The sequence below is a fragment of the Dryobates pubescens genome, chromosome 24 (assembly GCF_014839835.1).
Source record: "Dryobates pubescens isolate bDryPub1 chromosome 24, bDryPub1.pri, whole genome shotgun sequence".
Taxonomy (NCBI): domain Eukaryota; kingdom Metazoa; phylum Chordata; class Aves; order Piciformes; family Picidae; genus Dryobates; species Dryobates pubescens.
Genome location: NC_071635.1, coordinates 12,324,240 through 12,385,187, shown reverse-complemented (window position 1 = coordinate 12,385,187; position 60,948 = coordinate 12,324,240). Strand labels below are relative to the sequence as shown.

Below are 60,948 nucleotides of genomic sequence, written 5' to 3'. Positions count from 1 at the left end.
AGTTATCTTGGGACAACAGGACATGCACCTGCATCAACAAACCTCGCGTGTTATCAGTAGTTGGACCAATAATCTATAATAGTTTGGATGTGGCACTTGGTGCTGTGGTCTAGTCATGAGGTCTGTGGTGATAGGTTGGACTCTATGATCCTCAAGGTCTCTTCCAACCTTGGTGATACTGTGAAACTGCATTGCTGTTTTTCAGAGAGAGCTGAGTGAAATCCAGCACTACCTTCAGTTATTGGAGCCAAATAAGACATTTACAAGCCCTATGAGGAGAGGCTGAGGGAGCTGGGATTGTGTAGCCTGGAGAAGAGAAGGCTCAGGGGTGACCTCATTGCCCTCTACAACTACCTGAAAGGTGGTTGTAGACAGGAAGGGGTTGGTCTCTTCTCCCAGGCAACTGGCACCAGAACAAGGGGACACAGTCTCAAGCTGTGCCAGGGGAGGTTTAGACTCGAAGTGAGGAAAAAGTTCTTCACTGAGCGAGTCATTCGTCATTGGAATGGGCTGCCCAGGGAGGTGGTGGAGTCGCCGTCCCTGGAGATGTTCAAGGGGAGATTGGACGTGGCATTTGGTGCCATGGTCTAGTCGTGAGGTCTGTCAAGACAGGTTGGACTTGATGATCCTTGGGGTCTCTTCCAACCTTAGTTATACTGTGATACTGTGATTTCAGATGTCTGAATATCTTTTGACTTCAGCTTGGGCTCTGTTGATGTGTGGTCACTCATAGGGAACCAATGAGTCCATGCCAACAAGGCACTCCGGGTCTATACAAGTTGCAGAAGTTCCCTTGCTACGCACTTCTGCCTTTCCTATCCCTTCTTCTTCCATGCTTTACTTTACTGTGCTATACTCACCCCATCGGCCTGCCATACCGGAACAACAAAGGACCGATACTCGATCACATTGGTCAGCTGTATTGATTCCCATCTCCGTTGTCAATGCAGCATTTGACCGTTTGAGGCTGTGCCTTTAAGAAAGGGGCACACTGGCTAAATGTTTATAAAATATTTTGGTATTCTAAACGAATTTCATTGGCCAAGTAAGGTGGGAGGTGAGGTTGGGCCCGGCGCAGCCAGGGCTTTCTCTCAGTCTTCCTTTCTTCGCTGTCCCTTTCGGCTGGATCTGCTTCTGGGCTTCTTGCCAAGAGATAAGAAACTAACTGACTCCCTGTGCTTGGGCCTCTGCTGTATCAACTCCCCTTTTTTCTCTTCTTCTACTTCTTTGGGGGAGAAGGGAGGTAGGGGGGTGAAGGGGGCACAGGGGGAAGCCCCCCTCTGTTGGGGGTCTGGTTTCTGACTGTGTTTATTTGCTGTATATTCCTGTATAGATTGTAAAACCCCTGTATTTGTTGTGTTACATACAGTCTGTTTCCTTGTAAAATACACTCATTTCTCCGCCGCGGTTTCTTTCTCGGTGGGGGAGGGAAAGCAGAGCCTTTCCTCTCAACCCACCACAATACAATGCACTGGCACTTTATGCTCAACGACCACCCATCAGCAGCCAGCGGCACGATCGGCGGAACTGGCCGGCGCAGCCCCGAGCCGCGCTCTGAGGGGGACCCGGCTTTGGCGTTCAGGAGCGCAACAGAGATCGCTTTCAAGATTCACACGGTTGTTTTTCAAAACGTTTTGTTTTTTTTTATTGCATCATATTTGGTACCTTACGTTTTGACAAAGGAAATTACATCTGTAACTGCAGGAATAAGAAGCTGGTCTGTTATTGAAAAAAAAAAAAAAAAAAGAAAAAAAGAAAGAAAAAAAAAAAGGAAAAAAAAGGGAAAAAAAAGTAAAAAAAAAAAAAAAAGGAAAAAGAAAAAGGAAAAAGAAAAAGAAAAACCAAAAAAAACCAAACTCATCATAATAATCTTGGGCCCCTTAAAAGTTACAAAGTCTCGGGCTTGCCTGAAACAACTGAGCAAGAAATATATCCTTAGAAACGTAGGGCTTCAAGTATTACAAACCTGTGACACTGTGGAAAAGTTCCAGAGGTATCTAAACTGCAGCACTTTTTTTTTTTTTTTAGTTTTTATTTTTATGGTTTTTTGTTTTTTTATTTTTATTTAATATCTGCATAACGTGAACAAGGCCTGCTGAGGTTTGAAACTACTTAGTCTCTTGATCAGTCAAAACCAAAACCAAATAATAGGGTAGCCAGGAGTTCTCCTCTTTGCGACTTTCCGAGCCATAGTATGTTCTCAGTTTGTTTGCACTCCACTTGAACAACAACAACAAAAGAAAATAAACAACCACCAAACAAATGCCATGCTGTCTTTCTAATTAGTTGGTGCCACATCACAGTGCATAATTTTATTTGGTTCTTGCATTACAGTTTTAAAAAGGTTTGGCTGACCTCTGCTGATAAGTTCATCTCAAGAACGGCAATGATTCGCCCCGGCCCCGACCTCCCCGCCCCACCCTCCTCCCCCCACCCCCCCCCCACCCCCCCCCCCCCCCCGAGTTTAATCCAAACAGAGAGAGAGAGAGAAAGAGGAAGAGTTTGAACTGGTTCCTTCAGTTAAAAACTGTGGTGCAAGAACACCGAACTGATCGTGTACAGTGAATCTCAGAGACGCAACAAGCTTATTGAACACACTATGTTTTCTTAATTCTGCTTGATATCCTGATGTCCCAGCATCCACAAACACAACACCCACGCTGCAGGGAGGAGGTTGGGGGGGGGAGGTGGGTTGTGTGTGTGTGTGTGTGTCTTGGGTTGGTTTTTTTTTTGCCTCCTCTGTACGATTCCCCATTCACGTTCGCGTACTTCCTATGGACAGAATCATCCCCGCCTCGAAAAGAAACAACGGGAAAAAAAAAAAAACCATAACCACAAACCCCAAACAGCTATCAGTCAGATGCTAAAGCCCCATCAACTCTTTGTGCTCAGTGAAAGAATCCAGTGCTAAAACTGTTTTGTTTTGTTTTTTTTTTCCTCCTTTCTTTTTGTGTCGGTTTTGTTTCTCTCTTTCGCTGCCTGAGAGAACAGTTAATCTCGCGCCGCAAAATTTGAAGTAATATTTCTGCCACACACCTGCTCCAAAGCCTTCGGGTTTTCATATAAATTAGTTTAAAAACCATGGGTAAGAGGAGAAGGGTTGGGGGGGCTAGGGGGGTTTGTTGTCTTTTTCTTTCTTTCTTTCTTTCTTTCCTTCCTTCTTTTTTTTTTTTCCCCTTCAATTTTAGCAGCTTTGAATTTTGTTAAGGAAACCAAACAACCTCTATCCAGTAATATGTTAAGATAGCATTCTTTTGCTTAATATATATTTAACTTTTGTCAGCAGGATATATATATATATAAAAAAAAAAAACCAAAACAAAAAACAACCCAAAACCACAAAAGTAAAACTGTTTGAAGGCAACATTTTGTTTTGTTGGGGTTTTGGTTTTTTTTTTCCCCTGTCCTTCTGTTCTCCGTGTGAGTTAGAACGATTCAGCAGGTGCGTGACAAAAATATTATACACCAGATATGGTCCAATGTCACTGTTGGTTGTTTTCCCCTCCCCACACACCCCACCCCTCCCCCACCCCTCCCCCTTTAAGAAAGTTGTTCATATTTCATTGGCCAGTTCTTCAGGTTCTGCAGAGCTATCTCCATTAACTGTGATCTTCATATCCTCTTCATATCCAGGGGGCATGAAAGCCAAAGCGTAAGGGAAAAGCTTATGACAATTTGCTCTGTACGTTTCAGATGCTTCTTTACAGTCTCCAAGGCTACCATCACATAAAGCTTCTAATACCTCCATACAAGTCTAATTGAAGAGAAAAATAAAGAAGTGTTATGGCTTCTTAAACATTCATCTCAACACTCACAAGCCAGAAACAAAATACTACAAAGAAAAGCTCCAAGCATTGTGTGGTGGGTTGAAATTCCCCCTCCCCCCAGCCCAACATTAACTTTGCCTCAGTTGGAAGCAAATGACATTTTAAAGGGCATAGCCTCAAACTACCACACATTGTTTTCAGGTTTCTATCAGTATCAAATGACATTTCTTAAACTCTCAACATCAAACTAGAGCAGAACAGATTTAGACTGGATGTTAGGAACAAGTTCTTTACCATGAGGGTGGGGGAACACTGCAACAGGTTGCCCAGGGAGGTAGCAGAGAACCCACCCCTGGAGATATTCAAGGTGAGGCTCTGACAGGGCTCTGTGCAACCTGATCTAGTGGAGGATGCCCCTGCTCACTGCAGAGGAGATGAATGACCTTTGGAGGTCCCTTCCAACCTGGACCATTACAGCATCACAGTATATTAGAGGTTTGAGGGAACCTCAAGAGATCCTTGGGTCCAACCCCCCTGCCGAAGCCGTAGTCTGCCTGAACCATCAGTGTAGTCTGATTCAAAATAAGGCAGTTTTAAAAGGGATTTAAAAAGCAGCTAGAAACCTTTGGTGAAAATGAGAACACCCATTCCTCACTTTCCTTAAAAGACTTGATTCTTGCTAGCTGGCAGCCAAGAACCAGGCTTACTTGCAACTAAATGTTCTGTTTTCGCCCCCTCTGTCTATGGGATACCCTAACATTTCAGCAATGAATAGCAGACACTTGTATGGGAGTGTGCTCAAACAAAAACAAGGACTCTAGAATAGACACTGTCATTTCCCAACAATGACACTTGTGGAAGCCCTTTCAGACAGAACTGGAAGATTCGTGGAGTAGAATTAAAACCTAAGACTAGCATCAGCTGAATAACCATTAATTAGATGGGAAACCATTGCTGGTAGGGAACAAAATCCTGAGTAGGAAAAGAGTTTTGCATTTAGGGATATGAGACTTAGTGAAGCATGTCTGTAACGAATGAATCTAACCACACCAGCCCGCTATTATCACACCTTTCAGATAAACCTGCAGTTTCACATCCATTTTGGTTACAAGAGATTTCCTGGGGTGTTTATTTTTTTGAGACTTGCATTCCAAACACGAGAAACCAACTCGCTGAGCCTCACTAAAGCCCAGCAGCATTTAACATCCATCCATGCTAGCATTAGCATAGCAAGCCAGCCTTTTTCCACTCCTCTGACATTTGCTGTAGCTTTTATTTGCTCTGTGTACCGAGATTAACTGCTCTGTCCTCCTGCTATGGGGTTATGAAGTTCTCCCCACCGAGCCCTCTCCCTCACATTTACTCTTTGCGACAGTGGCGTCTGCAGAAGGTCAAATGTATCCAGCTTTATGCCTGCAATATGCCCTGAGACAGCTGGTTTTTAGTAAAATAAAATGGAATCAATTTGATCTCTTTGCACACAAGAATGCCTTCCAATGAAGGCCTTGACTCCTTCAGAGTCTCCTTTTTCTTTTAGGGCACTTTCAGTTTGCCATCCAGCAGCTCAGAAGAACTCTTTACGATGGCGCCAAGAATTCTTCAACCAAACTTTTTCAGCTGCATCTTGCTGGAAGGTGTCCAGAGAAGGGGGCAACAAAGCTGGGGAGGGGTTTGGACCTCAAGCCCTATGAGAAGTGGCTGAGGGAGCTGGGGTTGCTTAGCCTGGAGAAGAGGAGGCTCAGAGGAGACCTTATTGCTCTCTATAACTCCCTGAAGGGAGGTTGTAGCCAGGTGGGGGCTGCTCTCTTCTCCCAGGCAAGCAGCACCAGAACAAGAGGACACAGTCTCAAGCTGTGCCAGGGGAGGTTTAGGCTGGATATCAGGAAGAAGGTCTTCATAGAAAGAGAGATTGGCCACTGGAATGGGCTGCCCGGGGAGGTGGTGGAGTCACCATCACTGGAGGTGTTTAGGAAGAGACTGGATGTGGCGCTTGGTGCCGTGGTTTAGTTGATTAGATGGTGTTGGGTGATAGGTTGGACTTGATGATCTCAAAGGTCTCTTCCAACCTGGTTAATTCTATTCTATTCTATTCTATTCTATTCTATTCTATTCTATTCTATTCTATTCTATTCTATTCTATTCTATTCTATCTTTAAATGCTGCTGAGGCAGTGAATCCTTCCTGTAGTCCTACTAAGGCAACACCTCCAGAACACCCAAGCCATTTTTTGATTACATTTTAATCTTTCTCCAGAACTGAGAGTCTTCCCAGATGAAGGTGGGGCATCAGGGAAAGCCATATGGTGGTAAAGGCACAGAGAGATTATTCCATGACCACCAGAATGGAGCAGAGCTCCAAAATTTGATAAGCATTTTACTTATCTACATACCAAGGCCAAAATGTGCATGTGTATCTTTTATTACAGCTAAGATAATTCACACAGCTTGCAGAGGAATGAGTATAAAAAGCCTTCACAGAGTTTGTTGCCTGTGTAACAGTTCCATCTTGCACAGACTACAATCTCCTCTCACTGGGCAGCTTTAGCACATCAGTTCTTGTGTTCAATAAACTTTCCCATTGCTGCTAGCTAGGTTTCAGCCTCCTCTCACCTCCATAATTAGCATAAAGCTAGCACAGATATACCAGAAGTTGTCAATAATTGATACATCACTGTTACCTGAAGATTTCTGTTAATGAGGGATTCATCCAGGGTCATTGCCAGCTCCACTGCCCTTTTCTGACTGGAAGGATCTAAATAGTACATCATTTTGGCAGCTAAAGGAAGGAAAAATAAGTTTCACCACTCAGTGCATGACCACAAGTGTCTTATATACAAACACAAAGGGGACACTGAACTCTGCAGTAGCACTTCAAAATGGAACCACTTCAAGCATTGAAGCCTGACACCTGAGCAAGCAAGCAGGAGGGCAGCTCTAAGTCTGCTAGGCAATGCTAGGCAAAGCATTAAAACAAATAAACATTTCCTGTACTGCAGGGTAAGAGCATTTGGTAATGTGGAATCCCAGCCAGTGAAGATAAATCAGACCTGCTGCAACACATCGCACCTCCCTCCAGCACCACTGCTGACATCTTCACACAGAAACCAGAGCACAGAGGAGATGTGCACACAGAGCTCTTGTTACAATATGGGGACAAACACAACCAGCACAGAGTCCCAAATCCCAGGGCACAGGTGCAGCTGAAGGGACTGTATGCCAGGAAAGATGCAGGAGCAAACCCACTGCTTTTTGTAGCCAGGTTTGAGCCCAGACTGAGCCACAACAGCCAGCCCCTTGTAAGAGGGGAAACCAGCACCATCTAAGCTCCTCTTGCCAGGCACACCAGTAGCTCTGGGTGCTGCCTGGCTTGTTGCACACTCAGCACATTTCTCTTGGCTGCCAGCCTCTTCAAATACACACATCAAAAAGACTTTGCAACTTGGAAATGCTACTTCCCATACTCATACCAACTATTTCACAGAGGCACTACCTACAGTGACACTCTCATGATCCATTCAGCGTGCATCAGGAATAAAACAGCAGGGCAGAGAGGTCCAAAAAGTGCTATTTTAGCAGCATACAGAAAAAAACTATGAAGAAAACCACAAGACACATTGTCACAGAACCACAAGCCCCCAAAAAAGAAAAGCATTCCTGGCTGAAAGAGTGATTTTTACATCAGTGGTGCCATTGTTAGGTGAGCACAGAGAGTACAGAAGCAGGGCAGAAAAAGGAGCAAGGTAAAATACCTGATAACCTATGTGGTAATGAGTCATAGTTCTTTTTAAGGAAAGCTTCATTGAAGTTCTTTGGATTAGTTGCTCCAAAAAGCCTATTCATTTCTTGGTTTAACACTGTTCTAACTGCATCAGGCAGATCCTTACTTTCAGATACTATTAAATTGGGAAGAAAAAACAACAAAAGAAGCAGTTAATTGAGGTGAGCACAGGCAATCACACTAGCAGCTGCTTTATGCATTTATTCCAATACCTGTCACATTGACATTATTAATTTGATTGGAAAGAAACCCAACAGCACACAAGCCCTCAAAAGAAGATGCATGGAATTCAAAAGGTAACTAACTGGATCTGGTTGGAAAAAAAGCTTAACTGGGACTGGTTTCTGATGCACAGCAAAAGCCAAGGCCTTGTTACTCCAATACACTCTCCTTACTGATTAAAATTTATTAGGCTCAAAGACTGAGGTCATGTAAGTCTGTTCTTAAATTTATCTAATCTGGGGCATCATCTGGGGCAAGGGAAGGCAAAGAACCCTTCCAACCCTCTAACAAAAAGGACAGAATTCTAAGCCTTCTCCTCACACACTGACACAAGTGGTCAGCAAAACAGCCAGACTGCTCACTCTGCAGTTCCCACTGCTTCACTCAATCTTTGTGGGGTGCCTCAAAAGACTACCACTTGTTGGAGTAAGTACCGAATCCAGCTGCAGCCACAACAGGCTAATTTTAGCATGAATCAGTTGCTTTAAAAGCTTTCCAGTGCATGTATTAAATATTTGGCATTAATTGTGCCAAGAGCCTATAAACTAAAAATCAGTGACTGCTCTGTGGGTTAGCTATCATCTGGAAGCACGTATGGATGAAGTCACATCAAACACACATACCACTGCTGAAGAGATGAATCATGCACTCGTGAAGCCAAGGATGACTAGAATCAATGGCAAAGGCTCTCTTCACAGACTGAAGCATCAGAAGGAACTTCTCTGCAAAAGAAAGTGTTGGCAAATGTTCAATACCCTGTGGGCTGGAATTCAAGAGCATCATGTTGCAGGAGTGCATAGTGTTTGAAATTGGAAGGGTCAGGGGAAATTAAAGCTGAGTATACTGTTAACAGTCACTTTTTCTACCATGTTTATTTAATCAGTGAAGTAAGCCTGTCAAACCAGAAAGTCAATTTGAACATACTAACAACTTAATGATTAATTCATTAATTATTTCATCCTTAGTGTACTGAACTGAAACAAGAATTCAGAAGTGTTCCAAAGGACCAGTACTCATTAGCAGCTGTACATCTCTTCCTTACAGCATGTACTTCTGCAGACTATAGATCCAGACACACAATTAGGGCAAATACAAGCTGGGAGGATTAACTCAAGTCTCACTGCAGTTGGTGGAACACTGGAACAGGTTGCCCAGGGAGGTGGTTATGGCCCCATCCCTGGAGATATCCAAGGTCAGACTCAACATGATCTAGTGGAGCATGCCCCTGCTTACTGCAGAGGGGGTTGGATTAGATGACCTTTGGAGGTCCCTTCCAACCCAGACCACTCTATGACTCACTGCTTAGTGATTTGAACACAACAAGTAAAACTGCTCCAAGCTTTGGATTTTCACAGACTGCTCACAGCTGGGGTGCTGGCCCAATGAAAAGCTGTGTCTAAGGAGGGACTGACTCCTCCTACCATGCACCTCTCCGAGTCACAAGTGGCTTGCTTGCACTCATTTTCTCACCTACCTTTTCGGAAGTAAATCTCGAAGGCAAAAAGATGTGTCTCTATTTTGTTCTTCACTAAATTCTTCAGGGGTGTTAAAAATTTAATGGCTTCTTCCAAAGGTGCTTCAACCTACAGGTTCGAGGAAGTGACACACAACTAAGTCATAAAGCTTAAACCTCATACCTCGACAAGAACAGAATTGGCTGTTTCTGAGACATATCAGAGTTACTCTCCTGTAAGGCAATGCATAAGATTCTTAGAACCTCTTCTGTTACAAATGCTGCATCTTTCATTCAATAGACAGTGTTAAACAGGCTGTCACATCCCAAAAAATGCTCTGTGGTAGTTACAAATGACATTTTCCTGCAGAGGTACAAGCCTTTGCACTGGTTAGGCCACACCTCGAGTCCTGTGTCCAGTTCTGGGCTCCTCACTTTAAAAAGGTCATAGAGACACTTGAACATGTCCAGAGGGCAACAAGGCTGGGGAGAGGTGTTCAGCACAGCCCTATGAGGAGAGGCTGAGGGAGCTGGGATTGTTTAGCCTGGAGAAGAGGAGGCTCAGGGGAGACTTTATTGCTCTCTACAACTACCTGAAGGGAGGTTGTAGCCAGGAAGGGGTTGGTCTCTTCTCCCAGGCAACCAGCACCAGAACAAGAGGACACAGTCTCAAGCTGTGCCAGGGGAAGTTTAGGCTGGAGGTGAGGAGAAAGTTCTTCCCAGAAAGAGCAATTGGCCATTGGAATGTGCTGCCCAGGGAGGTGGTGGAGTCACTGTCCTTGGAAATGTTCAGAAAAGGCTTGGATGTGGCACTTGAGGCCATGATTTAGTTGCCATGAGGTGTTAGGTATTAGGTAGTAGGTTGGACTTGATGATCTCTGAGGTCTTTTCCAACCTGGTTAATTCTACAGTTCTATGACTCTATCATACACCTGCAGTGTAATGGCGGAATGACTCCCACATGGACCTGAGATGGTGGCATAAGAGTACTTGATGCTCATGACAGTCTGTTTATGTGAGCTTCAGACAGGTTCCTGAAAGCTGACAGCTCATGGTGACATTCCCTGCTGAGATGCTAACAGCAGCCTGAAGTAACTAGGTATTGATCAAGGCCTCCTGGTCTTAGCCAGTGGAATCCAGTAAATGCACAGCTTTGACACACACTTAATTCTGTGCAAGGACCCTTTATAGATGGATTTCTTGCATGAAGAGGTTAGGGCTAAGTCAAACAAGACCATCTGTTGCCCTTCATTTTTATGTTTTTCTGAACATAAGCTGCTCATCAGGCATCAAACATAAAACGTTAACTGCTATCTGTCAGCACCACTTAAGTGATGTTGAGGTTGCACTTCAGTGCAAATAACTGAGCTGAAGACAATGATGGCCACCTTAAGGACTTCCTGCTAACCATGTGCCACAGCAGTTTTCATTAAAAAAATGATTTGAGAAGTTTGCAAACATCAGTCACAGCTGTGCACTTCAACTGTTCCCAGCCTATAACAGAACAGACTTCACAGGGATGCCTTTAATGGCAAAGCTACCTACCCAGAGAAGTCTAGGGGTAAGTGTTTCAGGAAAACCAGTCAAGTTTAAGCCACTTGCTCCCTGGTTGGAGTGAAGTTCACTGTCTCAGCTTTCAAATATCATCCATGCAGGAGCCAGTAACAGTCACTGTATGTGCAATGTGAAAATACCATGTCCCTGCCCATGGCAGGGGATCCTTGTGGTCCCTTCCAACCCTGACTGATACTATGATACCAGATCTATCAGCACTTGGAAATACTATTACTATAAATGAGGTTTTCCCCTATTTTTTCATTATCTTTCCCCACATTTTCCAAGTGTTTTCCTGCTTACAGTACAACTTCCAGCACAAGCCTTCTGGATCACCTCCCCTTGCTGTATCTTCACAGCTCTTAATCCAGATCCCAAAGATCCACCTCAGTGTAGTCTACTACTATTTCCAAACAGCTTCTTTATCCTCTGTTGTTCCCCCATTCAAAACAAATACAGGAAAACACTATTAAAGCATTCAGTGTTCCACTTTCACAGGCTGTCTATGCTTAATCAATCAATCAATCAATAAGTAAATCTGTGAAGGGACATACAGAGTTAAAGATGATCACCTTACACACAGAACAGAAAGAGTGCCATCTGATCAACTAGAAACAGGGCATAATCAACAAGTTAGTGCAACAGACATATGAGGGTAATTCCACCAGGAGCAAATGCCTGTGATTTCAATCACTGCCTTTCAGAACTAGCCAGAGAAGGTGGAATTTCAGTGCATCAGCCAGTATGTCCAACAAACTACTTCTAGGAAAGCCTTAGTTTTAAATCAAGAAGTCATCTGAACAGCTTTCAAACTGTGTGTGTGCTCTCTGACTTCCCTAGACATGCCTGTGACTCTGTGTTAGTAAGCACCTTTGCCAGTTTCTCAGGGATAAGTTCTTCTTTCGGTCCTCCAATTTCTTCATCATCATCATCTTTCTTCTTTTTCTGGTTCCTCTGCTGCTTCTCTTTCTCAGCATTCTTCTTCTCCTCCTCCAGCTGCGCTTTCTTCTGCGCTCTTCTCTGCTTGTTTCGTAGCTTCTTTAGCTCCTTGTCAGACATATTTGCTGCGCAGACACAAAGGGCAAAACCAGACAACGTTGATGTCTAAGCCTAAACCTCAATCAGCTGCCAAACACTGTCATCTTCTTTAAACCTTATCTACTAACTAGCAATGCTGCCATTATGCTTCTGAAAGCTTATTTACCGACAGCAAGTTGCCTCACAGCGTGTGCTGCTCTTCATAATTCATAAACTCCTTTGTGCAATCAGAGCAAAAGGAATTGGCACAACAGCATGCAACATGCTGAAGGCAGGACAAAGTAATTACTGCACAGCTCCACAGACCCCGTGGCAGGTGGAGAAGTGCACATCAAGACACGTTGATTTATTCCTTAGGCATTACACAAGATGAGTTATGTTAATGTAGCAATTAAATAGTCTAACAAAAATAAGGTGAAACAGTCAGACTTTGGCACAGACACTTCCAGCTTTGCTTTCAGTGCCCTACAGACATCTTACATTTCCTTCATGCTCAGATCCTCTCCTCCTTCCAATTAAAGTATGGAGAATTAAAACACATCAGAAAGTGGTTACAAGAAACTCTGTTACACCTCTACTTGTCTTAATATGAACCTGAAGCCACAAAGGAACTGAGATGAGAAATACTAAAACCTAGCCAATTCTTCTTGAAGTATTCAATAGTCTCTATTCATACCATTTGAGGTACCTCAAGCTTAAACCACTTAAGTTGCTCTCCAATCAGAGAGGAAAAAGAGACTGACTGAGGTAAACATTTTTGTATCAGGGAAGAGATAATAACATTTAAGTTGCTGCCTAGTCACATTTTTGTATACTGATAAAATGCTTAGAGCTACCACCAAACACATCTGCTTCAATCTGTTACTTCATGAACCCACCACCAGGAGAATTCCATCTTTTCTCAGCCACTTCATAACACAAACATGTTTTTACTTCAGGATTACAACAGTAGCTACAAAACCCGTAACTGGTTTATAATCACCATAATCTTAGTTTAACTTTCAACAGAACATCTTAGGCTGGATGTTAGGAAGAAGTTCTTCAGAGAAAGAGTGATTGGCCATTGGAATGGGCTGCCCAGGGAGGTGGTGGAGTCACCATCACTGGAGGTGTTTAGGAAGAGACTGGATGGGGCACTTGGTGCCATGGTTTAGTTGATTATCACAGTATCACAGTATAACTAAGGTTGAAAGAGACCCCAAGGATCATCAAGTCCAACCTGTCTCGGTAGATAGTGTTGGGTGATAGGTTGGAATTGATGATCTCAAGGGTCTTTTCCAACCTGGTTAATTCTATCCCATTCCAATTCCAGTCCAATCCCATTCTATCCCCCCAGTCCAATCCCATTCTATCCCCCCAGTCCAATCCCATTCTACTTCCACATGCAGGCAAAGTCACAATTTGCCGACTCTGGGTTGTGACAGAGCTCTCACAAATTTATAGCTACTACCTTTAACAACTACAAAGAATGCTGGATCTTCAGAAAACACCCTCTAATAAGTGACACTGCACATGCAATGAAATGCTGAGGGTTGGATACCTGTATCAGCCTCGTGCTCTTTATTTTCATCTGTCAAGGGGTTGTCGTGGAGCTTCAAGTAGATCTCTATGGCGATGCGTGCCGCTTTGAAGTAGAACGGATGTTGTCGAAGGACATCTTCTAGTTTTAACAAGTCCACATAAGACCTAAGGGTAATCTTCCTCATACAGTAAGTGTGGAAGTCAAACTGGTCGTCCGTGATCTCTACAAAATGCTAACATGACACGACAGCACGTTAGTCAGCCAGCACCAACCAAGCACAGGTCTCAGCCTTGACTTCCACACACGCGCTCTCCACAGGAACGCTGCAGCAAAAGCCTGCTCTCCGACAAATGCACCCTGACTTTCAGAATTGCAAGTTCTCAAAACCCTCCAAAAACAAAGTCAGTAAGAAGAACAGAAGGGACCTTAGGTCGGAAGCAACACACACTTATTTCTATCTCCTAACAATAACTATCCCCTAACCATTTGCAGCTTAAGGGACACTCATTGTATTTAAACAGCATTTCTGGGGACTCCTCTATTTTTCATTTTTTTTCCCAGTCAAAGCCTTATTTTTCATTTCCATTAAATATTCACACTTCACTTCCATGAAATTCCACACTGAAAAATCCACTTCCTGTTGTTCAAGATCTGCTTTCCTCGCTGTCACCTGCTGTCCCCTTGTTCGTTTGAGAAGCGGCAAAAAGTCTTCCCCTGCTCAGCTTCTCCAGTAGTTATGATCTCATATTATTTTATCCTGAACTCAGCTGTTGCTTGTCAAAGCTGCTGATGAATAGTAGGCAGGACAAGCTAATTGCAGCCTCTTCATGTCAGAGTTACTCCATGGCATGTATTTTACTAGCAGGTTAATGTGTGGTACTCAGCTGTGAACAGTACAAGAGATTTATGGAACAGAAGTACTACATCTCAAGTCACTGAATTCCCAACACTGTCCTTCTGACTGCTGCTCTACAGAAGTTTTTGCAGCACTGTCTACTGTGATTCCAAGATTTCTTTCCTGAGACTAAGGGCAACAAAGCTGGTGAGGGGTTTGGAGCACAAGCCCTATGAGGAGAGGCTGAGGGAGCTGGGGTTGCTTAGCCTGGAGGAGAGGAGGCTCAGGGGAGGCCTTATTGCCCTCTACAACTACCTGAAGGGAGGTTGTAGCCAGGTGGAGGTTGGTCTCTTCTCCCAGGCAACCAGCACCAGAATAAGAGGACACAGTCTCAAGCTGTTCCAGGGGAGGTTTAGGCTGGATGTTAGGAAGGAGTGATTGGCCATTGGAATGTGCTGCCCAGGGAGGTGGTGGAGTCACCCTCACTGGAGGTATTTAGGAAGAGACTGGATGGGGTGCTTGGTGCCATGGTTTAGTTGATTAGATAGTTTTGGATGACAGGTTGGACTCAATGATCTCAAAGGTCTTTTCCAACCTGGTTAATTCTATTCTATTCTACTTTCCTTACATGTAAGACTTTTTATTACTTTGCACAGGTAAAGAATTCCTCCTCCACCAGCTACCCTGTTGGACATTGCTTTCCACACACCCTTTCATCATTTAGTATTGGACAGTCAAGTGTAGTCCAGGCACCCTTTCTGTGATCACTTATGATATATCAAACAATGGGGATTCTAGAGAGATGCCTTAGCAGTAACTGTGATAAACTGCTTTTCTTGCAAAAGCTGCTATTTGCTCCTACTCTGTCTTCCCAGCCATGAACCAGCTATTAAATTCAACAGATCAAACTCCATTCATTTTCTGAGACAGTTTAGATCCTTTATGGTGTGAAGGATGACACCAGAAACGTTTCTGAAATCAGGAGCACCTTTTATCAACTCAACTGCCTTAAGTGTAACTGGCATCTCTAGCATATTTAAGAGGCACTGCTTTCTCTTACAAAAGCTTTGTTGATGGTCTCAGAATACAACTTATTTGCCTGTCTTTCTTCTGATCTTTACTACACCTTCACTCAATTAATTCAATAAATAAGTTAAACATAGTGACTTAATTCCTTAGTAATGTGTTTTAGGGTGGCCCAAGTCAGCTGACCTCAAGTGGTACACAAGACAATGTACAAGACTAGTAGCTTCTTACACACAATCTATTAAAAAGGACTTTACACCCATTTATTTAAAGGACTGATGTGAACAGAATATGGTCCTGGCAAACCTATTTGCACATCAGCTGTCTGGCCTTTTTCCTGGACCCTAATCTGCTTAAATAAAACCCATAAATAAATCCCAAGACATGCTTATTTTTCAGTAGTTGTGCATTCAAATTACTTGTTTGCTTCACTATGAATCTGCATTTAACGTGCAAGTATCCTCTCCCCATTTTTGATGAAATTTGTAATTAAGAAGCCTTTCTACTTCTCATACCCTCTTTTCAACTGTAGCTTAACATATTTTTCTTTAAAGGGAAAATGTATTTAGTATTTTTTATAGCTTTTTGCATTCATTCTCTCCTTCTAAAATACAGAGGATTAGCAACCACCAAACTGACATCTTTGCCTTACTTCCATGCTGCACTTGTCAGCTCAGCCATTTCGGTTTTGGACCCAAGGTACACATACTTTGGACCCAAGGTACACATACAGCTATTTCCATCTTTTTTAAGGCCAGACTGGATGTGGATCTGAGCAACCTGATGTAGTGTGAGGTGTCCCTGCCCATAGCAGGGAGCTTGGGACTAGATGATCCTTGAGGTCCCTTCCACTCCTATGATTCTATGTAGTCTGGCAAAAAAAAAGCATTATTTCTCAGAGCCTTCTGATCTTCACTGTACCTTCAAATTATTTTCTAGTGGCATTTTCAAAAGGAAATGCATTTTTATCAGATCCCCAATAACCAACACCAACGATATCTCTCCTAAAGCAACAAGAATTGTATTCTTACTGCTCAGACAGGAAAGGTGTCAGCACAATAAACTGAAGCTAATGTTCTCCAACCTAGGGAGTTTAACTAGATACTTACTCTCTCAATTTCATGGCATTTCTTAAGTGCTTCTCCAAATTTGTTCATTGCTTTGTAAGCTTGAGCACATTCTGTCTGGAACCACATGCACTGCATTTCATTCAAGTTCTCTACTGCCGAGGTTCCTTCCTGAAAGTAAAATCAGCTCATTTAAATTAAAAAAGAAAGATAATTAACGGAGCCCATTCCATTTGTTAACTGCCCTTTTGGGTTTTTTTTTAATCTTTTATCTTTTTCTATCTTTTGATAGCACAGATCAGGTGGCCATCAAAAGAAGGCTCAGTTTCAAAACTGGAGTCCTGAAAGTCAGAAATGCTGCAGTGAAGATTGATTTGGTTTGTTCATCAAGGGTAATAATAGTGATAAAAAGAGAGTAATAATAATGATTTTTAAAAAATCAGAGTAATAAAATAAGAGTAAGAATAAAACCATTCTTCTATGTTGCACTTCCATGATGAGTCAGAAATAAATAATTAATAGCCAGGCAGTGACATTTTAACTGTGACCACTGCTCATCTTTAGGACACAAGAGACATTCATTCAGTGCTTTTATAATGTGGTGTGCCCTGCATGAAGAAAAATAGACAGAAAAGTTGTAGCATGTGGCATGACAATGGCAACTGCAGGAGTCTTTTTCTTCTTCTTTTCTGTGCCTTCCAGAGACCTGCTGATTTCAGCTGAACTAGTGGCTGACACTAGAAACAGGTTATTTTTAATGTGATCAGTACTAAAAAGCAGTGGCAAAGCAAAAGGAATGCTGGTAGCCTTGACACCCAATTAAAAAATAACAGGTCAGTTGTCTTTCAGATATGGTATTTATATAGAGCTTGCACAGATCTGTAGAACTTATCACATGCCATTCAAGCTTAATGGTAAAATCAGCCACGTGGGGTGGATGCTGCCATTTTGACTTTACTCTGCTCTCACCAAAACCAGGCTATTCAGGAATCAGCCAAAGAGCCAAAGCTAGGGAAATGACAGATAATATTGAAATGGAAAGGTAAAAAGAATTCCCCCCCAAAATGGGAGAGAAAGGTAGTTTTCAAACTAGTCTGATTTAGGCAGCTATACAGCAGAAACATTTCTAGTTGACTGGCACTATGCTTACTTCAGGTCTTCTTTAATAATTGTTTTTTAATTAAGAAGCTGCTATTTGAGTGCCACACAGAAGATCAAAAGAAGATGGAAAAAAAGATTACACATAGAGCAGCATCATCAAATTGTACTTTTAAAGTTCAGTTCTGGGTAACTAGCATGCTTGCTTTTTTTGACCTCTCTCTATGCTTAAAGCTTAGAGAGAGGTCAATTAACCTAAATTCATACAAGTTTTGCATCCAAAACTCCACATAAAGCTACTGAGCTTATATAAAACAGAACTTCCCCTTCCTTGGTGTTTGCCTGCACAGCCCACAGCCCTCCCCTTATGAACACTTGTCCTCCACCCCATTCAACCCACCTTACCTCAGGGTTTCTCCTGCTCTTCAAGAGAGAAGAGAAAAATGGGACAATATAGGAAAAAGGCTGCACTTCTGCAGGTAGGTCCCAAGAGCTTGCTGCCTGCCTCTCACTGTCAACTCATAAATGATGCTGCCTGTATTCCAAACCTATTATTCCCCAGATACCCTGGAAAGCCTCCACTGAGCTGTGTTAACTTTCAGTTACGAAAAGAATAACAGCAACAGAAGTCAATAAAAACAACCTAGTGCCTGAGACCATCACAGCTGGTCACTGCAGGGACAAAAACCAATGCATGAAATTCAGTTTGCATAGTGCAAGCTTCTTCTGTAGACTAATTGGTCATGGGTAAGCAGCCAGAAAAAAAATAAACCAGACGACAAACCCACAAACCGCTCTTAACATGCAGGTTTCCTTCACTTCTGTTCAACATGGCCTTAGGGATGAAAGTCTGTCCACAAAGGAAGACATCTTAGCCTCTCACCTAGCAGCCACACAGTATTTTTTTTTTCCCCAAGAGAATTCTTTAGCTTACAATCACTAGAGAAAAATAAGAGAAGTGAGCAGCTTTGACAGGATCCTGTAGACTTAACAGTAAGCCCAAAGACTACTTTGAAAAACCACTAATCTTCTGAGAAGTTATCCCCAAAGCTGGCATGGTCTATTTTTTTCCCCTACCTGGCAAAAGTGATCAAATCCAAGATTTAGAGCTTTCACTTAAATATTTCTTATCCAAGACTAATCCACACCCTTATATTGAATACCATTAGTGAAGCGAGCAATCGCAGCTGCTCCAATACCAGAACTTAAAGCTTATATCAAAGGTGAGTGGGAAGTTAACACAGAATTATTCCACAAGAGATTGGGCCCACATTATTCAAAAGAGCTGCAGTTAAAAAGCAACTAACCCTTGTAAATTTAGAACACATTTCTTCTGCTTCTTTAATGGAGTTTGCTTTCAACATGTATTTTGCACATTTGGAGTTGATAAATCTGTCTGCTGTGTCCAAAGCCTGAGCCTCATCCATCCACCTTGCAGCTTCTTTAATATTTCCAGCATGCTTGAAGAGACAGAAGGTCAAGTTAGAGGCAGTAATTATAAGAAATGCATGTTTTAGCTACTCACTGAAATAATTAAAGTTTTTTAGACTTCTTTTTTTTCCTTTTATAGACAGCTTTCTTCAAGGAAGCAACAGATCTTTAAGGGGAAAGAAAAAGAGGCAACAAAATTACTTTCCCTCTTTATGGAATGACAGGGTTTTGGCACTAGAGGTTTTTCAGAGGACAATCCCCTTCTGATACAACTCCTCAGTGTAGTTGAGAAATTGTTTTGTAAGCAGTTAAGAGTAAGAACAGGTGAAGGATCTTTAAAAGATCAACTAAATTTATTCCTGTGATTTTTAACACAAAAACTAAGGATTCACATTTTGCAGTGCATTTGTCCTCTACTGACTTAACCTTCATAAGGGCTTGTTCACATGCAGTAAAAGACCCAAGTAAGACAAACAATAGCCTTATCTAGAAACTCACTAAGTAATTTTCCATGGATTCTCCCTGTCTCTGGCTTAACATCAGCTTAACACTTCAGTGTTCACATCAAAAAGGTATTACAGGAAAGCATGAGCACATGTAAAAGTCTTTGATCTTAACAAATGAATAACATTTGGTCACTAACAAAAAGCCACACTTACCTTATAGATTTTTGCCTTCACAAGGAAGAGTTCTATCAAAGTGGGAGTACTTTCTATAGCAGCATTTATATATTCTAGAGCCAGGGCTGGCTGTCCAATTTTATCATAATGTTGAGCCAAATAATACTGGACCCAGAGTAAAGTGGTTGGAGGTTCTTCTTTACCATCATCTGGAGGGAGCAAAATGGGGGGAGTAAGTTTGTTCAGTATTTTAAAAGCACCAGGCTTGGGAGGGCTTCCAACCCCCTTGGACCAAGTAAGCCAATGGTTTGCCAAGACCTGAGTATATGCTTCTCCCTTCTTAGATTGTGGTTTTCAAAGAAAGGAGAAGTGAGGACAAGGAGCAATGGATGTAAGCTGCAGCACAGGAGGTTCCACCTAAACACAAGGGGGAACTTCTTTACTGTAAGGGTCACATTGCAGTGGAACAGGTTCCCCAGAGAGGTTGTGGAATCTACTTCTCAAGACCCGTCTGGATGCGTTCCTCTGTGACCTGAGCTAGATTGTATGGTCCTGCTATGGCGGGGGGGGGACTCAATGATCTCTTTGGGTCCCTTCCAACCCCTGACATCCTGTGAGACAGTGGGTCAGAAGAGTTTTGCATTTTGTTTCAACTAGGCTCTTAAATCAGGGCAGTCAGATGAGCAAGGCTGAGCTCTTATTTAAAACTGGTTTAGATGGAGGGTATAGCAAATGTCCTGCCAAACACAGGTGTTGCACCCTAACTACACAGAGGATTGCAGTGTGGACATGTTTTCAACCCATAGACCTGAATGTTTTTAAGTAAGACAGGTTGTCTGTTCCAAACTCCAGCTTGAATAAGATTGCCTCCACTTTTGACAACTTTATCATCACTGTTTGCCTGAAGTTATCCTTGAGAACATTCCTATGCACAAGTCAGTTTTGAAAGTTAAGAGAGCCCTGTCTAAAATCCAGAACTACTACTTATTAGCATTAAAAGTTAAGTTCACCACTCAATTTTGACTGAAACATAGCACCTTGAAAGGAGAAAAAAAAAAGGGTGTGGGCACTCCATAGTCTTACCAAAAAGATTCTGTTTCCTTCAGTTTAAGATACAACTTAACCATGCAATTATATACATTTACTCATTTTAGAGGTAGCAGAAGATTGTTTGTGAATGCAATTTCATAGCAAAGCAAACACTGACTTCAGCTGAAACAGTGGTAAGCAATTTCCTTACATCAGAGAAGTACAAATATGCTTGAAAGGCCTGGACAAATTGAAACAGCTATGAAGTGGCTATACTGTAGCCTATAGCATTAAATTCAAGGCAACTGAGCTGAGAATGTCATAATGAAGTATTGCATTTGTGTTTCTGCAGAGCAGGGAAGTTAAGTGGTAATAGCTTCAGTTTAAAAATGCCTTTAACATACATTGTGATTCATGCTATGTTAATTATTACACCATTATAATAAATCCAACATTTCAAGACCAGCCACTGCTGATACTCTATGCAGAGGTTCTTTTCTGGAAGATTTTGTTATGGAATGCTTGGGCAAAGTGACTGAAAAAAAGAGCTACCAGAGAGGAAACAATGAAGCCTGGCTTGAATGCATTTAGAACCATACCTCACAATAAAACAGTTGTGAGTCAAAACCTGGAAAACAGGTTTTTCTAAGTCTCAAACAAAACCCCCAAGAACACAAACCCCAGTCCCAGCAAAAGCTCCATTGAAGACTGTCTTATCAGTACCTATTCCTCTTCATTTGACAATTCTGTAATGAAGCATTTAATGTAGCATTCAGATTTCAATTTCCTGGACAATGATAAAATCAAGGCTTATAAATGGAGTATTTGACCTCCAAACTGCAAAGAAATGATCAGATTTGTGGATCCAGGTGGAAAAAAAAAAGAATAAATGACTAGATTTTGAATACAGACTTAATATTTGACAGCTTAACTCCATTCTAAGGATTGCTATGGTTCAGGGGGAAAAACACAGAAAGGAACAAAAATAGAAAAGGAAACCCTCCACACATCACAATTTCATCACTTCCCACAAAATCCCCCTCTCTGGATGGGCACATAGTGCTTACACTAGACACTGCTTCCATGAGGTATGACCCCCTTTGCACTCACCATTTGGGTTAAATAACCTGCAGCTTCGTAGAGAGGTTTCATAACCTATCACAAGCTCTTCTATGATTGCCACCTACACATGCAAGATGACAAAAACAAATCAAATTCTGTGGGCAAGATGGCATTTGATTTCAATTTAAACTACTCTGTGTTACCCAAACCAGTTATTTTTGGTGAGAGGATTCTGCAATGTCCTGAATTACAATACATATGGGAAGGCACTCGATCTCACCTCCCTTTTTAACAGCCCCCATTAACCTCCCTCCATTAACATTCATGCATCTCATAAGAAGTAAATCTTAGTTTTCTACATTTGCCAACCTGCCCCAAGGCTATGTATGCTTGTACTTGATTTTCTTCTAGATATACTAGGCCATCATATACAACAAAATAAAGCTTCCTTCATCTCTTTACTGGCAGAAGGGTTAGGTACAAGACAAGAAGTTGAATAGAAACCTACCTTCTCCTTGTCTTTATATAGTGACCTCAAAGTATTGAAAACTGGTGGGCAACCTTTGCTGAAATTCATCCTTAGAAACTTGTCCAGACATTCCTTAAACTTTTCACCTTGAGAGGAAAAAGACCTGTTGATTTTGTTTTACCACACATTACTCATCAGTTGCAGAGTGTTTATGCTGTGAAAACATTAGTATCTAAGAAACAAAACTGGCGGTCGCTACCTGCTCAGGAAAAAAAGCACTTACCCGACAAAAAGTTTAAAGGCAATCTTCTTGGAACTAGTCCCCTTGGGTATTTAGTCCAGGCCTCTTCATAGATCTTTAACCTCTCCATCATGTTAGCTGGAACAGAATTGTACAGTTTTACTTTTTCCTTCCTTTTTGGAAAGAAAGGGTGGGGGTGGTGGCAGGGAAGTGACTTCTCTTTGGTTAAGAATCAGAAGATAGAGAACTAATGGATATATACTTCCTACAGGGCAGGAACTTCCATTTTACTCTTTCTAAAGCTGCCATACACTTCAGGTACTCAGTATCTGTACATTCTTCTTCCAGCAGAGATAGATTAACTGCTTATCTCATCTCTAAGAGTTCCTGCCTTATCACTGTGCTAAGATACTCATAGAAAGCCATTCAGGAGAGTCCCAGGTTTATTTTTCCCAAACTTGTATTACCTTACAACAGAAGATCAAGACAAAACAAACAGTAAAATGCTAAATTTAAACTGTCTTCTAAGAAATATTTCTCTTCTTTCAACCTTGCCCAAAGAGTACTGCTTTTTTTTTGTTGTTGCTTTTGCCTTAAACAAGGTAGGGCAATAACAATATGAGAAATACTTCCACCCTTTCTGGAACAAAAGTCTTATGACAGTATGCAGACAGAATGACTGAAAGGCAAAACTTAAATGGGGACATGTTTAAGTAAGAGATTTATTATTTGAAGCAATACAAGTCTTTGATACATACATACATACATTTGAAATGTACAGAAAGAGCTTATTTGCACCCTATCAACTGGTTACCTGGTTTAAGTGCCCTTTCTAGGCCTTTGTAGTAAGCCCAGTTTTCAGGATTTCTTTCTTGCAGTCCTTTGTAGACCTCAACTGCCTCTTCAAGTCTGCCAAGCTGAAGCAGGAGTTCTCCTGTGTGAAATCCAAGCACTTTATAGTAAGGAAACAAGACACTGAAGCAGTGTAATATTAATCATTCTAGGGTAGAAGATTAGATGTTCCTCAACTCCATCTAGATTCTTAAGGGAAAAAATGATCCCAGTGGCAACACAAATGCCTTGTACAAGAGGTGCAATTACAGTAAGATTCAACAATTTGGCAAATAACCCTTGAAACTTGAAAATTCAAGGTTAAAAGCAAGATGCACGTGGTTTTTTCTCCTCCTTTACTGAAGTGACTGATCACCTTAAGCACAGTTTTTACTACAAAAGGCAATTAAAAGCAGTGCATTGGTATTTCAGGGATACAGCACCTTCAAAACCAAACTGAAACCACAGAGCTGCAAATAAAGAATGGTTCTTCAGTCTGGTATTCCATAAAACTACCTTCCATGCTTTAAAGGAAGTCATTGATCTGACCAATAAATTCAAGGTTTTCCAAACAAGTTTCATTTCAATGATGCTTTAATCACAAGAGATAACTGTTTTAAAGTGAAGTCCAGACCTAACAGCTGTGCAGACCACCTTACTGATGTTGGAGTTGCAAGAGAAATCAATTTCTCAACAGGCAATTGTATTTTACAAGGCTGTGCCTAATATTTGCCAATAGCAACAGAAGATCACAGCAGAGGTAAGACAAGGTCATTAAGGTAAGATTTTCTCAGCCCATTTCAAGAGGAAAACACCAGTCAGCATCACCTCTCTCTTTCCCTATGTCATGCAATTGACATGTAAGTCTGTCAAGAGATTTCTCTTCCCTCAGGTAAGGTAACTTGAGGACTACATGCAGTATCTAATGCCAAGGAAAACAGCAACAGCTCACTCCTTGAGAATGACAAAATCTGGAACATAAAGCTAAATTCCTGGGCAAAAGAGAATTGCAGGACATCAATTCAGGATCATCTGAAACACTCATCAGATCCTAAGTTTCAGAACACTGTGTCTGTATTCTATGGGTGTCTTATCAACCTGGGAGAAGAATGTCACCGTGACCAAACAGCTGCAAGACAAGCAGTCCTTCACCACAGCAGAACAAAGTAAATTAATCTAAAACCAAATCAAAGATGAAGTTCCAATGGATGGGAAAAGCTGGCAGGCATTCCCATTGTATATTACATATTCAAATGCATCTTCAAAAAGTAATTACCTTTAGTTTCTTCAACAGCCAGTTTGTCACAGATCTGCTTTTCATAGGTACAAAGATGCTCCAAGGCTTCTTTAAAGAGTCCTGCTTCCCTGAGGACCTGGTTTTGATACAGCAGCAGCTCACTGTACTCATAGTCCACTTTATCAGGTGATGTCTACAGAGGAAAGCAAGACACATGAGAAAGGTCAGCCTCAGAACACGATTGGGATTTAAGTGCTTTGTCTAAAGAAACTTTATGAAGTGTTCACATCATGAGAGGAAACAGGGTTTTATTTCTGGCTTAAGCTGCAATCCATACTGGAGTTTCATGCTCTGCTCTTACCTGCTGTGTCTTCCTGAATTCCTCTAAAATTTTTGCTGCCATTTCATAGTCTTCCAGCAGATGGTAAGCAATAGCATAACCAATCCATGATGCTCGCTGTGCAGGTCGCAGCTGAAGCAACTGGTATCTTGTTTCCTGCAAGAAAAAGTAGCTACTCATTCTCCTGACTCCATTCTGATGCTCTGAAGGGACCTTTAGGCAATACCTCATCTTCAGGATTCTAATATTTAAGGGATGCCACTAAAAATCAGTTTTCTACATGCAAATGTTGAGGGGGGTGGTATTGGAATCAAAAGAAAGGATAAACTTTCAAACACTACAATGGTCTTGACTACATAAAAAAGCCCCAACCCACACAGAAAATAACACATCAGGTCCAACTGAATACTGATGAGTCAGGCCAGCTTTGTTAATGTATGACACATGTGCTTTTCCTGTCCTGCTGCTTATGAACAGAATGCAATCAAGGATACCCGGATTTGAGTTGTAGGAACATTTACTATACGCTGGTGTTTTCAAATTCCCCTTGGAAGTACATGGGCATTAAAATATTACAAGGGTTGTGAGGCAAACTAGGTCATGCAAGTGCAGCTCTGCTCTTTGGCAAGAAGGTAATTACAGCTGGAAGATGCAACAGATGTGCTCAGTATTGTGCTGGTTTAATCTGAGGGAAGTCATTCCTTGTTTTGTAACAGATTCCAAGTAGTTTAAAATAAAGGGGAAAAGTTACTACCTTCTAAAAAGGCAAGTTGTCAGGAGTAACAAAGAACCAGCTACAGCAGTTTGACAAGAATAAAGATCACTCAAATCATTAAAGTAGGAGAGGGTGGAAGTTAGTGCAAAAAAAAACCCCAAACCCACCACCTCATTCCTGGCTTTTAGAGCAAAATCACATTCTTTAGAAACTAGCACATTAGTCATGAATTGCTGTGTTAACTCCTAACCCTTAATGCATTATACATCCACGTGTTGCTTGTATGCTTAGCAGTTATGGATTTGCATTCACATTTATCCAGGGGCCAAGAGAACACACATCTGCAAATTGGTTTTGGCACCTCTGCTAAGTTGTGGCTCTCTCATCTCAGCCAGAGAGGAGTTGAGTTTCTAAATAACTAGTATGGAAATAAAAACAGTGATTAAGAAATGTCCTAACTCAAGAGTAAGTTTGCTGAGGACCTGTGTTAGTTGATGGCTCTAAGCAGCTCTGAGTACACCACTTACTCTCAGCACACTAACCTTGCCCCAATTTGAAAAGGAAATAATCTATAAAGAGACCAACTAATGTGTTTTAGCAACCACAACTTTGAAGGTGCAAGGAAAATATGGAAAAATTAAAGCCTGACATCAATATTATTCAATGTCTCTCAGGTAAAAATCTTAAAGGCTTTTTTTTCCCCCCCTCAGAGACAAAGAGTACCTTAATACACCAGTATGCATCAGCTGAAATCCAGACACAAAAAGTAGAATTCAGGGGGAATTAAGGGTTGTTGTTTTGTTCTTTTAAATTAATTAATGTTTGAATTAAATATTTAGGGTGACCATTGTCATTCTTCCCTGAATGGCACAGTAAGAAACAACGAAATCTTCTCTAGTCATTGTTCTGTCTGACTCTTAGTAAGCCACCCATTGAACACAGGCAGCAGCTACAGCTTAACCTGAACTGCACAAACATCTCTGCAATGTGCACACTGAACACAAGCTGCTACTTTTGAAGCAATAAAGCTTTTGGCAAACTAGACAAAAGCCTGCAACTCAAACAGAGAGAGAGAGGGAAGAAATGTAACTACATGAGGAGAGGCATTTGTAAAGAAGACAATAGAAAACTCAGGTTCTTCTTTACACAGCCATGACACTACCACCTCATAACAGCTGCAAATAACTGGGTGCTGCACTAATAGGCAGGGAGAGGGGTCCAGTCTAAATTACCAAACTGCATTCAGCTTTACTGCAAAACAAAGAGAAGAAAACAAGGCAGCGACCTAAACATTTTGAGTATTACATCAAAGATGAAGAGGGGGGAAAAAATAAATCAAATCAAGAGTTTTGGATCCAGAATATTACAGCTCACAGGAAACATAAGGAAATATGTGACCCCAAAGGAGCTGTCACTAATGCCCAGGTTGGCTAGGAAGCAAAAGAGGATGCTTCATGCAGCATGCCGCTTGCTTTGAATTGCCATGAGAAAACTATTGGAAGGAAGAGGAATATGCTATAGAACAAAGAGGGATATATGCAAAAAAGTTACTAAGAAACAGAAACTCTTCTGCCTGAATAAACATCATATTCTGAATGCACTGTCTTTTACGTGCAGGAATCCTGCCAGGAAAAAGAGAAAGAGAAGAGGGAAAGAGAAGAGGGAAAGAGAAGAGGGAAAGAGAAGAGGGAAAGAGAAGAGGGAAAGAGAAGAGGGAAAGAGAAGAGGGAAAGAGAAGAGGGAAAGAGAAGAGGGAAAGAGAAGAGGGAAAGAGAAGAGGGAAAGAGAAGAGGGAAAGAGAAGAGGGAAAGAGAAGAGGGAAAGAGAAGAGGGAAAGAGAAGAGGGAAAGAGAAGAGGGAAAGAGAAGAGGGAAAGAGAAGAGGGAAAGAGAAGAGGGAAAGAGAAGAGGGAAAGAGAAGAGGGAAAGAGAAGAGGGAAAGAGAAGAGGGAAAGAGAAGAGGGAAAGAGAAGAGGGAAAGAGAAGAGGGAAAGAGAAGAGGGAAAGAGAAGAGGGAAAGAGAAGAGGGAAAGAGAAGAGGGAAAGAGAAGAGGGAAAGAGAAGAGGGAAAGAGAAGAGGGAAAGAGAAGAGGGAAAGAGAAGAGGGAAAGAGAAGAGGGAAAGAGAAGAGGGAAAGAGAAGAGGGAAAGAGAAGAGGGAAAGAGAAGAGGGAAAGAGAAGAGGGAAAGAGAAGAGGGAAAGAGAAGAGGGAAAGAGAAGAGGGAAAGAGAAGAGGGAAAGAGAAGAGGGAAAGAGAAGAGGGAAAGAGAAGAGGGAAAGAGAAGAGGGAAAGAGAAGAGGGAAAGAGAAGAGGGAAAGAGAAGAGGGAAAGAGAAGAGGGAAAGAGAAGAGGGAAAGAGAAGAGGGAAAGAGAAGAGGGAAAGAGAAGAGGGAAAGAGAAGAGGGAAAGAGAGAGAAGAAGCAGCAAACAATTCTGCACTCAGCTGAAAAAGAGTAATTTCATATGCCATTAAATCTGTACACGTCACAGGAATTGCTCAGCAGCACATCTGCTTTTACTTTCATTAAGTATTGAGCAGCACACAGTTTTAACACTCTAGCTCTAACCCTGTGTCACTGGTCAGATTGCCACTTTGCTGCAGTCCCCTAGAAGCTGACAACAAATGCAGTATAGATCACCCAGTACTTACCCTGTAACCTTCAAGATCTCTCATTTGAATCTGTAGCAGAGAAAGATCTCTCAAGATTTGAAGATTGTCTTTGTCCCATTTCAGTGCATTTCTATAGCATTTGATAGCTTCATCATACTTCTTGTCTGACCTCTGAAGGAGGCCATAGACATGCCAACCTGGGAAACTGTTAAGGATTCTACTGAATTTGGGAAGGGAGGAAACAGATCCAACGTGGCAGTGGCAGAGCAGCTGGTAAAAAGCTCTTCAGCTGTTTCATAAACAGACAGCAATGTTATTACCATCATTACACACCTTCTCCTCAGCTGTACCAAGAAACTGCTTGCAAACTGAAGACAGAAAACTGTTTGCCAGTATGTACAGGGTGCCTATAATATACTGTAAACTCTACTTCCCATGTGCAGGGGGAGGAAATAAAGTAACAGGAGCTCTGAGCAGACTATCAGGCTTACTCAAACACATTTTTGATTAAGGGCTTGCATTAGACAAGTGAAGTGCTTGCATTTCTGCATTCTAAGTATATGACAAGTCCTTATCAAGCTAATGGCAACTACTCATGCTTTTAAAGCAAATCACATCCTTAAATGCCTAGTTCAGCTCATCACAAGTTTAGAATTGCAGACTGATGGTAAAAATATACATACAATGCAAGCCAGAACAGTATTTGAGCTAACTGTGACTGCAAGGAGAGCTGCAAAGCACCTGTCCTCTGGATAGCTTAGCCAGGAAATGTTGATGGATTGGAAACACAATTTTAAATGCCACACTTTAAGGGCATTTTGTTGCTATTTTATAAATCAAATGGTTGTAGCAATAAACCTTTTCCATTCATAAGGGAAAGGCCTGCTTGAAAAAGGATACAGACATGGCTCTTCAAGTCGTTTCTCAGGCCTCTACGCACAAGTTCATAGGCTTCCTCCTTCTTTCCTAGACAGTTTAATGTTAGTCCTTTCATTGCCAAAGTTTCTGAAAAAGAAAACAGTAACAGTGGTTAAGTTTCATAGGGCTTTTAAGCTTAGTATGGCAACTCTAAATATAGCATAAATGCAAATTTAGATTAGGTTATCAGCATCTTTTCACATGGACAAATACACTGGCGGATTGTTCACTTAGGTGTACCATGCATAACAACAAATTTTATGCACTGCTTCCACCAAGAAGTGGAAGTTTAATTCTGAAGGCACTAAAACTGTCTGTTCTGCAAACACCTTGCAGAGAGTCTTGTTGTTTGTGGTCTTTTTTCTTTTCTTTTTTTTTTTACTCTAAAGAAGCATTACAACTACTGAAGTATACCTTGAGTCCTGTGTCCAGTTCTGGGCCCCTCAATTTAAGAAAGATATTAAGACTCTTGAACATGTCCAGAGAAGGGCAACAAGGCTGAGGAGAGGCCTTGAGCATAGCCCTGTAAGGAGAGGCTGAGGGAGCTGGGATTGTTAAGCCTGGAGAAGAAGAGGCTCAGGGGAGACCTTCTTGCTCTCTACAACTACCTGAAGGGAGGTTGAAGCCTGGAGGGGGTTGGTTTCTTCTCCCAGGCAACCAGCACCAGAACAAGAGGACACAGTCTCAAGCTGTGCCAGGGGAAGTTTAGGCTGGAGGTGAGGAGAAAGTTCTTCCCAGAGAGAGCTGTTAGCCATTGGAATGTGCTGCCCAGGGAGGTGGTGGATTCACCATCCCTGGAGGTGTTCAAAAAGGGACTGGACGTGGCACTTGGTGCCATGGTTTAGTAGTTGGGTAACAGGTTGGACTTGCTGATCTTTGAGGTCTTTTCCAACCTTTTTGATTCCATGATTCTGTAAGTATTTATTCACAATGCTAAGTCTTCCACACATCCATCCACAGCTGGCAAGGGAAAAAAAAAAGAATTTCTGAACAGCTGAATGGAACTCTGAGCTCAGCATTGAGAACCAACTGGATGTACAGCAAGGGATAAACACTCCTTTGTTTTACAGTTAAGACTGTTCCTTAGAAAAAGTAGCAGACCACAGAACTGACAGACACTGTGCTGAGCAATATCCAGGCTTTTCTGTGTCCTTCAATTCTACATGAGTAAATAACCATTTGCCCTCAAGAGTGATGTAAGCAATACACACCTGTATTAAAAACATGCACCACGCTAGAATGAACGTTGGGACTTTCTGCAGCAGAAAGAATTCCAAGCTCCAACTACTGGTAAGACTAGGATTTAGGATTAACAATCTTACCACTGCTTAACAGGGTGGGCAAAATAATTAAGTGCTGTAAATATTAAACACACAAATCATTAAAACACAGGAAAGAGAGAACATGCCATGTGAAAACTTACCTCCATGTTCGGCAAACTTTGGGTTAGAAAGGATCTGTTTACAGAACTTCAGCCCATTTCTATACTGCTTATGTTCATAACACCTCTGGTGAAAGAAGAACAGAGTAGATTTGGAGTGAGAAAAATCTGGAGTGAAAGCATTTCTGGAAACCCTCCCCTCCCTCCCCACCAAAACCGAGCTAGGGCTTTTAGAAAGTGCACTAAGGGAGCTGGGGTTGTTTAGCCTAGAGAAGAGGAGGCTCAGGGCAAACCTTATTGCTGTCTACAACTACCTGATGGGAGGCTGCAGCCAGGTGGGGGTTGGTCTCTTCTCCCAGGCAACCAGCACCAGAATAAGAGGACACAGTCTCAAGCTGTGCCAGGGGAAGTTTAGGCTGGAGGTGAGGAGAAAGTTCTACACAGAGAGAGTTGCTGGCCATTAGAATGTGCTACCCAGGGAGGTGGTGGAGTCACCATCCCTGGAGGTGTTTAAGAGGGGACTGGACATGGCACTTGGAGCCATGGTTTAGTTAGTCATGAGGTGTTGGGTGATAGGCTGGACTTGATGATCGTTGAGGTCTTTTCCAACCTTGTTAATTCTATTTTTCTACTATTTTAATAAACTCTGTTTCTAATGAGCTTCCTGTGATTAGAAATCCTTTCAATCAGCAGAAAAAAAAAGCATATGTTAATAGGAAGATGAATTTACATGTGTAAACTGAAGACACATTATCATACAGCAGTTTCTCAGATTAAGGCACCACAGGAAGCAAAAATGCCTACAGAGATTCAACTGTCCTCTAACATAAAAGCAAACCTTATGTCCTTATGTATCTCGGGAAGCATCCAGCTCCCTTTGGCTCCACTGTCTCACAGACAGACAACCTCCACCAACCATACAACAGGGAGGAAAATGGAATCATTGGAACTTGGCTTAAACTACCTCTGAAGGCAACCTCTTACACTCAATTCACATTCACACGTTACCTAGATCTCACAGACACCCCAGCTTTGCCAACTGCTCCATACAGTATCCAGTGCTGGGCCCCTCAGTTTAGGAAGGATGTTGAGTTGCTGGAATGTGTCCAGAGAAGGGCAACAAAGTTGGTGAGGGGTTTGGAGCACAGCCCTGTGAGGAGAGACTGAGGGAGCTGGGGTTGCTTAGCCTGGAGAAGAGAAGGCTCAGGGCAGACCTTCTTGCTGTCTACAACTACCTGAAGGGAGGTTGTAGCCAGGTGGGGGTTGGTCTCTTCTCCCAGGAAAGCAGCACCAGAACAAGAGGACACAATCTCAAGCTGAGCCAAGGGAGGTTTAGGCTGGATATTAGGAAGAAATTCTTCATAGAGAGAGTGATTGGCCATTGGAATGGGCTGCCCAGGGAGGTGGTGGAGTTGCCATTGTTGGAGGTGTTCAGGAGGAGACTTGATGGGGTGCTTGGTGCCATGTTGATTAGATGGTGTTGGATGATAGGCTGGACATGATGATCTTGAAGGTCTCTTCCAACCCGGCTTATCTATTCTATCCTATCCTAACCCTGCCCTGCCACACTGGAAATGGAAACATTCCTCTACAGGTTTATTAAATCCAGCTCTAACAATCTGCTTGTGTTTGAGTCTCACTTCACTAGGCAAGGTGACTGCAGTGCAAAGAGGGCGCACGGCATGAGCTCTTAAAACCAGTTTCAGCATTCCACTTGCCCATCCCCTCCCTGTGCTTATCTCTGAACAGAGGCCAAAGGAGGAAGCGGAAATGTTGCAAGCACCAATTCATGCACTTCAGCTTTCTCAGGGTCTGTTTCAACGCAAGAGCATCGCCCTGATTTTTGTATTAAAGAAACACACACTGCTTGAGCACAGACCCAAATCCCATGGTAACTAGGATGTCATTCACAACAGGATCTCGCTGACTCTAGCTGACAAGGCCTGCTGGCAGGGTGGCTGACAGGAGTGTAAAACTGGGTACAGTTGACAGTTTCCAAGCTGCCCTACATAAGCTGCTGTTCAGGATTCCACCTCTCCTTGTGCTGCTCCAAATTCACTAGGCATGCATGGATGCCATTTGTCCCCTAAGCACTCTCATCAAAACACATTAGCAGAGGCAGACCCAACAGGTCTTCCCATCACGCAGGGAGCTCAAGGAATCAGTCATGTGAATGTTATGGAAATGCTTTAAAAAGCTAATGGCATAGGTACCTCAACCTCCCTGCTTCACACTGCTTTGCATCATGAGAGGTGCTGTTTAGTGTCCAGTGTACTCTTCCAAAGCGCTGATGGAAACACCAATAAACTTCAAAGGTGTGAAAAAGTGGTATACCACTAAGTGGATGTATTCTTTTCTAGGTACTGAAAGTCATACAGCTGAAATAGCAAGGCTGAAGACTAAGGGGCATCACAACCCCAAGGATCCTGCCACCACCCTTTGCAGAAAGGGAATCATAGGAAACAACAGAGGAGGAGGAAGATACTCGAAGGACCATTCAAAGCAAGATGGTCTTGGAGAAATGTACCAACAGTGGTTTGGATTGAAAGGGAGCTTCAAAGATCATCTAGTCCAATCTCTTTGCCCAGAGCAGAGACATCTTTCACTACATCAGCTTGCTCAAAGCCCTGTCCAGCCATGAGCTTAGAACACTTCCAACAGAAAACTCCCTCTACCACCAAGGACAGCAGAAGTTAGCAAGGCAACCACCTAGCAAAGGGAGATTAAGGGTTAGGTAAGAGGAAATCTGTATAGGCATCTATTTCTTTATTATTATGATTGAACATAACTGGTTATTATTTACACCATTTAGACATTACCTGCTTTCAAGTAGCTGGCTGAGTCACTGGTCAGAGCTGACAGAGAGCTTACAGGTGACAACACAACAGGATCAAGCCTGTTTGCTGGTTGGGGTTTTTTGTGTTAACACTGAAATCATCAGTCATCAAAGTTACCGCCCAGGCCTCCTCCCTAAAAGCAGCACCAATTGCTCCCACCTAGGTAGGTGTGAAAGCAGCAAAACCTGTCACAAAAGGGGTGCAGCCACAGGAACTGAAGAACGTGTCTGTGGTGTAACTAATGCACTGTCACAAGCAGCAGGGGTACTTTGGGGTTTTGCAATTTGCCTTTAGGTACAGCTGCTCAGCTGCTGACTGTGAACATGAAATCTTATCTCTGAACAGTTCCACTTTACATACTCCAATAACCAGTCCTTGCCCTTGAAGTTCCAGCAGTCACCCAGGATGGTGTATATATATATGCTAGAGACTGAGAAAAGTCTATGTGCAAATATTACCAGAGTAATACAAAACTTAAGCTGCAGAGGACTTTATAACAGTGTAAACTCACTGAGAACTGTGGCAAATTCTACCTTTGTGCTGCAGGGAGACAAAATTTCATGAGTTTATCTCACTTACATCTAAGGAAAAGGCTCTCAACAGAAGACACTGCATATGACCAGGAACTGACTATGTACTTGTATGACCAAATGAAGAACTAGCCACAGCTATGTATATCCCCCAGTGAAGCATCAAAGGTCTCCATTTTCAGGTGTTTCTAGATGAAGACAAGTGATTTACTCTATACAATTTCTTCAGCCTTCCAGGTTAAGACTTGGAGCTTATTTCATTCTGTTAATGGAAGCATTTCAGATTGTGTAGCTTTATGTGGTTATTCTCTGTGTGTTCTGTGTATACACTGTATGTTTTGACAGTGGAAGAAAGGAAACAAACAAAATCAAGGTCATGGTTCATCTTTGTTCAGAAAAGAGGAGATTGTTCCATCACTGAGTCCAACAGCATGACTGAGATCCCACTGCTTGAAGCCTTGCATATACTTATCTCCTTCTCCAAAGAGGCTGCGGACTAAGAAGCTTAAATAAAGGTGTGAATGAGAGAGAAGGAAGTCAGGACTGCAGCATATGCCAACATGGCTGGTATAAACCTTGGTGAATCTGGGGCTTCAATCAACAGGAAGATCTTTTCAGAAAAAGGAGACAGTAAATATTGGAAAGAGGAAAAGAAGAACAAAAAGACTAATACAAGGAAAGATGAGCCTGAGTAATACACAGCCTGGGAGAAAAAAACCTTAAGGGAGTCACTAGTTTCTGAGTAAGAGGAGAAAAAAAAGTAATAAATTATAATTACAGAAGCAGGAATGGTAACTTGAAGTATTCTTGGGACATAAAGATTCAGGCTTGGTGGAAGCAGAAATGATTTTTCACCTGGGTAGTGTTTCCTCCCAGATGAATAGCTTGTAGTAGTCATTCCCAGACCTCCAAGACCCATTCTGGGACAGCTGCTCTGCAGAAGCAATGTGTTTGTCTGTTCCAGAGACCACTAAAAGAGGCACAGTTGCCTCTTCTAAGCTGAACTCCTGCACATATGCATTTCCAAAGCCAGCAGTCAGAGCCTGCTTGTGATGCTTGACAGGTAAGTGCTCCAGCTATGGCTTGGGACATCATGCAATGAGAAAACATAAAAGGTAAACTTCTAAAAAAGGGAAGGTTAAGGCTAATGCTTTAGAAGAGAAGAATCTGCCTCTCCATCAACACTGAATCTCTACACACATTAGCTGCCCTTCAAAGCTTTTCCTTTAATGAGGTACCAAATATCTTAAGCTACCTGCCAAGCTTTTCTCTAGATGCCTGTGGCCAGCACTGCAGCCTACTCCAAACACACCGAGATTCTCTTTACATGCTTTAGCTCATTTTCTGTATTTACAGCAAAGAAATAGCACCTGCTTTAATATTTAAATATTACAGCAAATAACTAATTCTACAAAGAATTCCTAAGATGAGACAGAGTGTAACTCCTTCAAAATCATGCAAGACTACAGCAGATGGGAGAGAATTTACATTTGCACTGCTCACCTCCCTCCCCTCAGTATTTACTCAATTAATTTGAATGCATGATGATTAATAGAGAGAGACTCACAGTGAACTTGTAAGGAACAGAGCTAGCCTATATTCTCCAAAACCTCAAGTGAGGTGTAAGAAGGGCTCATGTTCTGGCATTTGGATCCCTGAACAGTGTTGGGGCATCTGTGCAGAATCAGCCTTTGGCCAGCAGATGTCTTACACATACACACGGCTCAGCATGCCAAGTGTAGATGAATCCCCCTGCACTTCCTCCTTGAAGGCTGCCATAAAGAACAGTGAAAAAACTTCACTACTTACAGCTCGCCTTCATCTAGAGAGGTAACTGCTAGAGGGAGTATGCTCCTTCCTTGCCACAGTTTTCCAGTTTTGAACCTTCCCTCTTTAGTGCACCTACTTGCTGGTTACCAAACCTACCACTAGCAGCTAAGACTGAGATTCTTAAGCAACTGCTCCAGTTACCCATAAGGTTATGTACAAGGGCCATGATTAAAGGTGCACTCCTGAGGACTGCTGACAGCAGCACAGAGATTACTTCTATCCAAACTTACTTCAGCACTGTTTTCCTTACACACTGTATAAGCAAACACATTTTCACAAGTGCCTTTTAGGAATTTTACAGCTGCCAAGTTTGAAAGGCACAGAAGCAGTCTCTCTAATTGTTTGCTGCCCCAGAAGCAGGCAGCACATTTGCTGACATTTACTTACGTCAGCACCTCTGACATATTCCTTCCCTCTCCAAACAGGCATTTTAATAGCCAAAGAACTTATGTTTCCAACTACAAAGCGTGGATAATAGTCAAGTGCAACATTCTGATGTGCAGGCCTGTATCTCAGCATCAAATGCGCAGCACATGGCAGAGCAGATTTTGCTGTTACATGTGAAATGTTTGACACACATTCAGCTCCAAAAGTGCAAATCCTCTATCACAAAGCAGTCTTCAAGTCCTTCAAGCATTTAATAACTGAATAATTTAACAGCCATCCCCACTCAAATTTGCCATTTGGAAGACATTTTATAATCACTACACCACAGATTAAAAGTGTCCTGTGTGCTCGTGAACATCAATAGTTAACAACAGCTCTACCTCAGTACAACGCCAGGAGTTAGCATGGGGCTTACCAGTGATCCTACAGTGCCACCAGGCAGGACTCAAGCAAAGCATCACCTAGGTCACCACACAGAAAGCTGAAACCTGCCTTTCTAGCAGGGGCACTTGAGAAGATGCCTATGTCTAATCCAGATGATTCAAGGGTGTTTTAAAACCATTTTGCAGTAGCACAACTGAATGAGTACCAAAGCCCCAAAAGGCAAGGCAGACAAAAATTGAACTTCTCATCCCTAGTCCACTGTACTCAGCCTCATCCTCAGGAGGTGACACAGCCTGCATTATCAGTAAGAGGCAATATAGTGCAGACTATTCCCCATCACATACAAGAGTTAGCAAACAGGACAACTGATCTACACATGGGGCACAGGTAGATTTTGTATTTGCATCTGAAAGTCCCCAAGAGAAAGCACAATGGAAACTGTGCTGCTCTGCCACAACAATTCAGGGATTCGACAAGGCTATCCTCTTCCCTAAGGGTTTCTGAGGCTTGAGTGAAACCAAGGTGGACAAATCAGCTACAGCAAGGTGCTCCTCAGGGAGCTGCAGGTTCTCCCAGTAGCAGCCACGGTCATGTACCCTCGTGGCATGATGGTGGCAGCTGGAGCACTGTCAGACCTTCAGCAGGTGTCAGCATCGCTGGCCTGGTGTGGGCTAAGGTGTGCACTTACAATGCATGACATGCACGGCTGCCACTCCGATGCTATCTCTTTCTTCCAGCCTGTCCAGATGCATCAACTGAAAAGATACCAAGACCAGGCACTGGGCAGCTCAAGGCTGTTTCCCAGCACAGATACTGTCTCCACAGCTCGACTAGATCAGGTCAAGTCACTAAGGTGCGCTAATTCAAGCTAAATGTAGTAAAGAAGATTCTGAAAGCTGGACGCATTAGGAGCAACTACTCACCAAGCATTAGTGGGTCTTCTGAGCACTAACCATATCAAACAGCTCTAGGCAAAAGCTACCACACCACTCTGATTCAGTTGCACGACAAATGCAAGATCTATGAACCCCAGGACTGAAACACACACCCCACACACACCTCACACACACCCCCCCAACCCTTGCAGATGTTAATGCTGAAAAACTCTGGGGCAAACTTGCACTATTGTTTTTTGCTGTCAAATCTAAACCATCCATCGTCTTCCACTGCTCTGCAGTGTCAATGAACAGATCTGGTCTGAATTAGAGGCAGCTCCAGCAACTGTCTAATTGAAGTGACTAAGAAATCCTCCTCCTGCACAGCTCGCCTTACTTTTAGGAAGTGACCACTACACTCCTAATGAGCATTGCTTAGAATCATAGAGTCAATAAGGTTGGAAAAGACCTCAAAGATCATCAAGTCCAACCTGTCACCACAGACCTCATGACTACTAAACCATGGCACCAAGTGCCACATCCAAACCCCTCTTGAACACCTCCAGGGACGGTGACTCAACCACCTCCCTGGGCAGCCCAATCCAATGGCCAACAACTCTCTCTGTGAAGAACTTTCTCCTCACCTTGGAGGTGGCAGAAGATAACCAGAGAAATGGGGCAAATGCAAACTGAACTGAAGAAGAAGATAGTAAATATATACCTTTTCATTTAACACTGAAGCAGGGGAAAAAAAATCAATGCTATGCCTATGCTTTTGAATGGCCTTGTTCCTGTATTTGACAAAATCTGTGAGGAAAGAGCTGCTGACAAGTAGTTACAGCTCTTGAGCTAAACTAGAAAGCTTTGCTCACTGAAGCAAGACTTGCTGAGAAATCCATCATTCAACATGAATTCTGTTGGGCTTTATTTGCTTACTTTCTCCTTCTTGGGGAGAATTACCACGAATTTGTTCATGTCAGCTAAGATCAGCTGACTTCTGTCCACTACCCCTATGTCCAGGCTTCACCTCTGAATTCAGCACGAAACTGACTGAACCTCACAGAAGATGCAGTATGCATGTGTAGCATACACTCCTTTTTTAATGACCATCTAAAACAACTAAGCAAATCAATTCAAATTACAAGGCATGGGCATGAAAAGTGGCCTAAAAGGCCTCCACAATTGGGGTGGTGAAGCTGCTGCCAATTTCTACCCACGTATTATGTCCAGAGTACTCCTCACCCTTAGCTGTGAGGTATGTGAGATGTTGTCTTACAGCACTGAGCCATTGTGAAATAGTTAAATGTGGCAGGTAAGGTAAGAAAGGCTGTTCCTCAACATTACAAGGTTTGCTGCCCTGATTGTGTTGTATCATGGAAGCAAACAGAAAGCCTTGGAATGAGTTGCACTGACCTCAGTTTTAAGGGCAGCAATGAATTCATTTTCTCCAAATCCTCTATCAGCAAAATAAGACAAGTTCTAACTCCTCAGCACCTCTTGTTGCAATGACACAGCACTACACTGGACAAGAGATGTAAACTTGAAATGCCCAGAAAGTCCAATCAGAAAACAAATCATTAAGAGAAACAGGAACAAACACAACTTGATCAAATTCTAGAGGGTAGCACAGGGTAATAAAAGGTAGTACCACATAAAATGGATTAAATCCATTGTCCCAGGTAAGATTAGTTTCAGGTCATTACAAAACCCATTCTGGGTCCAGCTAAGAGTATCTATAACCACAGCAACATGAAACTGCTTATGATCTTACAACCATGAAGTGATTTGGATGTGTTTCTCTTTTGTTTTCCTAAGTGAAACAGCTAAGGAACAAAATCACTGTGCTCCTCAGAAATTTGCAGCAGGGATTCCTTCTTCTACACCTTCTGACAGCCCCAGTGACAACAAATGGCCTAATTTGGTGAACAGGCTTTAGTAGCAGTAGCATTGCTCAAGTGATTCCTTAATGGTATCCTAGAGTCTCAAACAGTAATTAATTTCTATAGGAAGTTTGAGAAATATATCTGGGGAAAACCAAGAAGAGTAACTCTGCTTAAAGCAGCAGGTCTGTTGTTTACTTCCACTGCAATGTTTCAACCAAGACATAATTTTTCCTGCCGCTTTTGGCAAAGCCAAGTGGGGTATTCCTTTTGGCAAAGGAAAACCAAGCAACTCCCACCTTAACAGCCAAGGTGCTGGGAAAGCCTTGTTGGCAATTGCACATTTCAGATGAGACAAAGTGATGAAACACCAGTGGTGAGCACACTTGATGACTGCACAGTCATGCAAACAAAACAGTGATTGCATACAAAATGTGCTCATTTTTTTTAGCTACTGATAAAAAAAGAGCTTTTGGAAATCAGCTTTAATCTTGCATCAAGATAACTTAGAAGAGTTACAAGTCTGCCACCTCAGCAACCTTAAAGTCGGCACCTGACCTTCTGTGAGACAGAAGATTATTTTACAAGGACTAGTGCTGCTGAAATTATTAGTGAAGGTGCAGCACAGGTCTGTCTAGTTTGGAGGTGGAGGGACAGGGAGCAGATTCTGGAATGAAGAAACAGGAAGATGGCCCAACAGGAGGGACTTGGCATATTCACAGCAGAGGCACTGAAGAGAGACTGTTCAATAGGCTTTTTATCATCAGGAAGTTCCACTATCTTTTAGTAGAACACTTGTCAAAGCTATTGTGGAAAGGATATAGACCAGCTCAAAGACAGACACCCTCAAGCACAGCATTGTTACAGTAGAAATGACCAAAGGTGAGATTCAAACCCCCTTTTCTTGCAGCAGGCACCTTGGATAGTGTAATGCCCCAACAGAGCACACAGGTTCTGGCCATGCCTACCATATAAGGTAAGAGATAGAGCTGAAAGATGCATGGCTCTCCAGACATCATGAAGACCACAGATTATCACCAGTCCCAACCAAACAGAAACTCTGATCCGCACACAATGCATTACGCACAAGCCCAGACCAGCATGGCATCTTGCTTACTCAGTGTGCCACTTAGTATGTGACTAGAGTTATAAACCAGTAAAACTGTTTAAACAAGGCCTGAACACACTTAGTTCCTCACTTGGATTGCTTGTTGGCACCATAAAACACAACCATGTTTCACTTCTGAAATACCTGGGACTTCTTTCTCCCTGCTCAAAACGTATTCAGCTAGAGGCTGAGCCCACTGATTCTGGTGAGAAGCATCTGCACCATGTTATTCTGCCAGAACATCATCACTCCAAGAGCTTTATCCTCTGCTCCTTACAGGAACTTAAAATCTCTTCCACATGGCACCTCCAATAGCTTTAGGTTTAATATTTCTTCGCTGTATTTTCAAACACATTTAACTTGCAGATCCAAGCAAAAGTTCATGGAATATTGTCATTGGGATGTGTGAAATGAAACTGACCACATGTGATGAATTGCACTTGACCAGACAAGAGTGGCTGAATAATTTGGTAAAATGCCAGGAACATTCATCAGTTATATTTAACTACAAATAAATACAAATCAATCAATCCTACTTCCTACAATTACTAGTTTCATACTTGGTACTGTAAGAGGGTGGGAAAAAAGATACAGAGTTAACTGCTTTTTCCACTACTTCATAGTGCATCCAATATTCTGGGTACCAAAAAGCCAACTCCTCCATGCCCTCAACTCCTACCTTTGCTGTTACATCCTTTCCTCTCCCTCCATCTGAATTCTTTGCAAGTACTGTCTGGACTGCCTAGAGATTATCTGTGTCCAAAAGAACGACACAGGCTCAATTACAAAAGGAAAAATTGCAAAGATCCTAAATTCCACAGAACCTTTGAGCAGAAGAACAGCAGTAGCTACCTGCAGCATGGACAGCAAACAGTTCAAACTCTATGAACAATGTAAGCTAGAAACTTTGGTTTTAATGGAAGTGCAAGTTCAAGCAGAACAGTGATCAATAATCCTGTGGGTGGGTTTCTAGCCAAACTAATTACACAGGTGCCTTTGCCTTTGTACTACAAGAACACTAAACTGTGAAATGCCTTTCAAATGGAAAAATGTTTCTATTAGAACCACCACATACCTGTAAAGTGACTAGAAGAGGTTAGTCCAGTTAGTGTGTTGCAACACGCAAAGGCAAAGTGCACACGCTTCTCAGCTCAGAATGTGTCAGTTAAGTGGAAATGCTGCCTTGCAAGCAAGGCCATATGCAAAAAGACATTTACTGACCCTGTAAGACATTTACTGTGAAACAAACAGAACCCCCTCAAACTCTGAAAGCTCATTACTGCCCTTCCCTATGGACAGCTGGGCAGCTTGGTATAAGCCTTTACATTTAACGTTCGTGCTACAGGCATGCTTCTTAAAAGACCCGCAAAGAAATGAGGCCTCAGGAAATTACACACAAAACCTGGTTTGCTTTTTTTCATTTTATGCTTTACTTACAAAAATGTAAGGCTGTTACCTGCTTAACTCTTGTGTTTATCTACCTCCATGAAAATTAGAGTATGCATGATACTGTATTTCTGTAAACAGCCTGTGTACCAGTAATTATCTCTATGATGGGTAATGCATCCTTTCAGTACTACTTGGGCTAGTTCCCAAAGCATCTGCTGAAAAAAAATCTCATCCAGACATGCTCAACAGAACAGCTCTGTGGTTTGCCTAGGCCAGGAAGACAGCATGTGCAGAGCTGGGGCCAGACAATCAGACCACCTTGTCAGCTGGCCCAGGGCTCAGAGGCCCCTCTGGAGAGCCAGCTGCCCAGGCAGACTCAAGCTCCTCTTGCTGCTGTTCAGCCACCCGTGGGCCAAAGGACCAGGCAGCAGTGAGTAAGGCAAAATGAAGCCTCCTGAAAAGAAGGTGCAGACTGAGAAGAGGCTGCAGGAAGACAGAGGTAAAGGCACAGAAGGAAGGAATGTTTCTTTGGACTTCCACTACTAAATGGGACTTCCTGAAAGATGCCTCACTAATTCAAGTCAAACATGATCAAAACTTCACAAAGTGGGGTCATTATCTGTAACAGGGCAGACCAGTAGTTCATTAGACAAATCTTCAGTGTGATGAAACCCAGCTTTAAGCCTCTTCTAGTCACCACACATTACAAAGGTACCTCAACGGAGGACAATCTTAATACTGGACTACACACACCACAGGCTCCTCCCTGCAAAATACAGGCAAACATCAAAGTGCCAGAACAACTTCTGCCTATCCAGTACCTGAAACTCTTGTATCTTCATTGGAGATTTTCAGTTTTTCAAAAGGGCAAAATGAAAATGGTTTCAGTCTATAGAGATCTGCTGGAGCTGAAGCACACCTTTCTCTCTTCTGACCTGAACCACACTGCAAAGCTTTACCCAACTCACACGTGCTGAGCCAGCATTTTCCCCGAGGAAATTCTCATTGCTCCCTTCTCCCTGCCATCCACACAAACGCCCAGAAAACAAGCAAACAAAAAAGCCCAAAACACAAACCAAAAAACTCCCAAGCCAGTCAGTTTCAACACAGACAGGCTCCAGGATTCAGTTTGTCCTATAACCCCACAAGCCAGCCTCAGTGCAAAGGAAGGTGGGTGAGTGAGCAACAAGGCTCACTTCCAACCTCCTAACATCAAAAGTGACACACACAGTACGAGGCCACATCAAAATGACACACTCAGTACACGGCCACACCATCTGCCAAGCAGGAGTGAATCTTTTGAAGTGGAAACAAACTTTGCAGTTCATTGTGGCTACTTTTTAACTGAAGCTGCATGTCTCATAATGAGCTGTGTGTACATATGGATTGCAGATTGATGGATTATTTCATTTTCACTCTATGTTTTGCCAAGTGACAGAAGATTACACACATTCCCCCCACTTCAGTGGCAGAAATTTAGAGATGTGTATTGTTACTCCGAGAGGACAGAGGAAGTTTAGGCTGGAGGTGAGAAGAAAGTTCTTCCCAGGGAGAGTCGTTAGCCATTGGAATGGGCTGCCCAGGGAGGTGGTGGAGTCACCATCCCTGGAGGTGTTCAAGAGGGGGTTGGACGTGGCATTTGGTGCCATGGTTTAGCCATGAGATCTGTGGTGACAGGTTGGACTTGATGATCTTTGAGGTCTCTTCCAACCTTGGCGATTCTGTGATCCAAAATAATAGTCTAAGTCTCTTTGAAAGAAGACAAGATTTTTAGGTAAAATTTGACTTTTTGAGAGGAAACAACACAGTGCTTGACCCAGGTAACAAAAACATTCTAAATAGAGACACTGAAGTTGCTCACTAACATAATTCTGTTGTTTTCAATTCACCCCAAGTCCTTAGAAACAAGGCTCCTGCAGCACCGCACCAGAGCTGAAAGAAGCTCCTCACGATGTAACTGAATCGTGCACACTTCGGTGGCATCTGAACTGCACATGATCTTAGCCTCATTCTAAAACCCAAGCCTGCCGCCTAAATTCTGTTACAGTTTCTTTCATCCACACACTGGTTGCCGCCCTGAAAAATCGATTGTCAAACTTTAACAAGAGTTAGCTCTAAATTACACCTCGGGTAGACTTCAGAACCTTCATGCTTCTCCCCTGCCTCGCTCTGAAAGCCATCATCCCCACCGGCCGACAAATCTGGTTACTATCTACAGCAAAAATCGGCGTTATACAAAGCGAAACAAGAAAAGGCAGAGGAGGAAGGGTTCAGCAGAGCAGCTCCAGGCAGCAAGCCGATGAATGAAACGGCCACGGTGGTATTTTCGAGGAACCGCCGAAGTGCCTCGCCGCGGCCAGCGCTGGTGAACGGGGCAGCCCTTTGGATCCGCGCACGGCTCCGCTCGGGTGTGCGAGCAGAGAAACACAGCTACCTCCGGCGCTCCTCGGCCCCGGCGAAGGCCGCGCCCGGGCGGGACAGGGCGCGGGTGACAGACGCCCCTCGGCACGGCCTTGCCCCGGCAGGAAGGAGCAGGCGGCCAGGGCGCCGCAAGGGCCGGGGCGATGGCGCCGGGCCCGTGGGGCGGTGCCGGGTCTCCGCTCCGCTGTAGCTTGGGGAATGAGCTGGGGCAGGGGCCGCCGCCGCCGCATCCCCCCCACCCCGCGCTCCACGGCCCGCCACGGCCGAGCCCGGGCCTCCCGCCACTCACCAGGATGCGCTTGAAGAGCGCGTTCTCCTTGGGCGGCAAGCTCACCGACGGCATCCTCCCCGCCACTCCCGCTCCCGCCGCTGGCTCCGGCGCCGCTGAGGGGCTCCGGGGAGGGGGGTGGGTGTGCGAGCGGGCTGCGTCCCGTCCCCGCCGCTCGGTCGCTGTTGCCGGGAGCCTCCCCACCGAAGTCTGGCTACTACCGCCGCCTCCCCACCCCACCCCCCGCCCGCCCTCTTCTCAAACCACCGCGCTCTTGCCGGCCGCGGGCCCGGCCCCTCCCGGCCGCCGTCTGCGCGCCGGGCTGCCCCGCGCCGCGCCGCGCCGAGCCCCGGGCGGCGGCTCACGTGGTAACTGAGCAGGCCGGAGAGAGGTGCCTCCAAAATGGCCACCGCAGAGCAGCTTCCCCAGCCGGGTCACCGTGGCCTGCGCGCATGCGCTGCGACCCCGCGCCGGCGTCGAGCCCGCCCTCACCCCCTTCCCCCGCTAAGGTGCGCTGGGTTAGGCTGCGCTAGGCTGGGTCGGGTCGAGTCGGGTCGGGCTGGGAGAGGGCGGGCCAGACCTCGGGGCGGTGCGGCGCTCCCCACAAAAGAGGCACGGCCCGTAGCCCACTAATTGTACTGCAGTCTGTCGCCCGCACTAGGCGGTCACTGATCAGCCCCAAGGAGCACAGCGCCTTCTTCAGGTGGGGTGGCTTAACGAAGAGGGCGGGTGTCGGTCGACGCTCTACCCACGCTCGCAGTACCCGCCCAGCCTGGCAGAGCCATTTCCAGGCACGGAGAGCATGGGCAACTCTGTCAGACTGCCGGCGGGGCGGGCGGCGCGGCACTGTACCCCCAGCGAACGAGCAAAGGGAGGGCGCAAACCGGGAGCGTGAGCTCAGCCGGCAGCCGACCTCGTGCAGGACAGCGCGTCCGCTCGCGGCGCCCCGCGGAGGGGCGGGGCGGAGGGCGGCCCCTTCTCCGTGGGCGGAGCCGGGCCGGGCCGACAAGATGGCGGCGGCGGTGCTAGGGGTTGCGAGAAGGTTGCGGCTGGTGGCAGCAGCACCGAGTCTCGGTGAGTGGCGATGGTGTGGGCAGCGCGGGGCCAAGTTTGCCGTCACTGGGATGGTGGAGAGCTCCTTCCGGACGACTGGGAGTGCGATGTTCTTCTGCCCCAAGGGCGCTGTGCGTTAGCGGGTCGGGACAGTGCTTCGGGGCCTGTGCGCTGACCCGGGCGCTGTGGGAGCCTGGCGGCTTGAGGGGCTGCTGACGTCGTCCCCCTTCGCTGGAGAACGCTTCGCTTCATGGCTGGAATTAAAGCAAGCTGTAGTAACAGTTTACCTCTTCATCTTTTTAAATCCTTACCAGTAGTCATACGTTACTAGGGTTTTTACCGTATTAGCTTGGTGCTGCTCGCAGGCCGGTGAGAGGTCCCGCCGGGCCTCGCCACGGCTGTGGTGCTGTCCCTTCTCGCAGAGCCTGTGCTCTGGGGCGGTTGCGGGCAGGTGGGGAAAGCTTGGAGGTAGCTTTCTGAAGGGGAAAGTGAAGCAGCAGCACCAGAAAATGCGGCAGGATCTGGTGTTTGTGGATAAAGAAAAGAGGGCTAAAGGCACTGCTTGGGACTGCGGACTCCATCCCCTCCCTTCTCTCTCAGCTCAGGGAGTGCATAGAATCAATAAGGTGCTGCAGTACGTTTACAAATGGGAGAGCTGCAATGTTGCAGGTTCCATTTATATATGATAATTGGATTTGTTCGTTGGTTTTCTTGTTGTGGTTTGGTTGTTCCCCCCTCTACCCTCCCGATTGTCGGTAATTGACTTGGTATTCAAAATCTGGAAACCCATAACACGTTTGTAATCTCTTCCCCTTTTAGCTTTTACTCGTTCTGCATTTGTCGCAAAAAGACGTAATTATGACCAACCAAACTGGTTTGGAGTAGCCTTGGCTTTTGGCACCAGCGCTGCCCTGTGGGCTTTTGTAAGTGTTTTCACTTGGTTTTGTTGTACTTAACTCTTCCCAGACCATGCCGTGGTTGCAACCTGCTTAGTTGATTGGAGTGGTGGACGTCAAGATTGAAGCATGATATGCTGATGAGTTATGTTCTCCCAAGTCTCTGTTGTGCATTTCATTCATGAAAATGAACACCTTATTTCACAGAAATTAACAACTTCTCAAGCTTCTCTCTGATGCAAACTTAAAACAGCCACAATAGAAGAATTAATTTAAGCCTGTTGGTGTAAGGTTTTAACCCTATTTTCCCCAATGGATCTTACATACAATAGAATTAAGCAGGTTGGAAAAGACCTTTGAGATCATCGAGTTCAACCTATCACCCAACACCATCTAATCAACATGGCACCAAATGCCTCATCCAGTCTTTTCTTAAACACCTCCAATGATGGTGACTCCACCACCTCCCTGGGCCAATCTAAAAAAACAAGAGAGACATGAGCATGTGCCTAGATGTTGTGTTTACTTTTCATCTGTAGTCAATTGATGAAGACCCCATTTTTTCCCTAAATAAAATGCAACTATAAGTTGCTCTCTGTTTTGGAGAGCATAAAAGAGTCAATGTTTATAAAGAAGGGAGCAGTAGCTCTCATGAGGGTGTGAGGGTTAAGCAGCACTGTCATGATCACAACACGTTTCAGGGTGGAGTGGATTCTCTTTGGGTTTTTCCCTGTTTTGGGAGGTGGGTTGACTGTTAGTAGAAATCTCTCCCCCTCAATCAGACAGCAGAAAATGTTTAAGAAAGGTGTGTGGGGGGAAAAAAATCCTCACTGGACAATTGCTCATCTCTAGATAGTTGACTCTGTATTGTCCCAGTTACAGATTGGTTTGCATTCTGGTAAGAGGGATTTTATATTCCATACAAATCCTTTTTGTTCTCTGGTTCCAGCTGTGCATTGTGTAACTGTATGGTACTGCTCTTTACAGCTTTTCAAGCAGCATGAGGACGATGTAAGGGAATATGAAAGAAGAAAAGCAGAGAGACATCATAAGTGTACAGATTGCTCATAGTAAGTATGTACATACAGATGCTTTTGCAACTGCAGGTCTTTGACTTCTCTTAAGCAGTCAAGATACAGGACAGACTTTTCTTCTCCATCCCTTATTTTCCTTAATACTTTACATCTTGACTTTTGGTGTTCTTCTAACTTATTCCTAGTTTTAAAGAGAGAAGTTGACTGATACTGATATGTTAATTTGGGTGCATATTTGCTGCCAGATTTCTGTATGGGGTGTGCAAACTCGGAGGAAATTACACATCCCTAATGAATTTAGATTGCAAAGACAATACCACACAAGTGTTTCAGCAGCAATGAGAGCAAGGTCACTAAAATAGGCTATTTTTGCCTCTTTGTTAGAATAGAATAGAATTAACCAGGTTGGAAAAGACCTTCGGGATCGTTGAGTCCAACCTATCACCCAACACCATCTAATCAACTAACCATGGCACCAAGTGCCTCGTCCAGTCTCCTCTTCAACACCTCCAATGATGGAGACTCCACCACCTCCCTGGGCAGCACATTCCAATGGCAAATCTCTTTCTGTGAAGAACTTCCTCCTAACATCCAGCCTAAACCCCCCCTGGCACAGCTTGAGACTGTGTCCTCTTGTTCTGGTGCTGCTTGCCTGGGTGAAGAGACCAACCCCCACCTGGCTACAACCTCCCCTCAGGTAGTTGTAGAGAGCAATAAGGTCACCTCTGAGCCTCCTCTTCTCCAGGCTAAGCAACCCCAGGTCCCTCAGCCTTTCCTCATAGGGCTGTGCTCCAGACCCCTCCCCAGCTTTGTTGTCCTTCTCTGGACACCTTCCAGCAAGTCAACATCTTGAAACACATCTCTGTTTCACCCTTGTGTTGCACATAGATTGATACCTGCAGCCTTTCATTGCAGGCCAAAAGTGTATGTGGTTAATACCCTTTTCTGCCAGCTAAAAAACTTCCTGTGCATTATGGCTCCAGAGCAGTTAATGTACCACATGAAAGAGTTGCTTACACAAAGTATGGAAACACTTGTAGTGGTGTGGTGGTTCCTCTTTATCACTGTTTCTCTCCAGCTAAAATTACAGTGTCTTGAGAGGTATTTCTAACCATATGCATTGTATCTCTTTTTTTCTTGTTGCTATGGTTTTTAATTGGCTTTTTCTTTTCCCCTCCTTTCTTAGGTTGATGGCATGTGCAGTAAAGAAGTAACATGCTCACCAGTTGCCCTGCAAAGAAATGAGGACAGCAGAAGTATAAAGTACCTAAATACTTCTGTGTTCATTCATGCCATGTGCAAAATTATGAAATAAATTATGAAGTCTGGAGGGAACTTGTGAAGGCTTTTTCCTGCCCTTTATATTTCCTTCTGCTGGTGTTGAAATTGTTTGATGTGGCATGTCTCTTTCAGGGTTTATTGTGGTTGTTTTTGAAGCTTCTGTTGTTGTTCTGGGAGGTCTGTTACAAACTTAAGACATCGGTTTAGAGGAAGTTCAGCAGATACTCCAGGAGGTAAGTGTACTCTGGCCCTGCCATTGTTTTTATTGCTACATGAAGAATACAAGCAATAAGCAAATACAAGGAATGGGATTCATGGGCAGTGTGATAAATGTAGTCCATGCCAGTGCTGAAATGTGGATTTGTAACTTTACACAGCAAAGAAGCAGCTTTCAACTCTGTCTTGACCGAGTACTCACTGGATACTATAATTGAAGTTACATACCTGTTTGCAAGCTTGGTCTAGTTCCTGAGTGCTGCTGCTCTTCAGTCCTTTCTGGCCTAGATGGATTTTTCTTTCTCTCTTCTTTTCTTTCTTTCCCTAGAGCAGAACTGAAGCTTTGTTTAAAGACAACAAAAATCAGAGGTGGCCGGCCCTTCCATTTTCTGTGGGTCTTTGTTGTTTTTCTGTGTCAGGAAGTTTGCTTTGCTTCTGCATGGGAGGTTGAAATGTATTCTGTATTTTCAGATAAGAAAGATGAAAGCTCAGTCTTTCATCTTAGGGACTGTTTAACTGGTCTGTAGCTTGTTAGTCTGTCTGTCCCTAGGTGGCTATTATGTGTGCTCTCTTGGGCACAGCTACTTTTCTGTCCTGCAGCCTTCTGACAGAGCTATACCTGCTATTTCCCCATGGACCTGTTCCTTGGAAGTGCAGTTGCTGGCAGCTGAGGGGATAGCATCAATTCTGTGCTGTTTGTTCAGGGCAGGACATGGGGAGCATGTGCGGTGCCTTATGCAGGCCTCTGTGTGTCATGGAGGAGAGGCTGGCTGTCCCCTGTCAGTGTCTTTAGAATTACTGCCTGGAAGGTGTCCACATCTGTAGTGGTGAGACAGACACAGCAGATGTCAGTCTCTAGTGGAAGTGCTGCCTTGAGAGTGCTTATGCCCTCACCTTGTCTTCATGCATCAAGGTCAATCAAGGACAAAGGACAGAAAAATGAGATACAGCATTAAATAATTAGTGGGGGAACATTGAAGCTATGCATAGGGAAGGAACAAGTAAAGAGGTGAGTGTCTATGTGTGGAGAAGTACATAGGGATCCCATAGCAGTGATTTCTTTCCAACCCCTTTACCTGCAGTGTTGAACTCCTTTGTCCTGATGTTTAACCCCAGTGCCCTTTGCTGTAGGCTTAGCTGATTTCTCCTGATCTTTTTCCAGAAACTTTTGGTGAAGGAACACACTTAGTACTGCTTTACTCAGAAAGAGTACTATGTGCCACACCATCTTTCCCCTCTCATCCTTGGTAAATACAGTCCCTTGTGTCTTTCATCGTGTTCTGGGTCTGTGGAGTTTCCAGTAATTCCAGCCTGAGTATCGAGCCCCGCTGGCTCCATTTTCCTTGGCTAGCGTTTAAGCAGCGGTACCTGGTACGACCCCTGCGTTACGGATCTCCTTTGCTCTGCAGCGAAGCCACGGTTCCCTGGCAGGGCCGCGGCAGCCCCGGCGCTGGGTTATCCTTGGCCCTTGCCGGCAGCGCGCCCAGGTGCGCCGGCACGTGTCCCGGGGGCGGGGCTGCGCCGGTCCCGCCCCGCAGGGGAGAGGGGCGGAGGATCGCAGTCTTCTGTCTCCGCCGCCGCTTCGCGCTGTCAGGCAGCTCGGCGTGCCCCCTCCGCTCCGCTCACCGGCTCCCTTCGCCGCCGCCATGTACCTCTGCAGGGCCGCCTCGCAGGTGTTGGCGTCCCGCCTAAGCAGGGCCCCCTCTGCTGCAAGCCGTCTCAAGCAGCGCGGTACGCGGGGGCCGCCTCGGAGCTCGACCCGGTGCCGGGTAGAGGTCAAGGGGACAGTGCGAGGCGCCGGGTGGGGGACGGACGCGCGGGGCGGGATGGGACGGGACAGGGAAGGTGACGGTGACGCGCCGCCGCCTCTCACCGCGGCGGAGGGAGGACGCGCGAAGGTCGTGGGCCGGGGGCTGCACGGTGCGGCCGGTGACAGCGCTCGGCTGCGGCTCCCGCGGTGTGCGGGGCGGGAGGAGCCGGGAATGCTGCTTCATCGGCCGCGCCGGGGACCGGCTGCCTTCAAACCGCCGCCGCGTTCCGTCGAGGAGCCCCAGCCCGCGCCGGGCGGCTCGTCCTTGGGAGCAGCGGCTGCGGGTGGGGCCGCGCTCCGCCACCCCCTCCCGACCTTCTCCCCTGGGAATAAGCGGCTCGGTGGCGGGCAGGTGTAACCCGGCTCCCGCAGCGAGGGGACCGTCCTCATCTTCGCTGCCACCCCGCAACAAAAAAAGCATAGAGAGGGGCAGGCCCCCTGAAGTGGGCGGTCAAAGCAGTGGCTTCCTCAGCGCCGGGGGCGAGCGTGAATCAGCCCGGTGTGCGCGGCCATGGCTTTTGGCGCATCAGGAATTGTGTAACCAGTAGCATAAAAAAAATCCTGAGGCCGTGCTGAATGATCGCAGGCCCCATGAGCACCTTTCGACCTGTAGTGTGCAGCCTTTGAGAAGGCAGCGTTAATGCGAAACTACTGCGGAATGTAGCTGCGAACGTAAGAAGATCCATTAGCGTGCTCGATTATTGAAGAGGGATCTGAAAAGTGTGTCATGAGACAGATGATGCTGAACATAATCCGTCATCCGATGGCAACATTTTGAGATTGAGACTATTTTTGCAGCTCCCGATTGAAATGCTCAGAGCCATTTTAATGCTCGGCGAGCACCCCATACGTTGAGGCGTTTCTCATTTGGGATGAAGCCACCAAATTCAGCCGAATGCTTTGCTGCTGAACAGGATGATGGTCGTGGGTCTTATTTGTGGATCTCTTTGTGAGATATACAGAAGAATCCATGCCTGTAGCAAGCACCAAAGCTACAGAAATAGTGAACAAAACCCAAACCCTGCTGTTCTAGTGAATATGTACTTGATCGGGGCTAAAACAGTGTAATCCTGCTTGCCCTGCCCTGCCAATCAATACCTGAGTTATAGATGCCTATCTAAATAGCAGCAGTCCATTTAAAAATAGAAGAATGTGAATTCAGAGGAAAAGCTTTTTCCTCAAAGGTGCTTAATTATTAAACTGAAGATTTGCTCCATCTGCTGATCATGACTGCAGCAGGATTGAGCATGGACAGATGTATTCTTTTACATACCTTAGGCAAGAACTTTTTTACAGTCCTTTTTTTTTGGGGGGGGGGCGGGTTTTATGTTCCTTAGGTAGTTCTTAATTTTATATAGGCTGCATCCAGTATTTGGATGTTGCTCGGCAGAGAGCATTTCCCAGAGGATCTTAGGCTCTTAGGGAGAGCTCAGCTATGTACCTCTTCCAGTTAAGCACCACACCCTGTATTACTCAGTTGTTCTAAACATCACTAAGCTGTACCTCTATGTTTTATTACATCTTTTAAAACCATCCTTACCCATATAGAGTTCAGGTTCCTTCATTCTGTTTCATGAGGGTGTTTCAGCAGCACTTTACATTAATTAAGGGCAACAAAGCTGGTGAGAAGTTTGGAGTACAAGCACTATGAGGAGAGGCTGAGGGAGCTGGGGTTGCTTAGCCTGGAACAAAGGAGGCTCAGGGGAGACCTTCTTGCTGTCTACAACTACCTGAAGGGAGGTTGTAGCCCGGAGGGGGTTGGTCTCTTCTCCCAGGCAACCAGCACCAGAACAAGAGGACACAGTCTCAAGCTGCTCCAGGGTAGGTTTAGGCTGGATGTTAGGAAGTTCTTCATAGAAAGAGTGAGTTGCCATTGGAATGTGCTGCCCAGGGAGGTGGTGGAGTCGCCATCACTGGAGGTGTTTAGGAAGAGACTGGATGGGGTGCTTGGTGCCATGGTTTAGTTGATTAGATGGTGTTGGGTGATAGGTTGGACTTGATGATCTCTGTGGTCTCTTCCAACCTGGTTAATTCTATTCTATTCTGTTCTAATTCAAATAATGGTTTTTGTAGCACCTCCTCGCCAGATGTCATCTGGGAGCGTTCCTGGCTCTTCTGGAGAGAACATGATTTACTATCTCCTTGCTGGTGTTGCTGCTTTTGGTGGTTTATTTTATGTAAGTGTTTGGGAACAGAGTTGTTTGTGCTTTCTGAGTTGGCGTGGTACAAAGTGTGTTTTGGGTTAAAGGATATGATCAAGACACAGTCAAGGGAATGCGGGTGTGGTAGCATGTAAATAAGTCTAACTTAAAACTCAGTTCAAGAGAGCTAAAGAAACGGAATGCTTAGTGCTTGCCTGCTTTACTGTTACTCTGCTCTCTAGTGCTGTTGTCATTCTTAGTGGAAAACCCACCTAAAACTACGCAAAATTAATGCATCCAAAGATGGAGCATGGCGCCTGCTGCCTCTAACCCCTTGCCTCCTCTTGTCAACCACAAACATTAAGAGTATCTCACCGTGGGCAAGACAGATAGGAAGTAAGCTGTCTGAAGCTGCAAGGGGAAGATTATGAGCCTTGTTCATGATAAGAATACTACTTAGAAAAAACATGTTGAAAGTTTTGTAAACATCAGCTTTTGTCAAGCTTTTTGGGGGATCGTTCCTTTCTCGGCGTCTGAATATATCAGACTGTGCTTCACATCCCCAAAGCCTCCATTTCATCGCTTCCTTCCACTCCCAAGAGTGGAAGAGATTTGTGATAATGGCAAGAAATGAGGTAGTGAGTGGCACATCCCAGAGATGTACGTGTTTTCCCCCCTCCCACAAAATAATCCTCTTGAAGGGTAAGTAGCTTCTGCTCCTTCCTAGTATCAAACTTCTGTGATTGCACAGGAGGAGTAACAGAATCTCTTGCTGTCATCTTTTTATCATAGTTGCTTGCTTTGTGGTTTGTTTGGGTTTTTTTTTAACCTTTATTTATCTTAAACCACTGTTCAGTTCAAACAGCACTTTGAAAGCTGCATGCTGTTACATTTGCTTGTTAACAGTGGAGCAACATGAAGTGTATAAATATGTCAGGAGAGCAAAACAGAGTTATTTTTTCTGAACTTTGCTTAACATAATTTGATAAGCCTTTAAGATGAGCTCTAGCACTTGCTTAAGAACCCTTTTCTCCCCTCTTCTGTTCTTTTTTTGGTCTGGAACTTTGCAGGGATGTAGCAATAAGTTTAGGTGTCATTTTCTTTCAGGCCTACAGAGTAGTCAGTTCATCCCGCAGCAACTATATTGAACATATGCATATCCTCCAAGAGAGAGCTAAGGAGCGGAACAGCAGGGGTGAGTTGAGCTCTTCTCTCTTTTTCTCTGGGTGCAGGAGGATCTGGAACAGACTCCTAGATTGTCTAATCAGGCCTTAACCCTGGCCAAGTCCTTGCCTGAGCTCTGTGAGTGGGAGTAGAGACAAAGGCGGTTGTGCAGTGTTTTGTTACAAAGCTCCTTCTCCACACGTTTTGGGAAGGGGCTTAATGCTTAGGCAGTGAATCTGTGGTCTGTGATCAACCTTGCAGGAGTCTCCTGGGATGGAAGGAGTTGATGTGTGAACCATTAATTGTGTTGAGTATTTGCATTTGATTTACTGGAAGCTTAATGAAATTTGACTAAATGCATCGTGCTGTCAAAATCATTTTTATGCTTTTGTTTGTCAGGGGGGAAGGAGATAAAATCTTCCTCTTGGCCAACAGTTTGGGTGCAGGCCACGTGCCAGGAGGGAGCACAGTTCAATAGGGGGAAAAAAAAAGCCCTATATTTAAAAATAAATAAATAAATGGGACCCATTTCTTGTCCCAGAACTGTGATTTATTTTGTAATCCTTTTATTATCATTATTTAGGATTAAATGAAAAGCAGACACCCCCACCACCCCACCCCCTAAATGTATGGCAAATCCTCACTTAGCTCTTCATGCTTAAATAATTAGACCATGTTAGTTCAAATACTTGCAATGGAATGTTGTCCCTGTCTGCATCAATTAGTGTTTTGGCAGCATTAACATGAAAGATAGAACGTTGGCAAGAATGGCCTGGCTAGGGAACAGCCATTAGAAAAAGTACTTCTTGAGGATCTTTATATTTCTACTTATTTCATAAATAAATACCTCTGAGTCACAGCACTTGGTGCTGCTGCTTATTTTTCTCTTCTGATCCTGACATCTGGAGAATTGATTTAACCAATTCTTCGTGTGCAAATATGTTTGAATAAACTGTGCCAAGTCAATCTTTATTTATTCATTTATTTTTACCATGTGAGAGCATGCTTTGAGTTGTCTGTCCTGAAAATTGTTTGATTTGAAGCTCTTTGTCCTGAAGTTCCCACAACACGGCCTCTGGTTTTAGAACTTTAAAAGTGGCAGATTTTTGAGATGTAAAAATGGCAAAACCCTTGAATCTCCTGTCTTTGAAGTAGCTGGAAGCAGGGAGGGTTTTTTTAACCAGTATTTTTCTTTAAATGCTGACAAGTTGGCCACAAGTTTAGTGCAATCTTTCATTGTTCCTAAAGTAAAACAACCTAACCAGGACCAAAGCAGATACTTCTCCTAGTGACTTGGTCATCTGCTGTTCAGGAAAGAAATGAGGGTTATGCTCTTGACATTCTGACTGACAGAGTCAGAAGGTGGGAGATGTGGAAGCATTAAGCAAACCTCCCAGGGCACTCAAAATGACATCAGTGTGTTCCCACTTTACTCTTAAGGTTCAATTCTGCAAGGTGCTGTGTTTTAACCCTAGTCTACCAAAATGTTTGAGTGGGATGCCCACAGAGTCACTGGTGCTGTTGGCTTACCGCTGAAGGCCACACCTCTGATGCCTGAGACTGAAATCAAGAGTACTCAGTGCTTTGTAACTTAATTCTGACTTTGGGTGCTCTCCAGACATCCCATAATCTTGTGCTGCTTAGTAACTTAGATAAATGCCCCAGCCAATGGCAGGTGATTGCTGCCTCCCTTATTATTGATAGTGAGAAGTCCAAAACATCCCTTAAGGCCATCCAGGGAGCACAGTTGAAACTTGTTTCCTGTATGATTTTCACTGCTGAATTTCTGATTAAATCATAGAATCAGTCAGGGTTGGAAGGGACCACAAGGATCATCTAGTTCCAACCTCCCTGCCATGGGCAGGGACACCTCACACTAGAGCGGGCTGGCCAGAGCCTCATCCAGCCTGGGCTTAAACACCTCCAGGGATGGGGCCTCAACCACCTCCCTGGGCAGCCCATTCCAGGGCTTCACCACTCTCATGGGGAAGAACTTCCTCCTCACATCCAGTCTGAATCTCCCCACCTCCAGCTTCATTCCATTCCCCCAAGTCCTATCACTACCTGAGATCCTAAGAAGCCCCTTCCCAGCCTTCTTGTAGGCCCCCTTCAGCTACTGGAAGGCCACAATTAGGTCACCTTGGAGCCTTCTCTTCTCCAGACTGAACAGCCCCAACTCTTTCAGCCTGTCCTCATAGGAGAGGTGCTCCAGCCCTCTGCTCATCCTCGTGGCCCTTCTCTGGACACCTTCCAGCATGTCCATATCCTGGACTTTGAGTAGCTAATTCCAGCACACAACACAAAACTACTGTTGAATCAGCTCTTTTTAAATACCCTTCTTCATTCCCAACTGTATCCACCCCCCCTGCCGAAGAGGTTTCTGTTCTTACTTTTCCTATAGAACCCTCTGTGTGCTTTCTCAGAAGATTCTGTGTCTCTCCTCCTCCCCTTTTTTTTCCCCACCCTTGCTCCCTGCATAGTAGTATTTTTGTGTCTCTCTTGTCACAGAGTGTTCCCATAGTGCTGCTTTTCCCAGAGGTGCCCCTGCAGCTTCTTTCCCCACGCATTCCGTAGGTTCAGGTAGTCCTTAGCACTTTCTCACAGGGAGCACTGCTGATAGGAGCCATTACAAATCCTGCTCCCAGAGCAATCAATACATTTTTTAGGTTCACATAAAATCAAGCTTAAGATAAGCTGTAAACCAGTGCTGGTAACACTGTGGTGGATGGAGCAGCAGCATGCCAAACAGCACAGTCGTGGCGTATTTTCTGTGTGCCCCGTGGTAAGGGAGGAACTTTTCAGCTGGGAGAAATTAATACTGGGGAGCAGCTAATCAGAGCTTGAGTCTCCTGATGTAAATAACCTTCAAGGTTTCTCATCCTGAGGGATGTTCTCCCCTTGTGCCCAACCCCCAAAATGTCTATTACAAAAGAACTGCACGTAGCAAACAAGGTGGTCAAAACAAGAGAAACGATGGCTTGTTTATTGATTGGAGGGTTGGAATGATACTTCATGGTATGTTAACTAAATTATCTCAGGCTTGTAAGAAAAAACAATCTCTCACAGCAAAGTTTCTGTAGCTCTTCTTAACTTAAAGGCTACTTGCAAATTTAGAGAGGGATTTTAAAAAGGCCCTGTCAGAAGCCTGCCTTGAAATAGCAGTGGGAAGCCTGGGACATCATTCGAGCTGTGAAATGATGTTTGCCTTGCAGAACTTTCTGCTTGCTTCTTTAGCAAATGCTGAGTTTTGTCTCCTGTTTTGTGTGCCTCCTTTAAACTTGTTCCTGAATTCCTCCTTTTGTAGTAGTGACTTGTCTTTTTTTTAACTCGATGCAAGCTGATTCAATCTTTCTAATCTCTACTCTGCTTTTACACTTTCCAGCCTAAAATACAAGGGAAATCTCTTTCCAAACCTGAGGAAGTTTAATACAAACAAAGGACAGTCGTTCACCATTGCCTACCTTGCAGCCTACCTTGGGATGACTTTATGCCTTCTATTGTAAAACTCCTTCCTTGTGAGACTTTCAGAGACCTACCTGTGTTTGCAAGGCCAAACCATATTGAGCTTATTTACTGAATCTGCTTTGTAGAAGGCAGTTCTGAGATTGAGAAGCTGGCTGTTCTGAATGACTGCACTCTACACTTGACTGTCCAATAAAGTGTTCTGAATGCTGAGCTTGGCCTGTCTGTTCTTTGTGTGATCAATTTTAGTGGTTTTGAAATACAGCATCCTCTTAAAGGGACATGATCAGGTTGCACCCTACCAAGCTTTGGTTTTCACTGAGCTGTGAACGGATTTGCATTGAAACCTGGACACAAAACGATAGGCCTGCACTGGCAGAAGAAAACCAAGAATTAAATCTGATCTGTTTAAAGCTTTTAAACAGATTGGAGGAAAGACCCAATACTAATAAATAATGGAATAATAAAATAGAATAATAGAATAATAAAGTGAATTCTGACTATGTCTCTTTAAGCTGTTTACTTAGTTTACACCGTCTCACAAACTGTATTTCCAGCTGTGTTTTGTCACATGGTGAGTTGGTTCTAGAGGTAAACTTGCAGTGAATACATGCTACACAGCTTCCTTTTGTTAGCTTGCATGGTTGCTTGGTGATTGTGCATCAACGTTGCTGTGTGCTGCTTGTTTTGGATGACTCCTCTCAACTGAGTTTGAAGTAATGCATGCTCGGGAAGCACTGGGGTTTGCAGATCCTGAAGAGTCCAACCCACAGCAGGGTAGAGAAGACTTTAAAAGACAGCTGGGACCTGTAAAAAGAAAAACAAGGGGTCACATCTGCAGTAAAGTGAATGCTGACTGCTTAAAATTAGCAAGTGGTGCTCTTACATAAACTTAGCTTCTCTAAGAGTCCCCTGTTTAATTCTGCCCCACAGACCTTGCCTTCCTTACCTGAGGGCTGTGGCTCTTGCAGGGGTGACAGACATTGATATAGCAGAGTACCTGGGACAGCACAGAGCGAGATGGCACGAAACCCATCTGAAACCTAATCACCTACTGGGCTTGGTGCTATTGCAGCTATTGTCAGCCAAGTGAGCCACCTTTAAAGTAGCCCTGCACAAACTGAAGGTACATCTTGGCTTGCAGTGCTTCGAAGTGGGTAATCAACTCCATAAGGGCTTCTTTTAAGTATGGTAGCAAATGTCTCATTCCCAGTGTGGTACTTCTACTGCTGGGTGCAACCAGGACAAGAATCCTTGCTCCCTCTGACACTGGTGGGTGCTTTATCGCTGCCCCTTTCAGCAGAGTGGGTTTGGAACAACACTTTTTGTTAGTTTGTTTTTTTCATCCTTCTCTGCACTCCCACCTCTTGCAGTCAGTCACTTGCTTTAAGCCACAGTTTATTTTCTTCCTACACTGAAGCAGCCCCGAAGCTCAGTAATTAAGAATATGGTTTCCTCAGCTTGTAAACAGCTGTTAGGGTGCCACATCAGGCCATAGGTGGGGACTGAGTATTGGTTTCTTAACTTTGTCAATTCTGATTCCCAAGGCTTAGCTTCCCATTTTAAATGTAAGTGAGGACAATGGTAAGAAGTAGTTGGTGAATTTGTGTTGCATGCATGCACTTTACTCTCTCTATTGTATTAAATAAATCCTTACAAGGTGATGAAGAAGAGACAGATGAAGTCACTGAAGGAGAGACAGCCACGGAAGAGGCTGCTGCAGTAGCTGCTGCTGGACCTGCAGCACAGGATGAGAGTTCTGGGGTATCCCCAGGAACTGGAGAGGAGAATGACTTGCCAGCTCCTGAGGCATCCCCTGCTGTGGAGGAAGCACAGCAGGAAGCTGCTGCTAACTTGGAAGTTGCTGCTAATTCAGAAGCTGCTGCAGTGCAAGGTTAACTTACCCAATGTCAGTTTTGTATGTGTCTGTGTTGTGGGTTCTATAAACTTTGCCTCTTGCTACAGAACATTAAGAACAAACATCAGTGTTCCTAATGGAGTTTGTCCTGCAGTGAAAACTAATTCAGGCATTACCTTGACATGTGTTGAGCAGAAAGTAATTAAGTTTATTAAATCAGTGTCTCTGCAAGCATGCTGCCTGTGGCACCATAGACAGTAAGTCTGTGGAATGAAAAGTTCATTTCACTACCCTAGTCTGTTTCTCTTCTTTAAGATCTTCTCTTGAGGTGAGCCTGTCACATGGTCAGTTAAACCTGGGTCTTCAGTGTTTGTTAAGGAATAATCTAAATGCTGTCTTTTCACGTACACCAAATAATCACAGCTGTTCTGGCAGGGTAACCAAGCAGCCAGAATGTTATGATCTCAGTCTTAAGGATACACTAGGCTACAAAATGTCAAAATTCAGTAAACCAGCAGATGGGTATTGGACACCTGCTCTAGGTGACCCTGCTGTAGCAGGGGGTTGGGCTCAATGATCTCTGGAGGCTCTTTCCAACCCCCACCATGCCGGTGAACAGTTCTGTCGTGCACTGGTCCCCAGTGCAGACTGTTGTAAATGACTGTTGGCAGCAGGTGTGCTGAAGGGAAGGGTGAAGCCTATGGATCTCCTCAGCAGTTCACATGAGGTTTCCCTCCTGGGACTGCTGTGTGAAATATGAGTCTTGCCCTGGGAGACTGCAGAGGCTCCTGCCACCAGGTCACCTTTAGCCTCACTTCAGGGACTGCTCTCCTGCAGGCCCCATCCATAGAAGAGCAGCATGACACTTGAAAAGGTTCCTTCCTTGGATCTGAGCAATCAATGGGAGCCTCTGGCTCTTGACTGAGGGGCCCAGAACTTGACACACCTTGAGTACTGTGTCCAGTTCTGGGCCCCTCAGTTTAAGAAAGATGTTGAGTTGCTTGAACCTGTCCAGAGGAGGGCAAAAAAGCTGGGGAGGGGTTTGGAGCACAGCCCTGTGAGGAGAGGCTGAGGGAGCTGGGGTTGCTTAGCCTGCAGAAGACCTTACTGTTCTCTACAACTACCTGAAGGGAGATTGTAGCCAGGAGGGGGTTGGTCTCTTTTCCCAGGCAACCAGCACCAGAACAAGAGGACACAGTCTCAAACTGAGCCAAGGGAGGTTTAGGCTGGATGTTAGGAGGAAGTTCTTCACAGAAAGAGAGATTTGCTATTGGAATGTGCTGCCCAGGGAGGTGGGTGAGTCACCATCCCTGGAGGTGTCTAAAAAGACTGGATGAGGCACTTAGTGCCAAGGTTTAGTTGATTAGATGGTGTTGGATGACAGGTTGGACTTGATGATCACAAAGATTTTCTCCAACCTGGTTCATTCTGTGATTCTGACTGCATGAAGGGTTGAACAAGCAGCATGTGGGCTTACACACAGAGGCTGAAACCAGCATCCCTTTCCTTTCAGCTGCCTAACAGGTAGTTGCCATTGGCATAATACTTGAAATACAAGATGGTATTTTGATTTTCTTTGTTCTTTATGTATCACTTTGTTCAGTGTTTACACAGAATCAACCAGGTTGGAAAAGACCTCAGAGATCATTAAGCCTAACCTATTAAACACCTCATGACAACTAAACCATGGCTCCAAGTGCCACTTCCAGTCCTGTTTTGAACATCTCCAGGGCTGGTGACTCCACCACCTCCCTGGGCAGCACATTCCAATGGCCAACTACTCTTTCTGTGAAGTTTACCTGCACTCAGCAGCTCTTTGTGGTTGTATTTGTTTTTCTGTTTAAAGTTATGACTGAAATCCTGCTGGAAATGGCTTCTCA

The 60,948-nt window shown here is 44.2% G+C and overlaps 3 protein-coding genes across 3 annotated transcripts in view; 2 read left to right on the top strand and 1 right to left on the bottom strand.

The window, feature by feature from the left end:
* Positions 1-3,541: 3,541 nt before the first annotated feature.
* NAA15 (N-alpha-acetyltransferase 15, NatA auxiliary subunit) lies at positions 3,542-44,532 on the bottom strand. Its single transcript, XM_054172711.1, has 20 exons — positions 44,175-44,532; positions 30,287-30,371; positions 28,846-28,950; positions 27,985-28,142; positions 24,641-24,775; positions 24,319-24,472; positions 23,026-23,145; positions 22,254-22,349; positions 22,010-22,116; positions 21,550-21,622; positions 19,450-19,619; positions 18,667-18,819; positions 16,304-16,432; positions 13,352-13,565; positions 11,644-11,837; positions 9,241-9,349; positions 8,390-8,488; positions 7,516-7,659; positions 6,445-6,542; positions 3,542-3,754 (listed from the first exon to the last, which is right to left on the bottom strand). Exons 1-20 carry the CDS (start codon positions 44,226-44,228, stop codon positions 3,554-3,556), a joined length of 2,598 nt encoding a protein of 865 aa, XP_054028686.1. The 5' UTR covers positions 44,229-44,532; the 3' UTR covers positions 3,542-3,553.
* Positions 44,533-45,155: 623 nt separating this feature from the next.
* Positions 45,156-47,193, top strand: NDUFC1 (NADH:ubiquinone oxidoreductase subunit C1). The gene is made up of 3 exons (XM_054172752.1): positions 45,156-45,227; positions 46,026-46,129; positions 47,090-47,193. The coding sequence occupies exons 1-3, from the start codon at positions 45,164-45,166 to the stop codon at positions 47,171-47,173; spliced, it is 252 nt and encodes an 83-aa protein (XP_054028727.1). The 5' UTR covers positions 45,156-45,163; the 3' UTR covers positions 47,174-47,193.
* A 2,966-nt stretch (positions 47,194-50,159) lies between these two features.
* Positions 50,160-60,948, top strand: part of MGARP (mitochondria localized glutamic acid rich protein) — a 21,825-nt gene continuing 11,036 nt past the window's right edge. Inside the window, exons 1-4 of the mRNA XM_054172574.1 lie at positions 50,160-50,364; positions 52,517-52,620; positions 53,692-53,779; positions 58,871-59,104. Coding sequence (XP_054028549.1) covers positions 50,280-50,364; positions 52,517-52,620; positions 53,692-53,779; positions 58,871-59,104 — 511 coding nt within the window. The 5' untranslated portion in view covers positions 50,160-50,279. The remainder of the gene's footprint in view (positions 50,365-52,516; positions 52,621-53,691; positions 53,780-58,870; positions 59,105-60,948) is intronic.

What these genes read in the sequence shown, in the direction of transcription:
- NAA15 (XM_054172711.1), bottom strand. Translation starts at nt 44,228, where the DNA reads ATGCCGTCGGTGAGCTTGCCGCCCAAGGAGAACGCGCTCTTCAAGCGC. An exon ending in AAAGTTTGCCGAACATGGAG is followed by an intron (nt 28,951 to 30,286) that starts GTAAGTTTTCAC and finishes TTTCTTTTTCAG; the next exon opens with AAACTTTGGCAATGAAAGGA. An exon ending in GGCTGTTGAAGAAACTAAAG is followed by an intron (nt 23,146 to 24,318) that starts GTAATTACTTTT and finishes GATTTCACACAG; the next exon opens with GAGAACTCCTGCTTCAGCTT.
- NDUFC1 (XM_054172752.1), top strand. Translation starts at nt 45,164, where the DNA reads ATGGCGGCGGCGGTGCTAGGGGTTGCGAGAAGGTTGCGGCTGGTGGCA. An exon ending in GGCAGCAGCACCGAGTCTCG is followed by an intron (nt 45,228 to 46,025) that starts GTGAGTGGCGAT and finishes TTCCCCTTTTAG; the next exon opens with CTTTTACTCGTTCTGCATTT. An exon ending in GCGCTGCCCTGTGGGCTTTT is followed by an intron (nt 46,130 to 47,089) that starts GTAAGTGTTTTC and finishes TGCTCTTTACAG; the next exon opens with CTTTTCAAGCAGCATGAGGA.